General features: G+C 37.8%; 2 protein-coding genes and 1 pseudogene across 2 annotated transcripts; 2 read left to right on the forward strand and 1 right to left on the reverse strand.

Annotated features, from left to right (window-relative positions):
* Positions 1–15,300: 15,300 nt before the first annotated feature.
* Positions 15,301–16,212, forward strand: LOC127103235 (DEAD-box ATP-dependent RNA helicase 15-like). Its single transcript, XM_051040500.1, has one exon. The coding sequence runs from the start codon at positions 15,301–15,303 to the stop codon at positions 16,210–16,212; it is 912 nt and encodes a 303-aa protein (XP_050896457.1).
* A 21,463-nt stretch (positions 16,213–37,675) lies between these two features.
* On the forward strand, positions 37,676–38,398 carry LOC127103236 (uncharacterized). Its single transcript, XM_051040501.1, has one exon. It carries the CDS (start codon positions 37,676–37,678, stop codon positions 38,396–38,398), a length of 723 nt encoding a protein of 240 aa, XP_050896458.1.
* A 15,189-nt stretch (positions 38,399–53,587) lies between these two features.
* Positions 53,588–53,687, reverse strand: LOC127109124 (uncharacterized; annotated as a pseudogene).
* Positions 53,688–72,089: the final 18,402 nt, after the last annotated feature.

The following is a 72,089-nucleotide window of genomic DNA, read 5'->3' on the forward strand; positions in this document are numbered from 1 at the left end:
AAGGAACACTAAGAAGTACAGTTTCAGATATCCTAATTTGAAAGAGATAAAGAAATTGTCATCTTTTATATTAGATGCCTTGGATTTCAAGCAACGTCATGGGAAGCTTTTGTCTGTATTATCTACTGATGTGGTTGAAGGACTTCTGAGTGTTTTGGTTTAGTTCTATGATCCTCTCTATCGATGCTTCACTTTTCGTGATTATCAGCTTATGCCTACGTTAGAGGAGTATGCCCATCTCTTGGGAATACCTGTATCTGACAAGGTACCTTTTAGTGGATTAGAGGAGATTCGCAGATCTCATGTCATATCCGAAGCTCTTCATCTGAAGAAATATAAGATTGATGCTCATTTGATGAAGAAAGCAGGTATTCATGGGTTAACTTTTGAGTTTCTCATTAGTAGAGCTACTGTCTTTTCTCAAGCCGGTAGTATGGATGCTTTTGAAGCCATCTTTGTTTGACTTATCTATGGTTTAGCTTTGTTCCCTAACATTGATGTTTTTGTTGATGTTAACTCCATTAGAATCTTCTTGATTGGGAATCCTGTTCTGACTCTGTTGGGTGACATGTATTTCTCTTTGCATTTGAGGAATTTTAAAGGTAGTGGGACTATTGTGTGTTGTGTTCCTCTTTTGCACAAGTGGTTTATTTCCCACTTGCCTCAAACGCCTGAATTTTTGGAGAACAAGCAATGTCTATGGTGGTATCAGAGACTTATGTCTCTCACTAATGATAATATTGTTTGGTATGATTCAGCAATGAGTAGCTTGGATATTATTGACAGTTGTGGAGAGTTCTCTAATGTGCCTCTCATTGGTACACAAGGAGGAATTAACTACAACCCTGCTTTGGCTCGTCGTCAACTTGGGTTCCCCTTGAGAGATAAACCTAATAACACTCAGTTAGAAGGTCTATTTATCATGAGGGTAAAGATCCCCAACTTTTAAATAAAACGATGATACATGCTTGGCATAATATGCATAGGAAAGGAAGATCCGAGCTTGGTCCATGCAACTGTGTAGCTTTGGAAGCTTATACTATTTGGGTGAAGAAGAGAATTGTGGAGATCAAGATGTCGTACACTTGTGAAAGACCTATATCTGTGGTTGTGGTTGAGCCATCAACTCTCCCTAACCAAGATGTGGTTGAGTTGGAAGACGCACTCGCCAAGATGAAGCAAGAGAGGGATATGTGGGAAGAGCACTTCCATGCTTTGAGCCGAAAGCATGAAGAGTTGCAGCTTGAGTCTAAAGACAAGGATGTACTTATCGAGATTCTTGAAGACCGAGCAGTGAAGAGACAGAGAGCGCCAGAGGGTTTATCTTCCTCTAGCATGCCTCAACCTTCCGGTGCTTGGAAGAAGATTGTTGATCAGCTAATTCTTGAGAAGGCTCAGATGAAGACGTCCTTTGAGTCCGAGATTCAACGCATCCGAAGGAAGTATACACCCATAGCCATATCATCCGATGTAGTTGCTAGGGATCCTTAGGATGACATTTTCCTTTTCTCTTGAATTTGTATTTTGGTTTCTGAAATTGTACTCAGTGTAATCCTTCCAAATTTTTATGAATAAAAAGAGATTTTATGGTTAATTAAATTGTTATTATTGTTATTATTTGAATATATATTAGCACATAGGACTTCATATGTTCCTTTAAATTAAAAACAATAAAAAACATTGTATTTCATGCATCATTTGCATAACAGGTTTCTTTCGCCCGATGTCTTATCAGTTCTTCTTTTGTGCATCAGCCAAGCTGACTCACCGTTATAATACTTGCGCTAATCAGCCGAAGAGAATGGAGTATCTAGAGCAAGAGAATAGAGAGCTGAAGGATGAGATCACCAGACTTAAGAAACTAATGGAGTCTGTCATTGCTGCCCAGAATCAGTCATTACCATCTCCTCCAATTCCTCCTCCTCAGAGGAATGTTATTTCTGAGATTGCTTCTTCAACTTTTCTTGTTTCTCTTGTCGGTCAACCCATTCCTGCTATGCTTGTTGGATTCCCTTGGGGAATGCCATCAAATTTCATTCCAGAAGGGTATGCACCCACATTTGTTTCTCTGCCGGCATCTAGCTCGGTCATGTCAGTGCCACCTCCGGCTTTTCACACTATTCCTCGTGTTGAAGACACTATCTACCACTCTGATTTGTCTGAGGGTCCTGATGTATACGAGAAGATAGATGAAATGAAAGATTAATTCCTCAAGTTGCACAAAGAGTTAAAGACTCTAAGAGGGAAAGATTTGTTTGGGAAGAGTGTTGCTGAACTCTGCTTGGTCCCTGATGTCATGATCCCGGTGAAATTCAAGGTCTCAGACTTTGAAAAGTACAAAGGGAATACCTGCCCGCTAAGCCATCTCGTTATGTATGCTAGAAAAATGTCTACTCAAACTGATAACGATAAGCTTTTGATTCACTATTTCCAAGACAGTTTAACTGGGGCTTCCTTGAGGTGGTACATGGGTCTAGACAGTGCAAGCATATGTACTTTCAATGACTTGGGTGAAGCCTTTGTCAAGCAATATAAGTATAATATGGATATGGCGTCTGATAGAGATCAGTTGAGGTCAATATCTCAGAAGGATAAGGAGACATTCAAAGAATATGCCCAAAATGGAGAGAATTAGTTGCTCAGATAAGTCCACCTCTTGAAGAGAAGGAAATGGCGAAGATCTTCTTAAAAACACTGAGTTCATTTTATTATGAATGTATGATTGCAAGTTCCCCCAATGATTTTACCGAAATGGTGAACATGGGGATGAGGCTAGAAGAATGAGTCTATGAAGGATGTTTGACTAAAGAAGAGGCGTCAGCTAGCAAGAAGTATGGTGGGAGTTTCTCCAAGAGGAAGGAGGGAGAAACTAATTCAGTATCAGTGGGGAGGTAGAGGAGGACTCATGTAAGGAAGAGTTATCAACCCCGTCAATATTAGCACCAAGTTTCTTCAGTAATTCTAGTTTTTTCTAATAATTCCAACAATTAATCAGTTCCAATTCATCAATAACAACATCAACAACAACCGCAACAAAGAACCAAATACAACAACAACAACAAAAATCATCATCAGCAAAACTTTGAAACGAAGAATGTCTCCTTTGACCCTATTCATATGACATATACAGAGTTATACCCATCATTCGTCCTCAAGAATCTCATTCAACCAAGAAACCCTCCGCAAATCCCTGAGCCACTACCATGGTGGTTCTAGCCTGATCTTTGTTGTGCTTTTCACCAGGGAGCCCCTGGTCATGACATAGAGAATTTCTATATGTTAAAATATGAAGTTCAAAATCTTGTGAAGAGTGGTATGGTGTCCTTTGAGGACAGAGCGCCAAATGTAAAAGGCAATTTGTTGCCCGCTCATGGTAACACTTCTATCAACATGGTGGATGGTTGTCCAAGGAATTTTAGAGTTTTTGATGTACGACGTATTCGAAGATCTATGGTGGAAATACATAGAACTCTGTGTTTAATTAGTGACTGTGAACATGACCATGATAGTTATGTCATTTGCAGCGTGAACCCCCGTGGGTGTATGATTGTCAAGAGAGATATCCATAAGTTGATGGATGAGAATGTAATCCAGATTCAATAATCGAGGGGTATGGAAGATCATGTGAAAGTCATTGTACCAGCGTTTAAGACCCCTGAGCGTGTAGTCATTCAGTTTGATAGTAGCAGCAACAACAATGTCAATAGATCGATATCGTTGTTGGTTATACGGTTAGTAGGCCTTGTCCCTTATGCATCCGATAAAGATGTGACATACCAATATAATGCAGATATAACAAAGGTGGCCCGTAGTGGTCGTGTGTTTAGTCCAGTGTTTCCGAAGGTTATCGAAGATGTTTCCATGAGTAAGAAAGTAGAGATTCCTATAGTGAATCCAGTTAGTGCTCCAATGTGTTAGTCTGGTGAATCCAACAAATTGAAGACTAACGATGATAATGAGGTATTAAGATTAATAAAAAGAAGTGAATTCAATGTTCTGGCGCCGCTGCTCCAGACACCATCAAAGATCTCTGTGCTATCATTGTTGATGAATTATGAAGTGCACAGAGAAGCATTGCAGAGAGTGTTGGAACAGGCTTATGTCAAACACGGTGTTACTGTGGATCAGTTTGACCACATAGTTGCCAACATCACTTCTTGTAATAATATGAGTTTTTGTGATGAAGAGCTTCCTGAGGAAGGCAAAAATCACAATTTTGCGCTACACATTTCGATGAATTGCAAGGAGGACGCTTTGTCCAATATGTTGGTTGATACAGGGTCATCACTAAATGTGTTTCCGAAGTCAACTTTGTCAAGACTTTTCTATCAATGCGCCCCGATGAGGTACAACGACGTCGTTGTAAAAGCGTTTGACGGTTCTCATAAAACTGTCATTGGAGAAGTGGACCTTCCAATAAAGATAGGTCAGAGTAATTTCCAAATTACTTTCCAAGTGATGGATATCCACCCGGCCTACAACTGCTTGTTGGGAAGTCCATGGATTCATGAAGCTAGAGCTGTTTAGGCTGGCAATATTGACAAGTGGGGTCGTGTTGTGGAGGTCACAGAAAATAAAAACACAGCAGGACTAGGGTTTCAACCAGGGCCATTCAGCGCCAAAGCCAAAATTATGCAAACAATTTTCCATAGTGGAGGGTTCATTCATGAGAATGATCAACACCCAGCTGCCACTATTGAGGACAACGGTGATGAAGACGAAGCTTGCGCCAACTTTGTGACGCATGGCCAGACTTGCAATAACTGGGTTGTTGTTGATGTTCCTATTGTCATTCACCATTCTAAGTAATTTGTTTTATTGTTTTTAGAAAAAATCCTTCTCCTATGCCTAAGGGAGGAGTGAGCATTGTTGGGCATTTTCCTTATTATCATCAATGAAATACAATTTTATTCATCCACATCTATGATGTTTTATTTTTACTTTTTGCTTTTTCTGAAAATGGTAATCACAAAAGAACATAAAATAAATAATGAACTTTCCATCTGCATAATATATGTTTGCACTCCACTTCTCTAAAATCAAAATATCAAATCATTATGCAGGTTGGTTCTCAAACCCATTGAATACAATGACCCTCCTCCCTCTCCAAACTTTGATTTCCCTGTGTTTGAAGCTGAGGAAGAGACTGATGATGAAGAAGTATTCGATGAGTTATCCCGTTTGCTTGAGCGCAAGGAAAAAGACATTTAGCCGTTTGAAGAGCAGATTGAATTAGTCAACCTGGGTTCCGAAGATGATGTGAAGGAAGTCAAGATTGGGTCTGAACTGTGTCCAGAAGCTAAGAAGGGGTTGATTTACCTTCTTCGAGATTATTCTGTTGTGGAGCATAGACTGCCGTTGAAGCCAGAATGCCAGCCGGTCAAGCATGAATTGAGAAGAACTCATCCTGATATGGCAGTGAAGATCAAGGAGGAAGTACATAAGCAAATTGATGTTGGTTTTCTTGTTACCTCCGAATATCTGTAGTGGGTGGCCAACATTGTGTCTGTTCCAGAGAAAGATGGAAAAGTCTGCATGTGTGTTGATTATAGAGATTTGAACAAAGCTAGTCTGAAAGATGATTTCCCTCTGCCACACATTAATATGGTGGTAGACAATACAGCTAAATTAAAAGTCTTTTCGTTTAAGGAAAGATTTTTCGGTTATAATCTAATAAAGATGGAACCTAAAGATATGGATAAGACCACATTCATTACGCCCTGGGGAACATTCTGTTATAGAGTGACGTCTTTCGGTTTAAAGAATTCTTATGCAACGTACTAGAGAGCTATGACCACTCTTTTTCATGATATGATGCATAAAGAGATTGAAGTTTATGTTGATGATATGATTTCTAAATCAATTTATGAAGAAGAACATGTTGAGCATTTATTGAAGTTATTCAAGCATTTGAGTGAAGAAGAATCGCGGTCCAAAACGCAGCGGAATTTAAAATTTTCACCTTTAGTGATCCTTACGAATGGGCATGATCAGTGATAGAATCGTTACCTCTTGTGGAGATTGAAACCTTTGATGCAGATCTACGGAGCGATCACGAACGTTGAATGGTGACAACGCCTCTACTCAGTCCACATGAACGGATTCCTTCAATCTCAGTGCTAGCTGGTACGAATGAAGGCTTTGAGTGAGAGAGAGAGAGAGAAACGAAATTTCATTTGAACAAATGCTTTTGCACAAGGGTTCTATTTATAGAACCACTTGTGGGGCTGTAAGCTAAAAATCCCACTTAAGTGTATGTGGCCCATATCTTATGATATACCAAAATCACTTAAGCACGTGGTACCTTACCATATTTCGTATTCTACGTAAGTGCACCATACCTTACGATGTTCTACAATTCACTTAAGTGCACCGTACCTTAAGGTGTTCCTTATTTACTCTATCTCTCATCAATCCGTCCTTTTGTGTGTGACTTTGTAGGTTCTCGCGACATTGGTAATTATATTAAATCATGTATTTAACATAATAAACAGTGAGCGGTATCTAGCAACACATCACTGCTACCCAAGACACGAAAATGTCATGTGACATGACAAATCCTTTTGTGATAATACTTATGTGTATAATTACCCTTTTTCCCATATGTCTATATTGAACACAAGGCATAGACCGTGTCATCCTTGTCCAGTTCAATATTGGGCCCGTAGACATTTATCCTGTTACGCAGGATGGGCAAATTCCATCTAGGTCAGTCATGTTCCTCAGCATGCTTCGTGTAGTACCCATCAACTGTCTTTATAGTCATCCAGTTACGGACAATGTTTGATCAGCAATAAGGCACTCGACTATGCATCTAGGGTCCATAGTGGTTTCAGGTCGAAGGGTGGTATACACCACTATCACCATGAGAATAACTTATGACACTTTGCATAACATTCTATATAGTATTCTCATAGCGGGTCAATCTAGTATAAATATTACTCTTAATATTCATACATATGTTTAAGACTTGATAACTCCTTATCCATGATCCATGAGATGTGATCATCAGTCTATATACATAATAGTCTTAATGCTTTAATGTTATCCCACTTTACAACAAAGCTCGACTACGAATACTTTAAGAATAGTGTCCTTATGTTTAATGGGATCTCATGATTAAGTCACACTTGATACATTAAACGGACTAGCTATTCTAGCGACTTTATCAAACAAACATAATAAAGAAAAAGCCTTTTATTATTAATAAATAATTCGATACAAGTACCAAAAGTATTAGCCTCTAGGGCTTACACCAACAATCTCCCACTAGCACTAGAGCCAATCAGGCATACCCTTAATTCCCATAAATCTAGTATGGCCATCATGCTTCTGCTGTGCAAGAGGCTTTGTCAGTGGGTTAGCAATATTGTCAAGTGTAGGTACTCTGCATATTTTCACATCTCCTCTATCTATTATCTCTCGAATGAGATGATAACGCCTAAGTATGTGTTTGGATCAATGGTGAGATCTAGGCTCCTTAGCTTGTGCGATAGCACCATTGTTATCACAATAGAGATCAATGGGATCCACAATGCTATGAACTATGCCAAGTTCACTAATGAACTTTTTGATCCAAACAACTTCCTTTGCTGCACTTGAGGTAGCAATATACTCGACCTCAGTTGTAGAATCAACAACTGTATCTTGCTTTGAACTTTTCCATCTCACAACGCCACCGTTTAAGCAAAACACATAACCAGATTGCGATCTAAAGTCATCCTTATCTGTCTGGAAGCTAGCATCGGTGTATCCAATTACAACAAGCTCTTCCTGACCTCCATATATCAAGAATAAGTCCTTAGTCCTTCTCAAATACTTAAGGATATTCTTGACAACTACCTAATGAGCATCACCGAGATCAGATTGGTACCTACTCATTGCACTTAAAGCATACGAGACATCTGGCCGAGTACATAACATGGCATACATGATAGATCCTATTCTAGATGCATATAGAATCTTATTCATGCGATCCCTTTCTTCCTTAGTTGAAGGGGATTGTGTTTTTGATAGATGTCTATGTTGCATAGGTATGAATCCTTTCTTCGAATCATGCATATTAAAGCGTCTCAGCACTTTATCTATCTATGTACTATGACTTAGGCCAAGCAGTTTTTGTGATCTATCTCTATAGATCCTGATTCCTAATATATAGGCTGCTTCACCCAGGTCCTTCATGGAAAAGCATTTCCCCAACCAAGACTTTACTTGTTGTAGGGTAGGGACATTGTTTCCAATGAGTAATATGTCATCTACATATAATACCAGGAAGATGACCATGCTCCCACTAACCTTCTTGTAGACACAAGGCTCATCTTCATTCTTGATGAATCCATATTGTTTAACGAAGATTCCAGCTTCTGCAAGCTTGCTTCAATCCATAGATTGATCTTTGTAACTTACATATCTTTTGGGCTTCTTCTGGTATGTCAAATTCTTCAGGTTGTGTCATGTACACATCCTCAAGAAGATTCCCATTAAGGAAAGCAGTTTTGACATCCATCTGCCGTATTTCATAATCATGATATGCAGCGATAGCAAGTAAAATCCGAACAGATTTAAGCATTGCAACTGCTGAAAAGGTTTCATCATAGTCAACCCCATGAATTTGTTTATATCATTTTGCAACCAGTCTTGCCTTATAGGTATGTACCTTACCATCCATGTCAGTCTTCTTTTTGAAGACCCACTTGCATCCTATAGGGTTAACTCCTACAAGAGGCTCTACCAAGGTCCAAACCTGGTTTGTGTACATGGAATCCATTTCAGATTTCATGGCTTCTAGCCACTTCTCAGACTCGGGACCAGTTATGGCCTCTTGATAGGTCACAGGCTCATCTTGATCCATGAGTAATACATCACCTTGATCAGCTATGAGATATTCATATCTCTTAGGTAGGTGACGTATCCTGCTTGACCTACGCTGGTCTTGTTCTACTTGAGCAGGTTGTTCTTTCACAACTACTTGTGCTTCCTGCTCTAATTCCTCCATAGGTGTACCAATGCTTTGTGATTCTTGAATTTCTTCGAGCTCTACTTTCCGCCCACTGATTCCTTTGGAAATAAAATCCTTTTCTAGGAAAACTCCAGTTCGAGCGACAAACAATTTTCCCTCAGAAGGATTGTAGAAGTAATAACCACTTGTTTCTTTAGGATACCCCACAAATAAGCATTTGTCAGATTTGGGCTCAAGCTTAGTTGAAATTTGTCATTTCACATAAAATTCGCAACCCTAAATCTTCATGTAAGACATATGTGGTTTCTTACCACTCCATATCTCATATGGTGTCTTCTCAACCTTTTTGAATGGAACACGGTTAAGTGTGTAAACTGCTGTCGATAGTGCATATCCCCAAAAGGAGTTTGGAAGATCGACGTGACTCATTATGGATCGAACCATGTCTAACAAGGTTCGATTTCTCCTCTCAGATACACCGTTCCATTGGGGTGTTCCAGGAGGAGTAAGTCGGGATAAGATCCCACACTCTTTCAGATGGTCATCAAACTCTAGGCTTAAATACTCACCACCTCGATCTGATCGAAGATTTTTAATATTATTACCTAGTTGGTTTTGTACTTCATTCTTGAATTCCTTGAACTTTTCAAAGGACTCTGATTTTTGTTTCATTAAATACACATAACCATATCTACTGAAATCATCAATAAATGTGATGAAGTACTGAAAACCTCCTCTGGCTGGTATGTTCAGTGGTCCACATACATCAGTATGTATGAGGGCCAAAAGATCATTAGCTCTTTCACCTTTTCCTGTGAATGGAGCTTTGTCATCTTTCCAATTAAACAAGATTTGCATGTATCATATGATTCATAATCAAAAGAGTCCAAGAGTCCATCTTTATGGAGTTTGGAAATGCGTTTCTCATTTATGTGGCCTAATCGATAATGCCAAAGGTAAGTTGGATTTAACTCATTAGGTTTCATCCTTTTAGTATTAATGTTATAAATAGACATTTCAAGATCAAGGACATATAGTCCATTGTTCATTTGTGCAGTAGCATAGAATATATCATTCAAATAAATGGAGCAACAATTGTTCTTTATTATAAATGAAAAACCAAACTTGTCTAAGCAAGAAACGAAAATAATATTCCTGCTAATTGCAGGTACATAATAGCAGTTCTCTAACTGAATTATTAAACCACTAGGCAACCTTTGCTCCATTGCCAACTCGTAGGTCAACTTCACCTTTTGCCAAATCTCTACTCCTTTTTAGCCTCTGCACATTGGTACAAATGTGAGAACCGCATCCAGTATCTAATATCCATGATGCAGAAGTAGATAAATTAATTTCAATAACAAAAATACCTGAAGTTGAAGTCTCTACTCCATTCTTCTTATCTTCCAGGTACTTTGGGCAGTTTCTCTTCTAGTGTCCGGTCTTACCGCAATGGAAGCAGGTGCCTTCCTTTGCTATGCCTCCACTAGGCTTCAAAGCAGAAGCAGTGGGTTTAGGTTTGGCAACTTCCTTGCCTTTCCCTTTATCACCCTGCTTAGTGGGACTTTTGTTCTGTCTCTTTCCATTTCCGATCATCAGAATGGACTTCCCTTTTGACTTCAAATTCTACTCAGCAGTTCTTAACATGGCTAGTAGTTCAGGAAGAGATTTGTCCATATAATTCATATTGAAATTAAGGACAAATTGACTGAATCTATCTGGCAACGATTGCAAGATCAAATCAGTCGCAAGTTCTTTTCCGAGGGGAAAACCCAACCTCTCAAGGTTCTCCATATACCCAATCATCTTGAGCACACGGGGACCTACAGGGGCTCCCTAAGCTAACTTGCCTTGAAAAAGTGCTTTTGAAACTTCAAACCTTTCATGTCTGGCTTGCTCTTGATAGAGCATCTTCAGGTGTTCGATCATATCGAATGCTGCCATGTTCTCATTGGCATCATCGACATGCTTCTTATAGGATGAGGCAAGCAGTTTCATTGGCATCACCGACATCCTTCTTATAAGCATCTATTTTTGCCTTAGGTGCAGAAATAGGAGGTTCCTCTTCAGGAACAGGTTTCTCCGAGACATACAACTTTCTATCATGTTTGAGGACAATCCTCAGATTTCGGTGCCAACCCAGAAAATTTGTCCCAGATGATTTTTCCTTATCAAGGATTGATCATAAAATATTGTTAGAGGTGTTTGTTGTCATGGTAATCTACATGAAAATAATGAAAATATAAGTATCAATAACATATTTAATTAGGCCTTTAATTAAATATGCTCCCACTATTTTACTCAAAACAAATGACCCTCACCATTTGATTCAGAAAATCCCGTTGGAAGATTTTCTAGTGGGTCGAGATCCACATTTCACTTTGTTTTAAGTCCGTGTAGGCAGATTACATAAAACTAGGTTATTTAGGTAGGAACTCCTTCCAATTGTATCTAATACAACTCTCGAATATTTTAGTTGGGTGAATAACTCCTTATTTAAATCCATCATATGGATCATTTCCAACTATTTCTTCTAAACATATATAATCTTATTATAATTTGTTTAGTTAAGTTTGACCCATTGTTTTAGCAATTGAATATTACAATTATCCCATCGCACCTTACTAATATAGAACATGCACCTCGCGTAGGCGAAACCTACATTATTCGATATTAGTCTTGATGAGTGCTAAAACTTGGAAAACATAAACTTAATATTTAATTTGAGGGAATTTACAATAATTCTGATCTCATCGGCTTATTTATCATATAAATTGTCTCTCACATGCATCAACATACATACAAAATGAAACAGTTATGGCCCCTAGTGCAATTGTTCTCCCAAGCCAATGAGAGAACCTAAGCTATCCTAATAATGATCTAAGCTTCTCCAAGCAAGATCTTCAAGGGTGTCCTTCTTTGATATTGTATTCTTCTCTTTATTCATAACATTACATTACATAAAAGAAACTCGTTTTACATACGAGGGAGTGAGATGAGAAAAGAAGTTACATTAAGAGATTAAAAGAGAGGCATGACACGCAAGTCGTATTTTAAAATCCCAAAATAAAATAAAGGAAAACTAAGGCCATAACCGATCACCACAAGAGAATAATAATAAACACATTATTATTATTAATTTAAATTCTATTAATTAAATAAACCAAATTAAATTCTGGCGACCGATCACACTACGCAGAGTTAGCCGAGGATTCTGCTGCCCGGGCAGTGCCCCCTTGCGGGGTTGTTAGGGGCAGCGCCCCGACGCAAAATTTTAATGAACAATTCATTTGAAATCGACGTTATTTTTCGCATCAACACTTGATACTTTAAAGTACAACTCTTGCACAGTCACAACCCTAATCGCATAACTCTTTAACAACACAACCCTTGTACCATCATGAACCCTAATGCACCAATTTCAAAACATCAAACACACCTCGGTTGTTAATTCAATATGATTGATCAACACGTCATTGCTTCACCATACTAATGTCGGATCAAGAAGCAAATGACCATTGATCGCTCAAAGGAAAACAACTATTAAGTGTTTGAATGAACGAAGCAGAAATAGTATATCATATATACCATATCTTGCACCAGGATTATTTATATCGTGTATATAACTTGATCGATCTCAATTGTGTAACCTATGGACGATCGATGTATCGCTGCTTCACCATACTAACGTCAGATTCCGAAGCATAGTCAACATCAATCATCCAAATCGTACACACATGATGCCAAATTTAATTACTCGTTTATTCTTTGATTCATTCTGTCTTTTAATCGTATTAATACAACAAATACAGAAAATAAACAACTATTAGATGCATGGTTTCGTAAGTGGCTCTGATACCACTGAAGGAGAATCGAGATCCAAAACACAGCGGAATTTAAAAATTTATCCTTTAGTGATCCTTACGAATGGGTATGATCAGTGATAAAATCGTTACCTCTTGTGACGATTGAAACCTTTGATGCAGATCTACAGAGCGATCACGAACGTTGAATGGTGACAATGCCTCTACTCAGTCCACACGAACAGATTCCTTCTATCTCAGTGCTAGCTGCTAGGAATGAAGGCTTTGAGTGTGTGTGTGTGTGTGTGTGTGTGTGTGTGTGTGTGTGTGAGAGAGAGAGAGAGAGAGAGAGAGAAACGAAATTACAACTGAACAAAAGCTTCTGCACAAGGGTTCTATTTAAAGAACCACTTGTGTGGGATGTAAGCTAAAAAGTCCACTTAAGTGTATGTGGCCCATATCTTATGATATACCAAAATCACTTAAGCACGTGGTACCTTACCATATTTCTATTCTACTTAAGTGCATCGTACCTTACGATGTTCTACAATTCACTTAAGTGCACCGTACCTTACGGTGTTCCTTATTTACTCTATCTCTCATCATTGAGGAAGTACAAACTCCGCCTGAATCCTAATAAGTGTACTTTTGGTGTTCGTTCTGGTAAGTTATTGGGCTTTATTGTCAGCAAGAAGGGTATTAAGGTTGATCCTGCCAAGGTAAAAGCAATACAAGAGATGGCTGCCCCCAAAACTGAGAAGCAAGTAAGAGGTTTTCTCGGCCACTTGAACTATATCTCAAGATTTATATCGCATATGACTTCCACATGTGCGCCTATTTTAAAGCTTCTTCGGAAAGATCAGTCTTGTGATTGGACCGAAGATTTCTAGAAAGCTTTTGATAGTATCAAAAAGTATCTGCTTGAACCTATGATTCTGTCTCTATTTGTTGAAGGAAGACCTTTGATCATGTATTTGACTGTGCTTGAAGAGAGTATGGGTTATGTTATGGGCCAGCAAGATGAATCTGGGAAGAAAGAATATGCAATTTACTACCTCAGTAAGAATTTCACCGACTATGAGACTCGGTATTTGTCATACCCCGATTTTGATCCTGAATTGTTTCCATTTTTTTATTTTTTTTATCTGGCACTTGGCCTAAAGTTCATTTGCATACATTCATTCCCAAATCCATATTTTGTGATAAACTTTGGTTATTATCTAACTTTTTGATCATGATGCTTTGTGATTACAAATTGGATTTTAGTTATTTGATTTTAATTTTCGATTTTAATTTAATTTCAAAGCAAATCTAATTCCAAATTTCAAGTTAATCTTAATTGTGTTTTACTAATGATTCAAACTCTAATTGATTTTAATTTCCAAATAAATGTTAGAGTTGATATCAAAGTAATTTTAACAAATTATAGATTAATTTGATTTTAATTGGTTTTTTTTATTTTTTTGACATTGTGATTAGTCTCAGGTTATTTCTAAAATCCAATTCATTACATTTGCAACACCATAATTTGTTATTTAGTTGCTATTCAAGTCATATGCACTACAGTTCATGTTCAAATTCATTCCAAATATCAATTAGTGCAAGTCATGGCCATATAAATTTCATTCAAAGTGTTTTATTCCATTAAAATGATCAATTACATTATTACAATCCATCATACATTGTTCATGACATGGAAATTTACAAAAAAATCGCATTTATGACTGAATGTTGACTTTGGTCAGCTTTGACCAAGGTCAACCCGAATGATCCAAATCCTAGTCCTAAATCCCGAGATTTAATTGGCTTTTGAATCTTTTCCATTATGGGGTTTCCAAGTTCAACATTGGTGTCATTAGTTTCCAAGTTCAACACATGAACCAAAAGAAGTCACCTGCAGTACATGAAGCATTATCGAGTAGGCCAAGCTGCTCGAAATGGTACAAGAAAACCTGCAATATGACAGCAGTCCATGTTTCGGTTACAAAAGCCACAACAGGAAAATGGAAAGAACAAATATTTGTTTTGCCTTTCTCTGCTATTGAAAAGTTAAAACGGAATAAAAAGTGATTTGGAGAAGCAAAATTGCGCTTGCAGGTACAGCATCTGGTGAGTCACATTGTTGTCAACTTGAACTTTGTTAGGTTAAAGTTTCTACTTGGAAGTTGCTCTTGTAATGGATATAATCTCTCAGCTACAAGAACAAGTTAATTCGATTGCAAATTTAGCTTTTAATACCGTTGGGACATTGCAAAGAGACGCACCTCCTAACCGGCTCTCACCAAATTACCCTGAACCACCACCTGCACCTGCTGCCGGTACTCCTTCATCAACATGCTTGCAATCCCGTCCCCAACCTGCAACAAACAATAAAGAACATGGCACCGACAACAACTTGTAGCAGAAAACTCATAGCAGTCCAAAAAAAAGGGATTACAATCATTTCTAAATTCCATCTGCATTCTTTAACACAATACAAATAAGAGCTCCCTCTTTTAACAAACTCAGACCCCTCGGGTCAAGGATGAGCTAGTTTGTATGCGCAACTTCACTTCCGATCAAAGATCAAATGCCGTTGGTATTTCACAGTCTCTGGCTATGGCATATGTTATGGATCAGAAAGCAATGTTACTTCAGCAATCAACATGGCAAAATAATGTCAGGATGAATAATTTGGTTGAGCAAATCCATGGTCCACTTTCAAGCATTCAATCCTTGAGTAAAATCCTGTCTACACAAACAAAGAAAAGTCAGATTTCACATGACATTGTTGAGGATATCTTGGTGCTAGGTGATCGCTCGAGGGATGTTCTCCATCAACTTCAGGATGTTGTATATGTGACGAAGACTAATATTATGCGCCACAATGAAGAAGCAATCAAGGAAATGAATCACATGCTTGCTGAATCAGAAAAAACTCAATTGTTAGATAGTTCTCTAGTGGACAAGCTGCTTGTGGAATGCAACTTTCCATCTATATGCATTCATTCTGGAATGTCCCAGGAAGAAAGGTTGAAGCGTTATAAAGGTTTTAAGGAGGGACATACCAGGATTCTTGTAGCAACCGATTTGGTTGGCAGAGGAATTGACATTGAACGCGTGAATATTGTGACAAACTATGACATGCCTGACTCTGCAGACACATACTTACACAGAGTTGGCCGAGCTGGAAGGTTTGGCACCAAAGGCCTTGCAATTACATTTGTTTCATGTTCATCCGATGTTGACGTTCTCAATAATGTTCAGTCCCGGTTTGAGGTGGATATAAAACAGCTTCCTGAGCAGATTGATACATCTACATACATGCCACCACTTTCATCCGGAAATCCACCTCAAGCTGCTGTTGCTGTTGCGGCAACCAGTTCGCCTAATGAAACCGTCGGCTCAATTACACAAACTGACCAAGGAAAATCTTCATGTTCAGACCAATACCCCGAAATTTCACTGTAGTAAAAAAAGGTACAGGTAAAATTAGTCAAGGAAGTAAAATCTAAGAAAATACCCAAAATAGAGTTAAGACAAAAATATTGGAGAAAACTTGATTTCAGAATACCTTTTCGAATCTAGCATAAACAGGGCAATCCGAGTCTGAACATCAAAAAAAGTATTTCGTAGGGACGCCTCTTTTGAACCCAAGATACCAATTCGAAACCCTAATCAGCAGAGCATAAATAGGAAAAGAGTGAATCAGTAAGGGCACGAAAAAATTTGAGAAAAAAAGGGAACGGCGAAAAAGATACCACACAAACCCTAATCCCAAAATCGAAGCAAGAAACCAGTATTTGAAGATTCAAGGACTACCTGAGCTCGCCGTCACCGTCGAAGGTGAGCCGTCCTGTCCAATTTTCTTTATCCTTTCGCGTTTTGATTGGGGGATGATGACTGAAGGATGAGCGATTTTGAGATCGAGAGAGGTTTGGAGTTCGTGAGATTGTAAGAGACGAGTTTGTGAGAGGAGTTCGTGAGGATGTTGAGAGTTGAGGGAGATTGAGAGCGAGTACGGCAAGGGAGCGATTCGCTGAGAGCGATTGAATGGGTTTTTGTTGAGAGTGTGAGAGAGAAGTGAGGTTCAGGGCAATCTGTTACTATTCATTTTTTCTTCTTCTTTCTTTTAATTTACTTTAAACAGAATAAACCATTAAAAATGTTTAAAATTCCTAGGTCTTAGTTAATAATTGTTTTCATGTTTTCAACTTATACCCCATTGAAAAACCCAACAGCCAAGCGGCTGGGTTTAATTATGGTAGTCCAACAGATTTCTTTTTTATTAGTTTTTTATTTTAATTCTAATTTTTAATCTATCTTGGTTTATTTATCCAAACTAGCATTAAAACAATAACTAGTCATGAGTGGTCTGGTGGAGAGGGGTGATTTTTATGGTCTTTAGTGTAGTGGGTTCGATACCCGTATTGAGCATTTTATTTCTTTTAGCCTTTTTTTTTCTTTTAGCATTTTATTTTCTTTTAGCATTTTATTTTATGTTTATGTTTTTATTATACTCATGGTTGATCTGCTTTCTTTTAATTTCATCATTCATTCAAAACCATTTTAACTATAAAAATCATACTTTTCTCGATTCAATATCGAGCCCATTTTCACACCCTTGTAAGTCGATTGCTTTTTTTAAGCATCGCCGTCAACCTCACATAGCTTACTCTTGGGCTTTCTTACAATGAGCCGGTTCTCTTGCACTTACACTCATGCATTGCATTATTTGTTGTTTGGGCCCGATTTAATTATTTCATGATTTTTTAATCCCCATTTGATAAGATGTACCCCACTCCCCCGATGTGTAATAATTTTGTACTGTTTTATTTCTTTATTTTTACTTGACTGTTTAGTTAGCTACTAACACAAGAATAAAATCAACAATTTCAAAAGATACAAAAATGTGACTCGATCCAACGTCGAGTATTTTCACAATAAACAAACCAATTCATTTCTCCCTCCCGTTCTATTCCATTTCTTTCAAACTTTCACCCAACGCTTGATTCAACGTCAAGCCAGTTTTCTTAATAAAAAACTCAAAAATATTAATTTATAGTTAAGACCTTTTCAATAAGATGGAAGTGGAACGAGGTGTATACCGCGCACTCCTGAGACTAAGATTCGAGATGTATATCTCGCCAATCCTAGCTCTCGCCATCATCCAAATTCATCCACTTTGTTTTCCCTCAAACACTCATTCAAATTTCTCTTAAACGTCCATCAATACTTGATCTAGGGTCAAGTCATTTTCACAACAAAAACCAAAATACCTAATTCTTACTTAACACTTTTCCAATAAAGGTGGAAATGGAACATGGTGTATACCATGCACTCCTGAGGTTAAGATTCGAGACGTATGCCTCGCCAATCTTAACTCTCGCCATCGTCTAAAATTGTCAATGTGGTTTCGTTAAACCCTTTCTCAATCAAATCTAAGATACCTAAATCTTATTTAACACTTTTTCAATAAAGGTGGAAATGGAACATGGTGTATACCATGCACTCCTGAGGTTAAGATTCGAGACGTATGCCTCGCCAATCTTAACTCTCGCCATCGCCTAAAATTGTCGATGCGGTTTCTTCAAACCCTTTATCAATCAAATTCAAAAATACTTAATTCTTATTTTAACCTCTTTCAATAAAGATGGAAATGGAACATGGTGTATACCGTGCACTCCTGAGGCTAGGATTCGAGATGTATATCTCACTCATCCAAGTCCTCGCCATCACTCAAAATACATCCAACCGATCAAACTCTTTTCTCGCCGCCGTGCGACTAATCGAAAACCCTTTCATAAATGAAAGATATATTGTCTTAAGTGATACAAAACAATGTTTCGGCCATGATTGTCGAGTCGAGATAAGTGACGCTTTTACGAATGTAGATTTATAAATCCGTTCGATGTGTGGTATGCGTCCACTCCTCATCTGTTTTGGGTAAAACAATGTTTTCGTCGATTAATACAGTATAGCTTTCGCTAAAATCGACCAACAAACAAACATTTTTCTACCCAGAACTACGTAAGCCTTGATTTCTCTATTGAGATACGTAGGAGCAGGATTTGTAAATCTTGTCAGGCCCACTAATAAAAAAAACTTAGGTTTAGTCCTTCATCAAAAATTCAAAAACATTCTCCTCTCTTCTATTCTTTCTTTCCCACCTAATAACTTGAAAAGCCTAACATTTCAAACTAACATTAACGCACACAACTGACCTAATGGTTCCCGTTGAGTACAACGGACGTGAGGGGTGCTAATACCTTCCCCTCGCGTAATCGACTCCCGAATCCTGATATGGTTGCGACGACCATATCTTATCCTTTCTTTGTCTTGGGTTTTATCGATATTTCCCCTTTCCTTCTTAGGAATAAATAAAGTTCGGTGGCGACTCTGTTCAGTCCATCATTGCGAGCGTGCGATCGCGCTTCGCTTTGTAGTCGTATCCCCATTTTTTCGAGGTGCGACAGTATTCTATGCTTGAAAGGACATGTTACGCATTGGCTTGGGTTGCTAAGCGTCTGTGCCAGTATATGTTGATTCATACTACTTGGTTGATTTTCAAAATGGATCCAATTAAGTACATTTTTTAGAAGCCTGCTTTAACTAGGAGGATTGCCCGTTGGCAGATGTGGTTATCTGAGTATGATATTGAATACCAATCTTAGAAAGCTGTTAAAGGTATTGTCTTGGCTGACCATTTGGCTCACCAACCGATTGAAGATTATCAGTTAGTGCAATATGATTTTCCTGATGAAAAGATTTTGTACTTGAAGATGAAAGATTATGATGAACCATTGTTTGAAGAAGGACCAGAACATGGTTTCCGTTGGGGCATGGTATTTGATGGAGCTGTTAATTCGTATGGTAATGGCATTGGGGAAGTGATTATTACTCCTAAAGGCACTTATTTTCCATTTACGGCTAGATTGACTTTCAAGTGTACAAACAATATGGCTGAGTATGAAGCTTGCATTATGGGGCTTAAAGAGGCCATTGATCTCAAAATTAAATATCTTGACGTCTATAGAGATCCAACTTTGGTTGGGTGAATCAGATCAAAGGTGAATGGGAGATGAATCAACCCGGTTTAATACCATACCGAGATTATGCGAGGAGGATTTCAACTTTCTTTGCAAAGTTTGAGTTTCATCATATCCCTCGAGACGAAAACCGGATGGCAGATGCTCTTGCAACGTTGGCTTCCATGATTGTGGTGAAATTTTGGAACGAAGTTCCCAATTTGACTGTGATGCGTCTTGATAGGCCAACTCATGTATTTGCTGTTGAAGAAGTCAAAGATGAAAAGCCATGGTATTTTGATATCAAATGTTTCCTTCAAAGTCAGAGTTACCCGCCTGGGGCATCTTTGAAAGATAAGAAAACTTTGAGAAGATTAGCTGGAAACTTCTACCTGAATGGTGATGTTCTTTACAAGAGAAATTTCAATATGGTTTTGCTTAAATGCGTGGATAGACACGAAGCAGACCTGTTGATGACTGAAGCCCATGAAGGTTCCTTTGGTACCAATTTTAATGGACATGTTATGGTAAAGAAGATGTTGAGAGCAGGTTACTATTGGCTGATAATGGAATCTGACTCTTGCAAGTTTGTGAAGAAATGTCACAAATGTCAAATTTATGTGGATAAGATTCATGTTCCTATGACATTGTTGAACGTTATTTCCTCTCCATGGCCCTTCTCCATGTGGGGAATTGATATGATTGGCATGATTGAGCCCAAAGCTTCGAATGAACATTGTTTCATTTTGGTGGCTATTGATGACTTCACAAAGTGGGTTGAAGCGGCATCGTATGTGAATGTGACCAAGCAAGTCATTGTAAGGTTTATCAAGAATCAAATTATATGTTGTTATGGTGTTCCGAGTAAGATCATTGCTGATAATGGATCAAACTTGAACAATAATATGGTGGAAGATCTTTGCAAAGACTTCAAGATTGCACATCATAATTCTTCTCCCTACATACCCAAGATGAATGGGGTTGTTGAAGCTGCGAATAAGAACATCAAGAATATTATCCAAAAGATGGTTATGACGTACAAATATTTGCATGAGATACTCCCATTCACTTTGCATGGCTACCGTACATCCATACGCACTTCAACAGGGGCAACCCCTTTCTCTCTTGTTTATGGCATGGAAGTTGTGCTCCCCGTGGAGGTTGAGATTCCCTTATTGTGTGTCTTGATGGAAGCCAAGTTGACTGAAGCTGAATGGTGTCAAACCAGATATGATCAACTCAATTTGATTGAAGAGAAAAGATTGACTACCATGTGTCATGGTCAGTTGTATTAGTAGAGAATGAAGAAATCATTTGATAAGAAGGTCAAGCCTCATGTGTTTAGAGAAGGTGACCTCGTGCTCAAGAAGATTCTATCTTTCAAACCTGATGTTATGGGCAAATGGACTCTTAATTATGAAGGCTCATATGTTGTGAAGAGAGCCTTTTCAGGTGGCGCTTTGATTTTATAACTATGAATGGTGAAGAGTTCATGCGTCCTGTGAATACCGATGCAGTCATGAAATACTTTGACTAAAAAAGAAAAGAACAACTTGCTAAGTTGAAAACGCGAAAGGGAGGCTTAGGCAAAAATGAGCCTCTTAGTGGATTGAAATTCCGAAAGAGTGATCCAGGCAAAAAATAGAGACATAAAACAGAAAACTTATCCCGGTATATTGAGTACTCCACCTTGAGGAAATCTAGGCAAAAATTAGGGATTATGGCAAGTAACTGCATCCGGATGGTCCTGATCTTTGAACAATTTTGAGCAAGTCATTTGGCTCTAGTTCATCATTCTCAACCAAAGACAAGAGCACAACAGATCTCAAAGTCGATAGGGAGAGTAGTGATCATTATATTCAATGTAACCCTTTTCCATGTAAATTACCATTTTCAAACTTTGTAAAGATCCATGGAGTCCCGTCATTGACGGACTACCATTCTATTAAATAAAGTTGAGCTTTTATCCAATTATTTCTATCCTTATTTACTTCTGTTAAATAAAATTGAATTTTTATGATGATAATTTTGAAATAAATCAATGAATAATTATTTTTCTTGAAATAATAAAAGCAGTCACTCTATCCCGTACAGGGAAAACAGAATAATTACGACTCGACTCGACCGACTATGCTCTGATACCACTAATGTAACACCCTTCTAAATACCCCAATTATTTAATTAAAATAACAATGTGTCAATCAGAGTAATATGCAATCAAGGGTGTCACACAGTTACTTCACACCATTCACCAATATAACGGTCATGCTCTGTTATTAATTCAAAACATAAGCATTTGCATAAAACGCAGCGGATAGAAATCTCATCAATCATGTAAAACATTACATGTAAAATGGTTCATAACCAACAATAAAACATTTAAAACAAGTTAAAACATCCCATCCCGATGTTACATCTATCAGAGCACGACCCACTAAGGAGACTACACTAGACTCCAAGCATTAGCTTCTACTCAGCTCATTGCTCGTTACCTGAAAAATAGTTGTAAGGGTGAGTTCTTCAATCGATATAATAAGCATTATAAATTATCATGTCATGTTAAGTAAATAACACATTTCATCACCCAAATCAGATTACACATTCAGCAACGGCAATATCAACTCAATCATACTCATACTCAATGTCAACACAACCACACGTATAATATTGGAATACATCCATTCATATTATACGCCATACATACATTATGCAATGAGACTCCACACATGCGGTACCGACTATTCTTGAACATATAGTTCAAGCTCACCGATCAAATCCAGATACGGCTACTAAGCTCACTAGTCCCACTCATTTGAGACCTAGTGACTCACTCACTAATTCCTCACCATGGGAATTAGCTACAGCCCCAAAGGCTATGCTATGCACACTAATCATCTAGCATGCAAACATCAACAACAAATCCACAATGATTCACTCACTAATTCCTCACCATGGGAATTAGCTACAGCCCCAAGGCTATGCTATGCACGCTAATCATCTAGCAATGCAACATCAACAACAATCCACAATGGACACATGCTCACACTCTAAGCCATACAACAGCCCATTCACAATTACATGCATAATATATACATTCACAACATTATGCATATCATCATACATTATCAACACATTTGTCAAAACATCATATCATCTCAAATAATTGAACACGGTATTAGCACACTCTACTAATACCTATACTGCTCAAAACAGCGGGAAATAATCCCTACCATATCACACACTGATATAGGCAACCACCAATTAGGCACACAACATTTAAATTAACAATTTTTCCATACTGCAACAGTGTTAACCGGTTAACGCCCTGGGTTAACCGGTTAACGCAGGCAAAACACGCTTACTGCCCAAAACTTATCAGCGTTAACCGGTTAACGCCCTGGATTAACCGGTTAACGCAGGCAAAACAGCACTAATTCTCAATTCGTAACAGTGTTAACCGGTTAACACCCTGGGTTAACCGGTTAACGCAGACAAAACAGCAGTTCCTGCGCTAACACAAAGCAGAATGCAGAATTCTCCGCATTTTCCGCCGTTGGAGGACTTTCGGACCTCCGATTCCCATTCCGTAAAAAGCTCTACGTTAGGGAAATTACAACACACTCAATTACAGGTTCAATTCCAGTCTTTACACAACATATCCATCACAATTTTCAGCATTCGACGATCCCAATTAGGGTCAATTCAACGGTTTATCACTACCCATTACATGCTAACCCATAATACCCATTAAACGACGATAAACCCCCCTTACCTGATTAATCCGGCAAATCTTTGAGCTCCAAGCTCTTCTCTTCTCCAACCTTTGCTCTCTGGTTCTTCCTCTTGCTCTGCCTCTTTCAGCCGCTTCTCTGAGTTTCACGTGAAAACCTTATTTTCCAAAATGAACTCTTTTTACTTATTCCAGCTTATATATTTTCCAATAATTATTATTACCCCAATAATAATAATAATAATAATAATAATAATAATTCAATAATTTCAAAATAATAATAATAATAATCCAATTATCTAATTAAATTAATAAATATATTATTAACTTAATTTAAATAATTACCATATTATTATCGGGGTGTTACAACTCTCCCCCACTAAAAGAGTTTTCGTCCTCGAAAACATACCTCAAGCGAATAACTCCGGATAAGACTCCTTCATCCGACTCTCCAGTTCCCAAGTCACATTGCCACCTGCTGGTCCTCCCCAAGCTACCTTCACCAAGGCAATCTCTTTACCCCGCAACTGCTTCAACTCTCGATCCTCGACCCTCATAGGTGATGTTTCCACAGTCAGGTTATCTCTCACATGTACATCATCTATTTGGACTACATGCGACGGATCATGAATGTACCTCCTCAACTGAGACACATGAAAAACCTCATGCAAATTCGCAAGCGACGGCGGTAAAGCGATACGATAGGCTACCTCCCCTATCCTCTCCAAAATCTGATAAGGACCAATAAATCGAGGTGTCAACTTTTTCGACTTCAAAGCTCGCCCAACACCAGTTATCGGAGTAACACGAAGAAACACATGATCTCCCTCTTGAAACTCAAGTGACTTCCTCCTCTTATCATGATAACTCTTCTGACGACTCTGAGCAATTCTCATCTTCTCCTGAATCATCTTAATCTTTTCCGTAGTTTGTTAAACAATCTCCGGTCCAACCACAGCACTCTCACCGGACTCATACCAACATAAAGGTGTCCGACATCTCCTACCATACAAAGCTTCAAACGGTGCCATACCAATGCTCGAATGAAAACTATTGTTGTAGGTAAACTCAATCAAAGGAAAATAACAATCCCAAGCACCTCCCTTTTCCAAAACACAAGCCCTCAAAAGATCCTCTAATGACTGAATCGTCCTCTCAGTCTGGCCATCAGTCTGCGGATGATATGCAGAACTCAATCTCAGCTTAGTTCCCAAAGCCTTCTGCAAACCTTCCCAAAACTTCGATGTAAATCTAGGATCTCTGTCCGAAACAATACTAGACGGAATACCATGCAAACTTACAATCTTCTCAATATACAACTCGGCTAATCTTTCTAACGGATAATCCATTCTGATCGGAATGAAATGAGCCGACTTTGTCAATCTGTCAACAATCACCCAAATAGCTTCACAATTCTTACTTGTCCTCGGTAAACCAGAAACAAAATCCATACTGATACTATCCCACTTCCACTCTGGAATAGTCAACGGTTGCATTAGCCCAGACAGCTTCTGATGCTCAATCTTTGACTTCTGACAAGTCAAACAGGAATAAACAAAACTCGCAATTTCTTTCTTCATTCCCGGCCACCAAAATAACTTTTTCAAATCATGATACATCTTCGTAGCTCCAGGATGAATACTCAGGCCACTACGATGTCCTTCTTCAAGAATACTCTTCTTAAGTTCGATAACATCCGGAATACACACCCGATTACCAAATTTCAAAACATCATTCTCATCAACTCTGAATTCACCACCTTGACCTTGATTCACTAGAGTCAACTTATCAACCAAAAGCACATCGGATTTCTGACCCTCTCTAATCTCATCCAGAATACCACTCGTTAACTTCAACATTCCCAATTTAACACTATTGTGAGTACTCTCACACACCAAACTCAAGTCTCTAAACTGCTCAATTAAATCCCATTCTCTAACCATTAACATAGACATATGCAATGATTTCCGACTCAATGCATCAGCCACTACGTTTGCTTTACCCGGATGGTAATTCAAACCAAAGTCATAATCCTTCAGAAATTCTAACCATCTCCTCTGTCTCATATTCAGCTCTTTCTGATCAAACAAATACTTTAAACTTTTATGGTCACTGAAAACCTCAAATCTTGACCCATACAAGTAATGCCTCCATAATTTCAGAACAAATACCACAGCTGCTAACTCTAAATCATGTGTCGGATAGTTCCTCTCATGAACCCTTAGTTGTCTCGAAGCATAAGCTATAACCTGCTTATTCTGCATCAACACACCACCCAAACCCAACAATGAAGCATCACAGTAAACCTCAAATGGTTCCGACGGACTCGGTAATATCAGAATAGGAGCAGTAGTCAACCTTCTCTTTAACTCTTGGAAACCTTCTTCACATTTTGAGTCCCAAACAAATGCTTGCCCCTTTCTAGTCAACATCGTCAACGGTAACGCCAACTTAGAAAATCCCTCAATGAATTTCCTATAGTAACCAGCCAATCCCAGGAAACTGCGAATCTCAGCAACAGACTTCGGAGCTTCCCACTTAGACACTGCTTCTATCTTAGAAGGATCAACAGCAACACCACCTCTTGAAATCACATGACCAAGAAAACTAACCTCTTCTAACCAAAATTCACACTTGGATAGTTTAGCAAATAACTTCTTTTCTCGTAGAACTTCTAAAACCACTCTCAAATGCTCAACATGCTCTTCTTCAGATTTCGAATACACCAAAATGTCATCAATAAACACCACAACAAACTTATCTAGGAACGGATGGAAAATCCTATTCATGTACTCCATAAATACTCCAGGCGCATTAGTCACACCAAAAGGCATTACAGAATACTCATAATGTCCATACCTCGTTCTGAAAGCAGTCTTCTGAATATCCTCAGCTTTCACACGTATCTGATGATATCCCGATCTCAAATCTATTTTGCTGAACACACTCGCACCAACCAACTGGTCCATCAAATCATCGATCCTCGGCAAAGGATACCGATTCTTGATCGTCACTTTATTCAGTTGCCTGTAGTCCACACACAACCTCATAGTACCTTCTTTCTTCTTAACCAATAACACTGGTGCACCCCACGGTGACACACTCGGACGAATAAATTTCTTATCCAACAGATCTTCCAACTGACTCTTCAATTCAGTTAACTCAACAGCAGACATACGGTACGGAGCCATCGATATCGGTCTAGTACCAGGTACCAAATCAATCGAGAACTCAACTTCACGCTCTGGCGGTAATTCATTCACTTCTTCTGGAAACACATCAGGAAAATCACACACCACGGCTAGATCACAAATTGCCATATTATCTTTAGCCTCTAAAGTCGCTAACAGCATAAACAACTCTGCCCCATCCGCTACTGCCTCATTCACCTGCCTCGCTGATAGAACCACACTCTCTCCTACCTCAACCTCAGGAAATATTACAGTCTTATCAAAACAGTTGATCGAAACCCGGTTAAACACCAACCAGTTCATACCCAAGATAACGTCAATCTGCACTAGTGGAAGACACACAAGGTCTATCCCAAAATCTCTACCAAAAATACTCAAAGGACAACTCAAGCAAACTGAAGTAGTAGTCACTGAACCCTTTGCAGGAGTATCAATCACCATACTACCATACATCTCAGATATCTCTAACTTAAGTTTCACAGCACAATCCAAAGATATAAAGGAATGAGTAGCACCGGTGTCAATAATAGCTACAAGAGGAAAACCATTTATATAACACGTACCTCTGATCAAACGATCATCCGCAGAAGTCTCAGAACCCGATAAGGCAAAGACCTTGCCTCCTGACTGATTCTCCTTCTTCGGCTTAGGACACTGTGGACTGATATGACCCACCTCTCCACAGTTGAAACAAGTTACAGTCTTCAACCGGCACTCTGCAGCCAAATGACCACCTTTGCCACACTTGAAACACTTCATCTCAGCACTGGTACACTCATGGACACGATGTCCAGCCCGACCACATCTATAACACTTAGCAGGGGCACTAGAGTCTCCCCCACTAGGCCTCTTCATCCCACTCTGTCTCTGAAAACCTTTGCCAGCTGCATACGGTTTTCCGCGATCATTCTGATTCTTGCCTTTCCTATCAACCCTTTGTTGATAGCTCTCTGCTCTGGCTTTGGAATCCTGTTCAAAAATCCTGCAACAGTCAACCAAGTCAGAAAACACTCTGATCCGTTGGTATCCAATAGCCTGCTTGATCTCGGGACGTAACCCGTTCTCAAACTTCACACATTTCGAAAATTCTCCAGCAGCCTCATTATAGGGAGTGTAATACTTCGACAGCTCTGTGAACTTAGCAGCATACTCCGTAACAGACTTGTTACCCTGCTTCAACTCTAAGAACTCTATCTCTTTCTTTCCTCTGACATCTTCTGGAAAGTACTTCCTTGGGAATCTCTCTCTGAACACAGCCCAAGTGATTTCAGCATTCCCAGCAGTTTCCAACTCAGTGCGGGTAGCAACCCACCAATCATCAGCTTCTTCTGACAGCATATGCGTACCGAACCTGACCTTCTGGTTATCGGCACACTCAGTCACTCGGAAGATTCTCTCTATCTCCTTCAACCACTTCTGAGCGCCATCTGGATCGTATGCTCCCTTGAACATTGGAGGATTGTTCTTCTGGAACTCACTCAGTTGACGAGCAGCTCCCATTCCCACCACATTCGGATTCCCTCCAAGTACTCCAGCTAGCATACCCAGAGCCTCAGCAATCGCAGCATCATCTCTACCTCTTCCAGCCATCTCTATTCTGAAAACCCAACAAGCTAAAACAATAAGTACTGATAGGGTTACACAACACCTATCCCGTACAGGGAAAACAAAATAATTACGACTCGACTCGACCGACTATGCTCTGATACCACTAATGTAACACCCTTCTAAATACCCCAATTATTTAATTAAAATAACAATGTGTCAATCAGAGTAATATGCAATCAAGGGTGTCACACAGTTACTTCACACCATTCACCAATATAACGGTCATGCTCTGTTATTAATTCAAAACATAAGCATTTGCATAAAACGCAGCGGATAGAAATCTCATCAATCATGTAAAACATTACATGTAAAATGGTTCATAACCAACAATAAAACATTTAAAACAAGTTAAAACATCCCATCCCGATGTTACATCTATCAGAGCACGACCCACTAAGGAGACTACACTAGACTCCAAGCATTAGCTTCTACTCAACTCATTGCTCGTTACCTGAAAAATAGTTGTAAGGGTGAGTTCTTCAATCGATATAATAAGCATTATAAATTATCATGTCATGTTAAGTAAATAACACATTTCATCACCCAAATCAGATTACACATTCAGCAACGACAATATCAACTCAATCATACTCATACTCAATGTCAACACAACCACACGTATAATATTGGAATACATCCATTCATATTATACGCCATACATACATTATGCAATGAGACTCCACACATGCGGTACCGACTATTCTTGAACATATAGTTCAAGCTCACCGATCAAATCCAGATACGGCTACTAAGCTCACTAGTCCCACTCATTTGAGACCTAGTGACTCACTCACTAATTCCTCACCATGGGAATTAGCTACAGCCCAAAAGGCTATGCTATGTACACTAATCATCTAGCATGCAAACATCAACAACAAATCCACAATGATTCACTCACTAATTCCTCACCATGGGAATTAGCTACAGCCCCAAGGCTATGCTATGCACGCTAATCATCTAGCAATGCAACATCAACAACAATCCACAATGGACACATGCTCACACTCTAAGCCATACAACAGCCCATTCACAATTACATGCATAATATATACATTCACAACATTATGCATATCATCATACATTATCAACACATTTGTCAAAACATCATATCATCTCAAATAATTGAACACGGTATTAGCACACTCTACTAATACCTATACTGCTCAAAACAGCGGGAAATAATCCCTACCATATCACACACTGATATAGGCAACCACCAATTAGGCACACAACATTTAAATTAACAATTTTTCCATACTGCAACAGTGTTAACCGGTTAACGCCCTGGGTTAACCGGTTAACGCAGGCAAAACACGCTTACTGCCCAAAACTTATCAGCGTTAACCGGTTAACGCCCTGGGTTAACCGGTTAACGCAGGCAAAACAGCACTAATTCTCAATTCGTAACAGTGTTAACCGGTTAACACCCTGGGTTAACCGGTTAACCCAGACAAAACAGCAGTTCCTGCGCTAACACAAAGCAGAATGCAGAATTCTCCGCATTTTCCGCCGTTGGAGGATTTTCGGACCTCCGATTCCCATTCCGTAAAAAGCTCTACGTTAGGGAAGTTACAACACACTCAATTACAGGTTCAATTCCAGTCTTTACACAACATATCCATCACAATTTTCAGCATTCGACGATCCCAATTAGGGTCAATTCAACGGTTTATCACTACCCATTACATGCTAACCCATAATACCCATTAAACGACGATAAACCCCCCTTACCTGATTAATCCGGCAAATCTTTGAGCTCCAAGCTCTTCTCTTCTCCAACCTTTGCTCTCTGGTTCTTCCTCTTGCTCTGCCTCTTTCAGCCGCTTCTCTGAGTTTCACGTGAAAACCTTATTTTCCAAAATGAACTCTTTTTACTTATTCCAGCTTATATATTTTCCAATAATTATTATTATCCCAATAATAATAATAATAATAATAATTCAATAATTTCAAAATAATAATAATAATAATCCAATTATCTAATTAAATTAATAAATATATTATTAACTTAATTTAAATAATTACCATATTATTATCGGGGTGTTACAGGTCCCATCTCCAATTGAGTTGATGATTAGTCCCCTTTGCAAATCCATATTCCCCAGCTGAGGTGCTCATGTTTTGTATCCCCCAGTTTGTGATTTGGATGACCGGACCCTGGAGATTCGGAACCTTTATTTGGTTTCCATTTGCATTTGATTGTGTTGCATAACTTCAGCAATTTCTCCTTTGAGTGAACCAGATCTGGTTATCTTTGCCTTAGAATCGGTTTATTTTGTAATTTCTAAGAAGAATTTGATGATTATTGAGGAATGTGATGGTCTTTGTCACAACATCCCTAGAAATTTGATTAAGTCCTCATGCAGATTTTTATCTCTTGTATTCCCCGCCAGAGTTCATCTTTTGATAGAAGTTCCCTCTTTTCCGGCAATGTTTGATTTTAAGTAGTATTTGATTTCATCCCCTACAAGGTTGTCTCCCATTTAGCATGGTGTTGACTTAAAATTACCTGCAGTGTTGATTTGTTTGGATCCTCAACAGATCCTTCCCTATCCTCGACATGTTTAGTTGATCATCCTCAGTAGTGCTCTCTTCCCGCAGAGTTTTCCATTATTGATTGAAAGCATATTCTCCATGACTTTCCCAGCCATAGAATATTGATTCATAGCTAGATGATTTATTTTCATCCCTAGAACTTTCTCCAGTTGGTGTTTCCATCTTGTTGAGATTACTCGAGTATTGTAGTGATGATTCAAATCTTTGTTATTTGTATCCTTTGTGCTGTTTTGTCAGCATATTTATAATCATATACATACATGTTCATGCATAAAACACAACATCATATATTTTATTATGCATTTTTTATCGCATTGATTTTTCTTTTGATCCCCTGTTTTGGTGATATTATTTCCTCATACATATTTGGTTTGTCTGTCCTCCTTCAATTGTAGAGTGTCAGCCCCTTAAGAAGAAAGAGTTTAACCTTTCTCGTTCCCCACTGAGTTATTTCCTCGTGATTGATTGTTATTTCAGTTTCCTCCCCGGTTAATTATCTGAATGGAACCATTCCCCTTGAGTTATATCCTTATCGGGTTGAGTCTTTGCTTGACCGTTTCTTTCTAGTTATTGTCTAGATAGATATTTTAGCCCCCCGAGAGTCTATTACCCGGTAACCAGTAATATTCTTCTTGATGTTGAGTACATTGCTTTTACCAAATACCCGATAAAATGTAATCTACTTCCTTTGTGTTCCCCAGCGGATTCGTTTCCATGTTTCCTCGGAGAGTCTATCCTTGATATGTTCATCCTAGCCGATGACAGATATTCTTCCTTAGAGTTTATCTTTGATATGTTCATCTTAACTAGTGATAAATGCTCTCTTTTTGGTCTTCTACCCGGTAAAAAGGTAGTTGTAATCCCTATTTTATTCCCCAGAGAGTCTATCCTTGATTTGTTCACTTTAATCGGTGATGGATTTTCTCTTATTTGTGGTATTCTACCCAGTAACCGATAGTTGTAATTCCTACTTTCCCCTGCTGAGTCTATCCTTGATATGTTCACCTTAACCAATGACGGATACTCTCTTTTTGGTATTCTGTCCGGTAACTGGTAGATATAATTCCTATTTGTTCCCCATCTGGTTTATCCTTGATATGTTCATTCTAACCGATGACGGATATTCTTCCTCCGACTTTATCCTTGATATGTTCACCTTAACCAGTGACGGATACTCTTTTTTTGGTCTTTTGCCCTGTCATACCCCAATTTTGTCAGGGTAAGGAAAAATCCTTCACCAACATTCACTATCAGATGTCATAAGGCATGAACTCTATCTTAAGGCATAAGTTCTATCTTAGGGTTTCTCAGCCCTTGGTGACATCAAATCTTCAGTGACATTTTCATCTGTTGAGATCCTTAAAAAGACATTTGTTGCATTTGTCTCTTATTGCTATTACTAAAGCATGGGATGGTATGTGCATTTTGGGACTTTTTTTGTTAACAAGGCCCATTTTGGTTTATCCATGAGATCTCTTGGTTTTAAAAAAGGGTCATTCACATAAACATGTCCATAATTAAAATTACAAAGTGTGGTTCAAATCTTTTTACATCATTGATCCAAAGTCCATTTGATTATCAATAAGTATTAAGAGACATGATTATTTTTATGATCACTTGTTATTAAGCTCATTTTCACATCTCAAATATATGTACCAAATTTCTAAACCATTCATAAATCCTTAAACTAAATTTGCATTTTTTTAAGTACGCGTGTGTTGGTTTAGATCAAGTCACCATATGTATGTGTATGTGTTGGTTTTTGTGATTAAGGTTGAAATTGCAATATTTGTGGCATGTTTTATTTTAGATCTTTTGTCACATTTTATTTTGGTTAATAGTAATATGCTAAAGGTGACCAAGTTGAAAGTCCAATTTAATTGCATTATGGCCCAATCCATTTTCAGATTGAGATAAAGTTTAAACACTTTAATTGATTAACACAAGTAAAATAATTAAGACAAAGTTTAAATGTTTTAAAAAAAAGAGATTAAATTGCATAATTGAATTTTAAGTCCAAAATGTTACAAATAATTCCCAAAGTTACATAATTATCCAAATAACTCCAAAAGCTTACATAATTAATCCAAAAGCATTTACATAAATACCCAAAAAAGGTCTTAAATTAAAATTGTACACATGTTACAAACAGTCTCATAGATTAATACAATACGTCCCAAAAGTCCAAAGTACATCAAAGTAGATTTAGAAAAAGTTTAAGGTTGCTGCATTGTCCAGTAGTGTGAAGAAGGGATCCTCAAGACATTTCCAAAACCACCCTGTTGAAGTGAAGCGCCCCCAAATCCAACTAGAGCAGGCGCAGGCTCCTTTCAATCAACATCTCTTCACCTTTTATAAACCTACAAAAATCAATTCAGAGATTAAAAGGGCTTATCAAATAAGTGCTTAAAGAAAATTGGAAAATAAACTAATAAAATGCTCAGGTTATTGTTTTGCACAAGAGGCCATAATGAACACTAATTCAAACAACTTTAAATCCACAGAACAACAATCCCATAAAATCTGGAAAGGATAATCTAACAAGTTATCTCAAGAACAAAAGATTCATCATATATATCAAAAGCAGATTACCAGTAGGACATGCACGGTTTTAGAATCCAAGAATAAAAAACAAAAATAATTTGTTAAACATCAAAACCCTAACATTCGAACAAAGCAACACAACATCAAACAGAAGAACATTCAAAAAATAAGAAGAAAGAATAGAAGAAGACGAAGAGAGATTTAGAGGGGGAGAAGAACTTATCTCAATAGCGACGAAAAGCTCACGTCGCCGGACGCAACTCAGCCAAGTGGTTCTCTTATTTCCTTTCCTCGCTTGAAATACATATGTATTCTGTTCGTCACTACAAATCAAACAAAACCCCTTTATTAATTTCTCAAAATCGTGACTTTAGAAGGTCGAATTTCAAAACTTAGGGTTTGGTTTTTCACATGTTTGCCTATTGCTGTTTAGATTTTGATTTATGGTTAGGATAAGTTAGGGTTTTCGTTGGTGGCGTGAGAGATTATTTGAGTTAGGGTTTAGGTTTGTGCTTTCTTTTGGAACACCGATCTGGTTGATTGAAGCGGATTTTGGAAGAGAGGAGGTCGGATATGGGTTCAGAGGCCAAAAATAAGTAGGATTTGTGTTCAGAGATTTGGGTTTTGGGGTGGTGGTCGCCGGAGAAGAAGAAGGCGGCGCCACGGTTGGTCGGCCGCCACCGTCTTCTCCGGCAGTTATTGGTCGTGCGGAGGACGGGGAGGAGAAGAGAGTTGCAGAGCGTGTGATTGAAGAGAGAGAAGACAAATGTGCAAATGAGGGTTTCTTCCTCATTTCTCTTTTTAAATGAACGTTTGGAGCCTCCGCATGTGCGCCAAGTGGCGTCGTGCTAGAATGCCACGCCTGAGTTGACCTTGGTCAACCAGGAGATCCAGTGTGGGCACCCCTTGTTTCCTTACCGTTCACTGCAGTCAACTTCCACACATCCGTTTGACCAAGTCAGATCAGTGGATCTGATAGTCAAGAGTTTAGCTAGAAGTCAGCAAGGTTGACTGGGCTCAGCAACCTTTCCCTGCGTTTTGGGCCTTTAGTTTGGACCCAAATACCCTTTTTTTGGCTTTTTTACAGCCCCTCTGTTTCAAGTGCAGCGCCCAGATTTGGGCCTCACTTAATACCAGCCCATTTTCTTCATTTTTTTTACTTGTTCATTTTTTTTTCTTTATTATATTTTTCATATACACTTATAAAATATATATATTAGATAGTTATTAATTCCTAATGATGATTATTTAATTATTTTTACAATATTTAAATATTTCATTTATTTCATTTACTTTATTTCAAAATTATATATATATATATATATATATATATATATATATATATATATATATATATATATATATATATATATATATATATATATATTGTTGTTATTAATCCCTAATGATAGTTATTTAATTATTTATATCATTACTATTTAATCATTTATATTATTTAACCAAATAATCCATTAATTATTTAATTAATTAATAATATCATTGTTACTATCATTTGTAATTTAAATAATAGCTCATTTTGTGGAATGTGTGTGCATTATTATTTTGTACCTACTTATTTGTACCAAGTCTTGAATGCATATGTATGGTGTGTTACAATTGTGACAAGATTATGTTGTTGTCACCGGTTTAAAATCATTCGAACCAATTTCAAAAATAAATCACATATTTCTCGATTCAAAGTCGAGCCCATTTTCAAAACACCTTTGTAAGTCGATCGCTTGTATAAGCATCGCCATCAACCTCACATGGCTTACTCTTGGGCCTTCTTACAATGAGACCTATTCGGTTTTAATTAATCGATTAGATGAATTATTCACTAAATTCAATTCATTCACAAAATAAAAATTTAAAACCTCGATCCAACATCGAGTATTCTTTATTAAGAATTAAAATACCTGATCACAATTAAACGTTATTTCACTTAGGAATAAAAGAGGAAATGGTTTTGAGTTTTCAACTCCTTTCCTCGATTATTTGAATACGAATTCTTTTACTCGGTTAGTCGAATAATCGTCATTTCTAATCCACTTAAGCACAAACAAATCAAATCCTTTTATAACAAAAAACCAAAAGGGAGATAACTTTGAGTCTTTAATTTTTCTCCTCGACTATTTGAATACAAGTTCTCTTACTTGGTTAGTCAAATAATTGTGGTTCCTCTACAAACTTTTAAAGCCCGATTAAATCAAATTACTTTCATAATAAGCTAAATGAAAAGGGAGATGACTTTGAGTTTTCAACTTCTCTCCTCATCTGTTTGAATACGAGTTTCTCTTACTCGGTCAGTCGAACAATTGTCATTTTTCCACAAACATACAACTTATTCAAATCATTTTCTTAATAAACTATACGAAAAAGGAGAAGGTTTTGAGCTTTCAACTCCTCTTCTCAAATGCTTGGATATGAGTAGTCTTACTCAGTCATTCAAGTACTTGGTTTCATTATAAAATACGTCAACCATATATAACCTTATCTTCATAAATATTCAGATGAAACAGAAAGAGGTCTAGAGTCTTCTATTCCCTTTCTCGATTATTAGGATACGAGTTGTCTTACTCGATTATCCGAGTATTCGTCATCCATTCAAAAAACCTTAATTACTATCAAATCCTTTTTATAATTAAGGATGAAAAATAAAATGGTTTAGAGTCTTCTATTCCCTTTCTCGACTGTTAGGATACGAGTTGTCTTACTCAACTATCCGAGTAATCGTCATCCAACCAAAAACATCTCAACCAATCAAAACATCCAACATATTAATCCAATTTGTCACTTCCGTATGACCAAAACTCTTTTCAAAAAGAACACCATTTAATCCTTTCTAATGCACATAACAAACCAATGCTTAAGCCTCCGCCGAGAGTAGACAAGCCAAAGTTTAGCCTTTAGAACGCGATCTAAAACATTCGTTCACTAAAAGACACCAACCAACTGTAGTTCCCCGAACTACGAATGCTCTGACTTCCTTGTTACACCATAAGGATACGTAGGCAGGAGATTGTTGTATCTTCGCGAGCACACTCATAAAAAACCTCCCCTTTCCTTTTCTGAGGTTCTCATCCATTTCTATTTTTTTTAAAATTTTATAACCCAAAGATAACAAACAAACATAAATTAACACTCAAAATGCAAATTAGAACTAAAAGGTTCCCGTTGAGTACAACGGACGCGAGGGGTGCTAATACATTCCCCTTGCGTAATCAACTCCCGAACCCGAATATGGTTGCGACGACCATTATTCCATTTCCTAAAGGTTTGGTCGATATTTTCCTATCCCTTTATTGGGATAAATAAAGTTCGGTGGCGACTCTGTTCGAACATAATTTTTCCGCGACCATCGCGAGGAATCATATTTTTCGAGATGCGACAGATGGCGACTCTGCTGGGGACTAGCTCCAAGCAAAAGAGAGTGAAGCCTAATTTAGTTCGGTTGATGTATTGTGTGTTAATTTTGTTTATCTGTTTGTTATTTATTCTATTATTATTATGTTGTCATAATTATTGTATGATGTTTTATTGGCTATGTATTATTGGGGTTCTCTAGTTGGTGATACTTTGTGAGATAGGCTCTCCACCAGAGTCTGAAAAAAACCATAAGATTAAGTTGGTGGTTACGCAGTGGGCGCCCATAAGGAGTCTTCCTTGTTGGGAAGATACGAAGACCCCGCCTAGAGGAGATTCTCTTGAGATATTGTCGCCCGACGAGTTTTCGTCACGACGATGGTATTCTCAAGTTGGATCAATGACTCTAGGGACCTTTTAACCCATTATATCCGGTGTTTATGTAGTATCTACCTGAAAAGTCCCAGACTTATTGGGTTGATACTAAAGCCCCAATTAGATGAGATCCCTTGGGCGTATTACTACCTTACGGTGGTATTCCCAACCTCGATCTATGACTCTGAGAACCTTATTAGAACTTTGGATTCAAGAGTTGTGTAGTATGGACCCACTAGGAGTTTACCTCTTTGAGACCATACGAATGCCTCACCCAAACGAGACTCTGTTTGGGGATGTTATTGGCAGATGAGTTTTCGTCATGACAATAACTTTCCTAAATAGTGATTGATGACTTTGGAAACCTTTTAACTTTAGCATCCTCCCAAAAGGGTTTTGTTTAGTAACCAAGAATACCCACTCTCACGGTCTATATGTTGACTTGCCTATGGCATGCATAATATCATTCATAACATAACATTCATATTATTTTATTTCCAAGGAATCTGAGTGTCATAAGTTGCAGGAATTCAAGAAACATGGAATCAAGCAAAAGAAACATTTACTCTTTCAAGTTCAAAGATCCCGATCTAAGGAGCTTACGTGACTTGGTCTCTCAGATGCACCCGGTATACAGAATTAACTTTGGGAAAAATTATGGAAATCTGCTCAGCATCCTCAACCAACGAGTAGACTATACAACTTTAATCACCTTGGCCCAATTCCATGACCTACCTTTAAGATGCTTCACATTCCAAGACTTCCAGCTAGCACCAACGTTAGAAGAATTCGAGCGTCTTGTTAGGATTCCTATGAAGAACAAGCCACTATTTGAAGGGATAGATGAATCTTTGCCCCTTGAGATTATTGCTAGCACGCTTCACATGGATGAAAAGGAAGTAGAGGCTAACCTAGAGACCAAAGGGAGTACCAAAGGATTTTCGCTAGGTTTTCTCTTGGAGAGAGCTCATACCCTAATAAAAGCAGAAAGTTGGGATGCTTGTTACTCTGCTATTGCATTAGCCATCTATGGTGTCGTCCTGTTCCCAAATATGGATGGTTTTGTAGACATGGCTGTTATTTGTGTTTTCCTTACTGGAAACCTAGTACCTACCTTGTTAGCTGATGTTTACTATTACATAAGCCATAGGTACACTAAGAAGAAAGGAATGATTGCTTGTTGTGCTCCTTTATTATATCAGTGGTTTCTAGAACATCTTCCGAAGACAGGTGCTTGGGTTGAACAGACAGATGTTAGTTAGCCTCAGAGATTGGGATCACTCCGATCTGAAGATCTTTCTTGGTATTCCAAAGAATACATCAACATGGACATCGTATTCAGCAGTGGGGATTTCCCTAATCTACCACTTATTAGAACTCAAGGATGTGTGAATGCTAACCCGGTTCTATCACTCAGACAACTTGGCTACCCAATGGAAGGCCCTCCAGAGGCAGGGTCTTTGGAAGCTTTCTTGTTACTTGACTTTGGGGTTGAGAATACTAGCTTGTTCCAAAGAATCAAAGAGGCTTGGAAGAATTTCAATCGAAAAGGGAAAGCTGATTTGGGGAGAGCAAATGGGATTACAAAAGAACCATATTTTCATTGGGTAAAGGAAAGGGTGGAGATGATTAAAATGCCATTTGTTATTCGGACACCTACACCTCTTCCTGAACCTAAGCTCACCCACGTCCCTATTGAAGAAGTGGAGGAACTCAAGACCACCATGGCAAAGCTAGAAAAAGAGAATGAAGAGTTGCAGATAAAACTCCAGCAAACCATTAATGAGAAAAACACCATGAAATGGGAGCTTGAGAGAAAGGATGCACAGCTTCAAGCACATGTGGAAAAGTTCAACAAAGAGGAGCATAAGAGAAAAAAGATCAAAGTGGGATTAGAACAAGCTGACCATTGTTTAGATACTCTTAAGGGTCAACTAAGACGAGCTCAAAGAATGTCAAGACAATGAGCGTTGGTGGCATCTAGCCACAAAGAAAAATAAGACAATAAGAGATACACTTGGGGCTCAGATTAAAGAACTCACCAATTCTGTTCGTCATGCAAAGGTTGAAGTAGATCAGAAACGCCGACTCAAGAATATAGCCACTGAAGCTTCTAGGGTTTCGCCCATGATATGGGAAGAAAAGTGTTGAGAAGTAAGAGATGCAAAAGAGTCTGCCACCTATTGGAAGAACCAACTAGAGTCATTACACCAAGACAACTCCATATGGTTGAAGGAGCGAGACTATGTGATTGAAGATTATGAGTCCTTTAAGAAGACCATAGACTTCTTGCAAGGAGATAAGGATACGTTCCGTGCAAAACTCGATGGGCTAGTGGGGTTCTGTAATTGGGCGGCTAAAGAATTACCATGGAAGTTAAGAGACGCAGTTGAAGAGTTGAAGGAAGATAGCACTCCTCCAACCATAATCAGTTTCATTCTGCTTTGTAAAGGGTTGTTGAAGAGATTCAATAAGAACTAGAAGAGCTTCAAGCCAGAAAGCCTGCAGTTTAATTTTCTTATGTCTTATATTTTTCCTTTAAACAAATGTATTTTGACCTATGGCCTTTTTGGACCCCTATGTTATGTACTTGAATGAATGACGTTTAAAAATTACTCCATTATTGTTATTCTAAGTATTTCTTGTTTCTTCGAATTACTAACAACTAATGAAACTCGAATGATCCCCTGAAAATAAAATACGCATGACATTCGCATCTTCATTATGCATCACGCTTCATAAAAATTCAAAAAACTTACCCAACCTTTGTACCCTTTATCCAACCATACTGACTAATCAACACCGATACGAGACACGAAGCAACTACAAGATGACGTTAGAGCAAGTTGAGGCTAATGTTAGGGACCAATTAGTACTACTTTTTATATCATTTTATTGGTCCCTTTTACCAAGTTTTGATGTAATTACACACTTTTTATTCTTATTAATTCGTATAAATGCAATTACGTTTAATTTATTTTGTTTTGAATAGTTATTTCACATTTCTATTAGTTTTGTAGAATTTTTGGATGAGAAAGCTTTTGGATTGCAGCATCATAATATGGAAGATTTTGGATGAAGCTTGCAAAGAAAGGAAGCTGAGGCAGCTTCAGTTCGCCCCGCGAACTGAATGAGACAGCTTCAGTTCGCCCCGCGAACAAAGTTCGCCCCGCGAACAAAGTTCGTCCCGCGAACCCTGCGAATCCAGCAAGCTGATTTTTGGGTCAAAAGTGCTGTTTTGAAGGCCAGCTGGTTTTGCCATTTTGGGTCTGCCTTGGAATAGCTTTTCTGCTTTGGATGGAAATGATCAATTAAGGAAATGTCAACTCTTTTAGGAGAGAAAAACACATTATTCAGTATTCATTCATTATCATTCACACATTGACATTGAGAGATTTTTGTAAGAGAGAAAACAGAGTTTTTCTTCTTTAACATTCTGCTTTGTAACAATGATGATGAGGAGCTAAACTCCCTTTTGTCAAGATTGGAGGTAGTAGCTATTCTCATATGTTTATGTATTCCATTTGATTTATATATATGATAAAGATTGTTGATGTATTGAATATTGTTTTTTCCCTAAGTTGAAAACCAGATTTGAGTAGTTGTCGAGAGAGATTATTTGAGTCTTGACATAAAACAGATTTTCAAGTAGTGAATAAGTTGTAGAGATAGATTTATTCATTACTCTTCTTTGGTATTAAGCATTAAAGATTGCTATATTGATAGTTAGGTGGAGAGATCATCTAAGGATCAATATAGTGATTATCACAATATCATTTAGACATAAATGACTTTGAGAGGATACTTGAACATCATCAATAATCTTGAATCTATTTATTTATCATAAGGAATCATAAGCATTTGAAATAGTGAACTCCAATCTTGCCAAGCTTTTACATTAGATTAAAACCATTTTACTGTTTTTAGTGACATTTACTCACAAGATAACTTTCCAACCAAAACAACCTTGTTACTTTCTAAACTTACAACATTTGGATTATAGAACGGCGGTAATATCAATCAATCTCTGTGGATACGATATAAAAATATTTGCCGAAGATAATACTTTTCAACAAATTGGCGCCGTTGCCGGGGATTGGTGTTCGATATTACAAGCATTGCAATAATTCATTATTTTAAGTTTTGTTACTTTTATTACTATCCCTCTTTTGTTTCACTAGGTTTGTTAGTTTTTTTTTTAGATTCTAGTGCATGCGAGGAAAAGCAACCGAGGAGCAACTTCAATTCGATCCTGAAATTGAAAGAACACTTCGGAAACTCAATAGAAAAACACGAAGAAGAAGGAAACTAGCCGAAGAGAGGAATCGGAGAGAAGAAGCATCTACTTCCGCACTTGTTCAAATCGAAGAAGTGGTTGTAGAGGCTTGTGAAGGAAACATGGCGGATGACAATCGTACCGAAATGTCCGCTAATAGTCCAAGAAGGAATGCTCAATTTGCCCGTGGAGGACGAAATACTGAGATGAAGACCGGAATCCTCCAACTTCTCTATGCAAATCCATTCACCGGAATGGATCATGAAGATCCGTACACCCATCTCATCAAATTTTATGAGATTGCGGGTTCTACGGGAATTGATGAAACGGGTGAAGAGGCACTATTTAAAAGGATGTTCCCACACTCCTTAGTGGGAAAGGCAAAAGAGTGGTACCTTGATCAAGCAGCAAGAGTGATGACGGATTGGAATTTGTTAGAAGAAAAGTTCTTAGAAAGATATTTTCCTCAATCCCGATTCATGGAAGCCAAAACGGCTATTGCGGTATTCACTCAAGGAGGCAACGAGTCTCTAAATGAAGCTTGGGAAAGATTCAAATCAATGTTGAGAAAATGCAAAGGACATGGTTTTGATGAGCTCACTCAAATCCATATTTTTCTAAATGGACTCCAATCAACTCATAGAACACTTTTGGATGCCACCGCGGGTGGTTCTCTTATGTCAAAGAATGCTGAAGAAGCTAAAGTCATTATTGATCGGATGTCACTCAGTGATCATCAAAGTCAACATGACCGTAGTCCTTCACAATGTAAACCGGGAGTTCTTGAGTTAAATACCAATGACGCCATTCTTGCTCAAAACAAGCTACTCTCTCAACAAGTGGAGTTGCTTACTCAACAAATGGCCAAGCTTCCACAACAAATGAAGGAGATTCAAAGTTCTCAAGTTCGACATCAAGTAGCATGTTGCGAATTATGTCAAGGAGAACATCCTACTGGTTTTTGTCCTCCACTGGAAGAAGTAAGCTATGTGAACAATCAAAATCAAGGCTATCAAAGGAACAATCAAGGTTATCAACCATCAAGGTTCAACAATCAAAATTTTCAGCAGCAGAGTCCTTACCAACATCCAAATTCTCAAGGACAGCAGTCGCAAGGAGGAAGTTCCAAGCTAGAGGATACTCTTCAACAATTCATGCAAGCTTCCATGGCAAATCAGAAGAGTAACGAAGCAGCAATTAAAAATCTGGAAACTCAAGTAGGCCAACTTGCAAAGCAATTGTCGGAACAAAACGCAGGATCTTCTTTCTCCGCTAACACTCAACCCAATCCAAAGGAGCATTGTAAAGCAATTTTTACTAGAAGCGGTAGAGAGTTGACAAGTAAAAAGGGTGAGGAAATTACAGTTGAGAATGATATGGATGTTGTGCTGGAAAATGAGGATGTGGCTTGTGGAAAGGAGAAAGTGGCTGAAAATGCTCAGTTTGCGCTGCGATCTCCCTTCGCGCCGCGAAAACAACAGAACCAGCAATTGATGGAGGAACAACAGTGTGAAGCGGAAATGAATAAGGAAATCGAACCAAGAAAGAAGAAAAAAAGAGACAAAGGAGTGAAGGTCATTCCAGTTCAACATTTACCATATCCGCACGCACCATCAAAGAAGGATAATGCTAGGCATTATGCACGGTTCATGGACATATTCAAACAACTACAAATCAATATTCCATTTGCCGATGCATTAGAACAAATGTCACGGTATGCAAAGTTCATGAAGGACATTCTTACAAAGAAAAGGAGACACGTGGAAGACGAAACCATATTGCTTGATGCACGGTGTAGTGCCATCATCCAAAAGACTCTCCCAAGGAAGGAGTCTGATCCGGGCCGAGTTGTTTTACCGGTAACCATTGGAAGCACATACATCGGTAATGGTTTGATTGACTTGGGGTCTAGCATCAATTTAATCCCCCTCTCCATTGTGAAAAGATTGGGAAATGTGGAGATCAAATCGACAAGGATGACTCTGCAACTAGCCGACAAGTCTACCACTTCACCATACGGAATTGCTCAAGACATGTTAGTGAAAGTGGACAAATTCTTGTTTCCGGTGGATTTCGTGATAGTAGAAATGGATGAGGATCGTGATGTGCCTCTAATTCTTGGAAGACCTTTTATGAAAACAGCCCGGATGATGATTGACATAGATGATGGACTAATGAAGGTGAGAGTGCAAGACGAAGAAGTGACCTTTAATCTTTTTGAGGCTATGAAGCATCAAATGACAAACATGATTCTTTCTGAATTGACGCAATTGAAGAGGAAGTAGTGAAGGTCGCAAATCAAGTTCATATTTCTAATCCTCTAGAAAGATCTCTTATCGGAGCATACAACATGTTGACCGAAAATGAGGAAAAAAAGATTGAAGCAATGTTGCATGAGTTAGAATCTTGTGGTGAGCTTACTTATCAAGAAGAAACAAAGGAGGACTTGGATGCGATGAAGAAAACGGAAGAACCAAAATTAGAGTTAAAAATGCTTCCTTCACACTTGAAGTATGTGTTCCTTGGTGACGAATGCACTAAACCGGTGATTATAAGCAACACCTTGTCCACAAAAGAGGAAGACAAATTGATTCAAGTGCTGAAAAAGAAGGAAGTTGTCGAACTATTGGAGGTCAGGATGATTTGGTCTATCTCCGATGGTGAATGGGTGAGTGTTGTGCGAATAGTTCCGAAAACGGGTGGTATCAGATTTTATCGAAGGTTCATCAAGAACCTCTTAAAGACAACAGAGCCCTTGAGGAAGTTGCTCAACAAAGCCGGATCGTGAAGACCGTTGAACCGTCGAGCTCTACACGACGTTAAACAAAGCGCTTGTTGGGAGGCAACCCAACATTGTAAGTCTGCATTTTTTTTCTCTTTTTTTTTCTGATAAGTTGATTTTCTGCTGTGTTAAATTTTGTGAAATTGGGTTCTGTTTTTTGCTGTTCGCCCCGCGAACTGAATTCACAGCTTCAGTTCGCGCCGCGAACATGGTTCGCCCAGCGAACTGAGCGTGGCAGAACCATTTAAGTTTTGTTTTATGTCATTTTCGTTTCATTCCTATTTTCACAAACTTAGGAGATTCTTTCAACAACCTCGCTGCTCCACTTCCAAACCTCCAAATTTCAAAACTTCTCCTCTCCATTCCCTTCCTAGGAGGATTTTGTTGATTATGCTAAGTGGCCTGAGGGCAGGCCAATTTTTTTTAGGGGGGTGCAGGAGGTGGTGCAACCCATGGCGATGAAATGAAGGAAGATTGAGGAGTTTGTTGAATTGTAGGGTTTGTTTTTATTTTGAGTTTTCTGTGTATTATTACTGTTTTTGTTGAATTTTGAACTTGGGTTTGTTAGTTGTTTTGATAATTGCATGAATACTTTTTGAAATTTAAGTGTGTTACAATCAAATTGGTTTACCAACATTTTTGTTTAATTGTCTTACTCTTAAGTCAAGCTTAAAGCAACCAAGAAATGTTCGCAAAGAAAGAAGCATAAGACACTTCGAGTGGTGATGATAAGAATTAGTGTTGGCATTTCAAGGTACACTTTATCGCTTTCTAGACTTAACATGAATAGTTTGATGGTGTGTGCAAATTCCATGTCATAAATTCATTGAAGTATATGTCATTTTTGAATCAAAATAGGACTTAACCAATTGTGAGGAGGTTTTCCATTGTACACTAAAAAGCGGAAAACCGAGCACTATTTCAACTCATTCTTATCATGCTAAATCATGCATCAATCTATTTTTGTGTGAAAAATTTTGAAAATGATAGAGGCATTGTTTGTGAGAGAAACCACTTGACCAAAAAGCCTGAATCAACTAACCTTGTGAGGAATAATCCTTAGTTAAACCCCTTTGAGCTTATTTTAGGATTCATTTTATTAATCATTGAAAAATCAATTGAAAATTGTGGAATAAATGAATCCTAATTTCTTTCGTATCAATTGAAACATCAAATCGAGTTGTTGCAAATTTTGCCTTTTGCTTATTTCTAAGTAGGGAGCATTATTTAATAAATTTGGTTTTGAAACCTAAGTTGGGGAGAGTAAAATGAGAAGTGATTAGAAACTTGGAAAAGTGAGTTTCTTATGAAAGGGTGAAAATTTGAAAAGAAACAAGAAAAAGAAATCACCCTTGAAACCATAGAGCAACGAAAAAGAAAATAAAGAAAAAAAAACAAAGAAATGCTCATGGTTGTGTGGATGTGGAAAGAAAAAGAAAAAGAAAAAGATAAGGATCAAAGAAATGGAAATTGTGTAGAGTTGAATATTTGGGAATGCTCCCTTAGGATAGGCAATTTGGTTGAATTCTCTTAATCATATCCTTTCTTGTAACCTAAGCCACATTACAACCTTTGAAAGACCTCTTGATTCTAATTTTTCACATGATTTGGTATTTGTTGTGATAACCGCATGATTTGAGTTGTTGTTGATTTAATTGCTTGGATGAGTGAAAGTAACCCTTCATGTTATTCATCATTATTATGATGTGTGTGTAAGTTTGATTCAATTTTGACATATTTGGCTTTGAATTCCTTGGAATGATTTTTGCACTCAACCATTTCTCTTATTCATGTTTTGTCGAGAATTGAGATAGGTGGATTGAGAAAGTGCCAAACACTTTTGAACCATTTGAAGGTCCTTGGTAAATCCTTGCTTCGATCTTTTGTGTCACTATTTTGGTTGTGAGGGTGGAAACTTTTGTTTAGGGACAAATAAAATGCTAAGTTGGGGAGAGTTGTTAGGGACCAATTAGTACTACTTTTTATATCATTTTATTGGTCCCTTTTACAAAGTTTTGATGTAATTACACACTTTTTATTCTTATTAATTCGTATAAATGCAATTACGTTTAATTTATTTTGTTTTGAATAGTTATTTCACATTTCTATTAGTTTTGTAGATATTTTGGATGAGAAAGCTTTTGGATTGCAGCATCATAATATGGAAGATTTTGGATGAAGCTTGCAAATAAAGGAAGCTGAGGCAGCTTCAGTTCGCCCCGCGAACATCTTTCGCCCCGCGAACTGAATGAGACAGTTTCAGTTCGCCCCGCGAACAAAGTTCTCCCCGCGAACCCTGCGAATCCAGCAAGCTGATTTTTGGGTCAAAAGTGTTGTTTTGAAGGCCAGCTGGTTTTGCCATTTTGGGTCTGCCTTGGAATAGCTTTTCTGCTTTGGATGGAAATGATCAATTAAGGAAATGTCAACTCTTTTAGGAGAGAAAAACACATTATTCAGTATTCATTCATTATCATTCACACATTGACATTGAGAGATATTTGTAAGAGAGAAAACAGAGTTTTTCTTCTTTAACATTCTGCTTTGTAACAATGATGATGAGGAGCTAAACTCCCTTTTGTCAAGATTGGAGGTAGTAGCTATTCTCATATGTTTATGTATTCCATTTTATTTATATATATGATAAAGATTGTTGATGTATTGAATACTGTTTTTGCCCTAAGTTGAAAACCAGATTTGAGTAGTTGTCGAGAGAGATTATTTGAGTCTTGACATAAAACAGATTTTCAAGTAGTGAATAAGTTGTAGAGATAGATTTATTCATTACTCTTCTTTGGTATTAAGCATTAAAGATTGCTATATTGATAGTTAGGTGGAGAGATCGTCTAAGGATCCATATAGTGATTATCACAATATCATTTAGACATAAATGACTTTGAGAGGATACTTGAACATCATCAATAATCTTGAATCTATTTATTTATCATAAGGAATCATAAGCATTTGAAATAGTGAACTCCAATCTGGCCAAGCTTTTACATTAGATTAAAACCATTTTACTGTTTTTAGTGACATTTACTCACAAGATAACTTTCCAACCAAAACAACCTTGTTACTTTCTAAACTTACAACATTTGGATTATAGAACGGTGGTAATATCAACCAATCTTTGTGGATACGATATAAAAATATTTGCCGAAGATAATACTTTTCAACAGCTAACCAAATTACCATGAGGACAAACATCAATACGATCTAAGAGAAGATGGATCAGCTATTGGAGACAATGCTCGCAATTCCCCTCAGTTAGAATGTCCTTAAATAAGGGCAGCTGTAAGACCCCAATTTTGACCCTAAGATCCCTTATGTTATCTCATTATATGCATTGACTTTGGGATCACACCTTGGCATCCTCCTTACCCCTCATTCATTAGGTTTACATTGGGAGAGATCACCAAGCACATTTAATTGTAGCATACTTTTTTTTTCTTTCTTTACTAACCAAAATACCAAAAATATGTCTATGTATAACTTTGTTTCTTTTGTAGGAAGTGTGTGCATCCACAAATGCCTCATCAAGCTCACAATTAAGGTTTGAGACCCTCAATGCAAGGAGATCAATCAAGAGATGATTCAAAATGGTTCTAGACATCATATATGGATTCCCATGATCTTCATTTATCATTTTGATCAAGAAATCATCAAGAGTTTGAAGCTTGTTTGCCTTGGAAACCCTAATTCATCTAGGTATCTTGTGTGACTTCCTCAATAAGTTTCTTCATAATTTGATCAAATATTTCAAATGATACTTCATATTACATCATCTTATACATATATCATCCTCCATGAATCCTAAAGATCAAGATAACTTCATGTTTGCAAGTTGGTTCAAAGTGGTTGACCAGAGAAAGTCAACTGGTCAAAGTTGGGGTTCCCTAGACCCTATCTCCTACAATTTTTGTTATATGAAAATTATTCCAAGAGTAATGTTACTCTTTATGACATTCCAAAAAAATTTCATGTTTACATAAAGATCTAGTTTTGCTTGGAAAGTAATTTTTTATGGTGACAAATTATAGGTCATTTTGTCTAAACCCTAGTTAGGAGGTTAACTTCCAAGGATCATAACTTGCTCAATTTTTATGATATGGAGGCCATCTAAGTTTCATTATAAATTTCAAGATGTCCTATCCAACATTTATTCCTTGAGAAATGTCAAATTCAACTTACAAGGGCATGTGCCAAGAGGAAACATTATAGGTCATTTTGGGCCATTACCATTGAACAAACAATTTTCCTCAACTTCTAAAATGCATAACTCCCTCATGCCAAATCCAAATGAGGTCAAATTTATGACCAAATTGAAGTGTATTGAAATATCTACAACATTGATGACGGAATGTTTTCCATTTGAAACTCATAGCAAAAGTTATTCAAGGTGGAAGAAGTGTTCATTTGACTTTGTACTAAGAAAATTTTCAATTATGTTTGATTTCTCAAACTTTCCACCTCAACATTCATCATGATCCAAGCTTCAAATGAAAAAATGTTCAACATGAAAGTTGTTCCCCTTGATGTTACCTTTCCAAAAAGTGAAAGATCACTTTATTTGGACAAGATTTGAGTGACTTGCACATGGCTCCTTTGTTAGGTTTGTTTTGGCAAGTTTTGGATTCAAATGCTCATTTCTCTTTGCATGCTTCCATGTGATGACCTCAGTACTCATTATGCATGAATTGAAGTTGGATTGCATCATTGATTGGGCCTAGTGCATTTCCCATGCATCCATGCACCACTGTTTCTAATTTTGTCAAAATTTCAAAGAGTGCAAAGCTGAATTCCATTGGCTATATAAACAAGTGCATTGCCTCAAGATCAACACACACACCTTACCCAAGCTTTACCAAGAGATATCAGAACCTTACACCATAGAATTCCTTGAAGATTTCTTTGAAATCAGTTTGAATTTCACCTTCTATTTTGAAGTTCAAACTCCAAGGATTCATAGCCTTTTTCATCTCAACTGATCACTGCAAGCAAGAGGAGGAGGAATCAAGCAAATTCAGATTGAGATTAAGCCAATTTGAAGCTACCCGGAGGTGATTTTTCAGAAACTTTGAGCCTTCGATTCTCTCTCAATTATTCACCATTCTCTTTGATTTTTAGTTGGCTGAAGTCCTATCAATGTAGGCAACAAGATTGAGTTGCTTTGAGATCAAATCGAAGCAAATCAGATCATGAACCTCAAATTTGAAATCCATGTATCTTTTAATATATTTGGAATTGGAAGAAATGGATGTCAGATTCGTGCTCCTGGGCATTTTTTCTTTAAAATCATGTCCGTGTTTTTCATTTTGGTGATGGTTGGTGGTCATCCAATCCGGTGAGGTTCACCGGAGAAGATGACCGGAGCCCTAGCTCCGGTGGTGTGTTGGCATGTTCCCATCCTTCTAATTTGATTCAAACGTTTTAATCTTTAGCGTGCATTTTGATTACCAACTTTGCAACGCATTTGACTTGGAAATGGAACAACGCATTTGACCGAAACCACCGAGCCTTCACAAACAAACCCGCAAACAGATGAGTTTGAAGAAATGGAACAAGGTGATCATCCGCCTACACAACAGTCAGTCCCGCTCAACCCTTCCAGTAATGCAACTGGCCCATCCTCCCAACGTCGTCGACGAAGAAGGCCTGCAACCAACGACGACATTATGGATGCTATCGACGGTATGCAGGCACAGAATGTCGAAATGCTGCAGATGATGCGTCAAATGCAACAGCAACAGGATGCTAGGAATGCCATAACCGACCAGCGGTTTACTGAGTTGTTCAGCAGGTTCGACAACTTAGACTTACGTCAGAGATCACCAGGTCCAAGAACCAGAGGCGGAAGACAACCTTAGTTGTAGTTTCTTTTTCCTTTCCATATTGTATTTCATTTCCTTAAAACATTGGGGACAATGTTTAATTTAAGTATGGGGGGGAAAACTTGTTCTTCCTATTTCCATTGTTCAAGTATGTACTTTTCCTTTTAATGTTATTTCCCATCAAAAAAAAAATAATAATAATAATAAAAAAAAAATAATAATAATAATAAAAAAAAAAAAAAAAAAAATTTTAAGTTAAGTCCCGAGTGTGAAAATTTCTATTATCTATTCCCTCAAAAATTTTCATGAGCCATAACAAAAATTTAACACACCCAATAAGTATAAAGGTCGCTTATTTTATACAACTTGAGTGAAATCAAGACAAAAATCATTACCATAACAACGCTATGAGAACCTCAACATGTTAGATCAGGATAAGTACCTATTATACCGATTCCTCGAACTTTTAGTTTTATAGTAACCCCGAGTAGTTTATACGAGAAGTCAGCACCATCTTAATAGCAAACTACGTGGAGAGCCGATGAATATAAGTGAATGATCCCCCAAAGTAACATAAAATATATGAATATATCAGGAAATGCACTGATTAAATTAGGTGATCCTTACCAGATCATTTAATCTAAAGGTTGCAGATCATGCAAAAACACAATATGAAAGATCCATTATGAGTTGGTTCAGTAGGTATCTGGTACTGAACTCGGTAGGGCGGACTACGGTTCGATCCCCCACAATTTGCAATGGACTGAATAACGAAGTTATCCGACTTATGTACCAGAACTTCTAGCTAAAAGCGGATCATAATCACTAACCGGTTACTCCACTATGTGCGCGAAAAGATAAAGGGCTTAATGTGATTTCGCTAGAATGAAAACGGGTGAAATAAGAGTAAAGGAACTAGGATAGCTATAATGGCATTGCTCGAACTGGTTTGCATAAGGTCGGGTTATCTGAGGTTGTAACGGTAGTTGTTGATGTCAAGGTTAAACTCAAGTTGCTTCTAAACAAAATCCACTTGCAACCTATTACGAATTGATGTGTGTTTTGAAACTTCGCCTGGCTAAATTTTTGAAAACGATTTCTATACTGAATTTTGCTTGAGGACAAGCAAAGATCTAAGTATGGGGGAGTTTGATAACACGAAATTATATCATATTTTAGGACTTAATTCCATTAAATTCTATGACTATTTATTTCGGTTTACTGCATTTTATGAGATATTACGTGGTATTTTCTTCCTATTTGTCGCAGGTAGTCTATTTTGAAGAACAAGTGAAAATGGAAGAAAAGGAGGTGCAAAAAGGAGAGAAAAGGAACCAAATGCCAAAGCCCAGCCCAAAGCGCACAAGTCACCAATGTTGTGCCTGTGACGGACGTCACAGGGTGCGTGACGAGCGTCACGCAAAACAGCCTTGTGACGGACGTCACACATGGTGTGACGAGCGTCACACCATTCCACTACCTTTTTGGCGCAAGTAACGCCCTCAGAAGACTTGAAGAGACGTTGAGGAGTTTGTGTCCTATATCCACGCCGTGCATTTAGCCACGTTGAAGACCTTGGGAAACGAAAAGCAGTTACCAGCACCAATATAAATAGCTACTTCAAAAACCTAAAAGGGTTCCTCGGTTTTTCCACGCTCATACTGCCGAAGCTTTTCCAATTTTCTTTCTTTTTACGCTTTTGCTTATTTTTCTTTTCCAGCAACTTAACATTATTTATTTATTTATTTCTTTTGCAAGTTCTACATTCTTTTTCCCTTGTAATTTACCTTTCCCTTTTTAGCATTTAGATATTTTTCGCATAATAGTTTCTACACCGGAAACTATTGTGCAACTTTTTATCGGATCTAACCTTACGTTAGATTCTAGTTTTATTTCCTTGGTTTAATTTATTGTTTAATTGAAGAATCCAAGAACAAATCCTACCGGCTTGTGGTGGAGTGTTCAAGACTATTGTATTACGCATTCAGGTTCTTTAATCATTATTTAATGTTTTGTTTTACTATTTATTTATATTATCTGCCTGGAATGAGTCTGTTTATGCATGATATGTATTCTTGTTTATTTAGCATGTCTGGCTAATTCGCCTAGATATCGGTATGTAAAGTAAGCAGAATAAGGGATCAAGACTGAGTCGGTCTATTTAAACTTAAAATTAAAATCAATCTTTTTACGGTCTCACTTACAGGTTTAATAACAAGATTTTTTACAAAAGTAAAGGACATAAAGAAGCTAAAATCAATAGAGCGAGAGTTTGAGGTTTTAACTGGACAGTGTAAGTTAGGCATTAATTCTAGATCAGGGCGAGAGCAAGTTTTAGAGTTAATTAAATTCTGACCTTTTCCAAAAAGTATTTTTAAAGATTGAATGTGAGGACGAGAGTTAAGCATTTGGATTTAATTATATAACCTAAGTCAACAGAGCGAGAGTTTGAGATAAGGGTGTTTAAAACGGTCAGTGTTTTCTTAAAAAGAGTTTCTGCAACTTTATTGCTTTCAAAATATGGTTTTTGACTTAATTATAAGTGACAGCTACATTAATATAAAATCATGGTTTATTCAACAGAGCGAGAGTTTGAGATAAAACCTTTAACCAATAAAGTTAACCGAAACGATTTATTTTAAAACCAAGAAACCGACAAAGACTTGATTCCCTAGTTTTGACGAACTACATACCGATATCCGTTTTATTAATATTTAATCTAGATCTTAGTTTAGCTTTAGTTTTTCCCCAAATAATCAAACATTTTTCACCTTAGCTTTACGTAGTAACCTTAGATAACGGTATATCGATTCATAAGTCCCTGTGGGATCGATATCTTTTAAAACTACGCGATAGAACTGTGCACTTGCAGTTTGTATCCCATTCTCGACTCACACAGTCGAGCGATCAAGTTTTTGGCGCCGTTGCCGGGGACTTTTATTTAATCGATATCGTAACTCTTCCGTTACGCTGTAGAGACTAAGGTTTCTTTTTCTTCTATTCTTTCTTTCGTTGATTTGTATGCCACGCACTCGCTCACAAGGCGAACCGCTCTATTTACGAATCAACGATATCGAGCTATATCTCCGAGGCTTACGACGAATTCGGGAATACCGTGCTGAAAACAATCTCCCTCCTATCGAATTTCCTGATCTCAAAGATCTTCTTCTTTCACCCGAGATGGTAGAACCAGCTCGTGCTCTTAGAGATTACGCCGCTCCATCGCAAGATGAGCCGCATTCAAGTATTGCTCCACCCGCAATCGAAGCAAACAACTTCGAACTTAAACCTTCGCTGTTGCAGGCTGTGCAACAGAACCAATTCTCTGGAAATCCTACCGAGGATCCAAACCTTCATTTATCTGTATTTGTTCAATACGCTGATACTGTTAAAGCTAATGGTGTCACTTCAGAGGCAATTCGACTTCGTCTTTTTCCTTTCTCCTTAAGAGATAGCGCTAGAAGATGGCTTCAATCTCTCCCTTCCAACTCAGTCACCACCTGGAACGAGTTGAAGAAAGTTTTTCTTGCCCGATACTTTCCGCCAAGCAAAACAGCTATGTTAAGAGCCCAGATAAACGGATTTAAACAGAAAGACAACGAGTCTCTTTTCGAAGCATGGGAAAGATACAAAGACATGATGAGACTTTGCCCACACCATGGTTTGGAAGACTGGTTAGTAATTCACACATTTTATAATGGTCTCTTATACAACACAAGGTTAACAATAGACGCCGCTGCAGGTGGTGCATTAATGAACAAACCTTATGCTGATGCTTACCAGCTTATCGAGAGCATGGCCCAAAACCACTATCAGTGGGGAACCGAACGAACAACGGTGGAAAAACCTCAAACGAAAACTGGCATGTACGAGATAAGTAACCTTGATCACGTTAATGCAAAAGTGGATGCTTTGGTCCAGAAAATTGAAAGTTTAAACGTATCACCCCCAGCCGCCGTGGTTGCTATAACTCAGAATTGCGAGGTCTGTGGAATCCAAGGCCACACTCCTACGGACTGTCAACTCTTGACAGGAATCCAAGCAGAGCAAGTAAACTATGCTCAAGGAAGCCCCTATTCGAATACCTATAACCCAAATTGGAAGAACCATCCAAACTTTTCATATAAGAGTAATAATGCTTTGTATGCACCTGGACAGTCTCCAAATCAAGCCCCATCTATACCTCCGGGATATCAGAAACCGAACCCATCCATGCCTAACAATAATACCCCTAGGAAATCCAACTTGGAAATCATGATGGAAAACTTTATAGCTTCCCAACAACAAACCAATAAAGATTTCTTAAACCAGAACATACACACTGGCGAACAACTTAAACAACTAGCAAGCAAAGTAGATGCCTTGGCTACCCATAACAAAATGCTGGAAACACAAATATCACAAGTAGCTCAACAACAAGCACCTACTGCTGCCCCAACTGGTACATTCCCTGGACAGCCCCAACCTAATCCGAGAAGCCAAGCTCATGCAATTATATTAAGAAGTGGAACGGAAGTGGAAGGACCGTCTGATCCAAGGATAGAAAACCAAAACCCTAAGAAATCAACTGAGGAAAGTGAACCTAAGGAAAAGGAAGAGAGTAATAAGGAAACCCTAGAAAAGAAGGAACCTTATGTACCTCCACCACCTTACAAACCACCTATACCTTACCCTCAAAGGCTTGTTAAAACCAAAGATGCGGGCCAATTTAGAAAATTTGTTGATCTCCTTAAACAATTAAACGTTAAAATTCCGTTCACCGAAGCTATTACGCAGATGCCCTCATATGCTAAATTCTTAAAAGAAATCCTTTCTAATAAGAGGAAACTTGAGGATAGCGAAACCGTTACACTCCCTGCCGAATGTAGCGCAATAATCCAAAACATGCCTCCTAAACTCAAGGATCCGGGTAGTTTCTCTATACCCTGTCACATAGGAAAATTTGTCATCGACAAAGCTTTATGCGATTTAGGAGCCGGAATTAGCGTTATGCCTTTATCCATATGTAAGAAACTGGAAATGGGAGAATTAAGACCAACCAAAATGTCCGTGCAACTAGCAGATCGTTCCATCAAATATCCTGTAGGAATCCTTGAAAACGTTCCCGTACGCATAGGTCAGTTTTACATTCCCACTGATTTTACAATTATGGACATTAGAGAAGATGATATTACACCCATTATACTGGGAAGACCATTCTTAGCAACTTCCGGTGCAATCATAGACGTAAAACGAGGACGACTCACCTTCGAAGTAGGTGAAGAGAAAATTGAATTCATTCTTTCCCAATTCTTGAAAGCACCTGCAATAGAAGATACATGTTACTTCATGGATATCATCGATGAATGCATAAAAGAAGCAGAGTTAGGAGAAGACAAATCATCAGACTATCTTTTAGAAGACAAACCTAACCAATGTTTAGCAATAACACCGGACCCTACGCAATGTCTTAACAAACCAACCCCTGAGCTGAAGACACTTCCCAAAAATCTGAGATATGAATTCCTAGACTTAGAACTTGAACGACCTGTGATAGTTAATGCAGATCTAGGAAGACTCGAAACAGAAAAACTCCTACATATCTTAAGGAAGTACCCCACCGCACTAGGATACCACATCACCGATCTTAAAGGAATAAGCCCTTCTATTTGTATGCACCGCATCATGTTAGAAGAAGACTGTAAAACCTCTAGGGAACACCAGAGAAGACTAAATCCGATCCTGAGTGAGGTAGTAAAGAAAGAAATAACCAAGTTATTGGAAGCAGGTATTATATATCCTATATCTGATAGCAAATGGGTTAGCCCTGTACACGTTGTACCAAAGAAAGGAGGCATAACCGTTATTGAAAACGAAAAAGGGGAAACTATAACTAAACGAATCGAATCGGGATGGAGAATGTGCATTGATTATAGGAAACTAAACAAAGCAACCCGAAAAGATCATTTCCCTTTACCATTCATTGACCAAATGTTAGAACGATTAGCAAAACATTCACATTTCTGTTATCTAGACGGTTATTCAGGCTTCTTTCAAATACCAATTCACCCTGATGACCAAGAAAAGACAACGTTCACGTGCCCTTTTGGTACCTTCGCTTATAGACGAATGCCGTTTGGTCTGTGTAATGCCCCTGCAACCTTTCAAAGATGCATGATGGCAATATTCGCCGACTTTCTCGAAAACATCATGGAAGTATTTATGGATGACTTTTCTGTATACGGACAAAGTTTCGAAGAATGCCTTGAAAACCTAGAAAGAGTCCTTGAGCGATGTGTAAAAGTAAACTTAGTACTTAATTGGGAGAAGTGCCACTTTATGGTGCAAGAAGGAATCGTTTTAGGACACATCATCTCGAACAGAGGAATTGAAGTAGACAAAGCCAAAATAGAGGTAATCGAAAATCTTCAACCCCCAAGAACCGTAAGAGAAGTACGAAGCTTTTTAGGACACGCCGGTTTTTACCGACGATTCATCAAAGACTTCTCTAAGATAACTAAACCTTTAACCGGACTATTGATGAAAGATGCCGAATTCATATTCGACGATAACTGTTTAAAAGCATTTCAAACACTTAAGCAAGCATTGATCTCCGCACCCATAATGCAGACACCAGACTGGAATGAACCATTCGAAATAATGTGCGATGCCAGTGATTATGCTGTAGGTGCTGTTTTAGGACAACGAAAGGATAAAAAGCTTCACGTTATATATTACGCAAGCAGAACCCTGGATGAAGCGCAAATGAATTACGCCACTACCGAGAAAGAACTCCTAGCAGTGGTATTTGCGCTAGATAAATTTCGTTCTTACTTGGTAGGAGCCAAAATAATAGTCTACACTGATCACGCTGCTATCAGGTACCTTTTAACAAAAAAGGACGCTAAACCTAGACTCCTAAGATGGATCTTGTTGCTACAAGAATTCGACTTAGAAATCAAGGACAAGAAAGGAACTGAAAACGTAGTAGCAGACCATCTCTCTAGACTTGAGAACCTTGAACCGGAAAGAACATCAATTAATGATGATTTCTCGTATGACAAACTTATAGCTACTTTGGAAGAGAGCAACTCCGACATGCAAGTAGAAACCACCTTAGCTATATCTGTCACACCATGGTACGCTGATCTCGTCAATTATTTAGCTGCCGGAATAGTTCCACCTACTTTATCTTACCAGCAGAAGAAACGATTCTTCTACGACATAAAACATTATTACTGGGATGATCCCTTACTTTTCAAAAGAGGCCCCGATGGTATTTTCCGTCGATGTATACCCGAAGAAGAAGTAGAAAATATAATCCAACACTGTCACTCCGCTCCTTATGGTGGACACACAAGTACATCCAAGACCTGCTCTAAAATCCTACAAGCCGGCTTTTATTGGCCAACTATATGGAAGGACGTACATGCGGCTATTAAGGAGTGTGACAGATGTCAACGCACGGGAAACATATCTAGACGTGACGAGATGCCACAAAAAGGTATTTTGGAAGTAGAGATTTTCGACGTGTGGGGAATAGACTTCATGGGACCCTTTCCATCCTCTTTCGGTAACAAATACATACTCGTGGCAGTTGACTACGTATCAAAATGGATCGAAGTTGTAGCTTCTCCAACAAATGACACCCGAGTAGTAACTAGACTCTTTAAAAATATAATATTTCCGAGATTTGGCATCCCAAGAATAGTAGTCAGTGATGGTGGATCACACTTTATATCCAAGGTACTCGAAAAACTACTACTTAAGTATGGAGTAAGACATAGGATAGCAACACCTTACCACCCTCAAACCAGTGGACAAGTGGAAGTATCTAACAGAGAAATCAAGCAAATACTAGAAAAAACGGTCGCCACTTCAAGGAAAGATTGGTCATTGAAATTACCAGAAGCTTTGTGGGCTTACCGAACTGCTTATAAAACCCCCATAGGGACGACCCCATTTAAGCTCATTTATGGAAAATCCTGTCACCTCCCGGTAGAATTAGAACATAAAGCCTATTGGGCTATTAGAAATCTAAATTTGAATTATAAAGCCGCCGGTGAAAAGAGAATCCTTGACATAAACGAATTAGAGGAACTCAGAAGAGACGCCTATGAAAATGCCAGAATCTATAAAGAAAGAACAAAACAATGGCATGACAAGCGTATATCAAGGAAAATCTTCAAGCAAGGCGACGCAGTACTTTTATTTAACTCTAGACTAAAGTTATTCCCGGGAAAACTACGATCCAGATGGTCAGGGCCTTTTCATATCACTAAAATCTTTCCCAGTGGAGCGGTAGAAATAAAAGGAAAATCTACAGAACCGTTCACCGTAAACGGGCAACGTCTGAAACACTATCACTATGCGGAAACCAACGAGGATTCGCAAATCCTACACTTAGACGAAACGCCCCCAGGACCTATAGATTATATTTAACAGTTTCTTTGTCGAGCTTGCGACACTTAAACAAAGCGCTTAGTGGGAGACAACCCACAAATTAGTTTGTTATTTTATTATTCTATTATTATCATTTCCCTATTTCTTTCTTAATTATTCTTTTAATTTCTGTTTAGCATTCATTCTTGATTTATTCAAAAAGAAAAAAATATAATAATAACTTTTTCTTCTTTCGGCATTTGGCCAAACCCTGACTTAAACTCATGTTTTCTTTTCTCTAGCTAACATTAACCAGATGGGACATATTGATCGTATGGGTATCAAGTTCAGAGGAATGGCTCAGAAACAAAAGTTTGAAGAACTAGCCGCTAGAGAGATGCTACCTAGTTTATATGCTGATGATTGGGCTATGACTGCCCTTGGACTGAGACAGAGTGTCCTGTATTTGCTGAATCAGATTGGATGGGAGACATCCCCTATCCTGAGACATTTCACCACCTACCGGAGACTCACACTAGAATTCCTTAGCTCATTAATCTATCTACCCAGCCATGGAAAAGGAATTAGCAGAGGTTTTATCCAGTTCAGAATGTTCAATATGGAGTACCAATTTAATATTAGAGACTTCACCAACCTTTTGGGTTTCCCTACCTCCTTTGATACATTCACTGTAAGCCAGGAAGAACTTTTTGAATATAGAGAGCTTGAACACTTTTGGGGTAGGCTGACTGGAAATGATGAGCCCGAAGAACATGAGTTTCTCTCTGGAAACATACACAACCCGGCCTTTCGCTATTTCCATAAGATCCTGACCCACACTTTATTTGGGAAGAAGCCAAATAGTACTTCAGTTTCACGTGATGAACTCTTCATCATATTTTGTGCTTCCCAGAACCGTCCAGTAAACGGTGCCACTTTTATGTTAGCTAATTTGGACCACCTTATCCAGGATGAGCGAGCACCCATTAGAATAGGCGGTTTGATAACTATGATAGGTAATGCTATTGGATTACGTCAGCCTATGCTTGACCTAAACCCTTTTTGTGGCATTACTACTATGAGTATACCCTTCCTCTTCAACACTATGTTTATAGCAAACCTAGGGACTGATGAGTTTGAGCTTATTATTGATAACCAGGTTCTCTGCCTATTCACCATGCCCGATCCTAGGACTAGTGTTCATAACCAAAGGAACTGGCTCTATAACCTGAATGAAACCCCAACTCCTGCTAGATCCACTGAATCCATCCAGGATTATGAGATTTGTAATGACTATGAGAATTATGTTGACCAGATCCCTCATGCTGAATCTGACCCTCAGACACCATCCGGCTATCATGATATTGACCCTCCTCCTCAGCCTGTTCAGACCGAAGAATCAGCCATACCTGACCTCCGACATCATATGCCCGGAACTGATTATAACACCGCCATTGAAGCTTTGATGTCAGAACAAGACGCCCTCAGAGGAGAATTTACTAACATGAGACACGAAGTTCTAGGATACATGAGCAGTATGACGAATCAGTTTCACGAGTTGCTACATCATGTTAACTCTTTTGCTCCTCCGGCCAGAGATCGTACAGAGGGATAGAGTTTAGTTATTTTTCTAAGTTATTTAGTTTTAAATTAGATTTTTCATTAATGTTATTTGAATTCGTGTTCGCATTTATTTTTTTCTTTCATTTCATTGTTTTCCTTTCCTGTATTACATTATGATCATTTTTATTGAAGCTGTTTATTTAATTTTATTATGCAATAGCTATTATGCTCTACTGTTGCTACCTATGAATTATTATTATACAAAGCAGATTAAGCGTGCACAATAAATTAAACTGCAGACTAAACTGATCATAAGCAAAACAAAACAAAATAAATAACAAAAATTAAATCCTTTACCAAAGTGATTTTGTGAAACGCCACTGAAGCCTTTCCAAAAAGGAATGTGTGACGAGCGTCACACTATCCATAACGGACGGCACGCCTATTGCCTGTTACGAGCGTCACACCCCTGTGACGAGCGTAACACTCCTCAGACTAGTGAACGTTAAGGAGCCGTTGGAGACGAACGTTACACCTTTAACTTTTTACCTTCCCCATTCATTTTTCATTTAACCACACTTAATTACTTTTCAACCACTTTTTCTTTCCACCTTCCAAATTCCTCTCCTATAAATACCCACCAAACCTTCCTTCATTCACCACAAAACAATTCTCTCCTATCAAATACATTTCTTTTTCTTTCCAAATCACCCCTTCAAAATTCATCACAATGGCGGGAAATCAGAATTTCGGAAATATCATCTTCCGATCCATAGATGACAATTATCAGAGGGAGCAATTCGAGCGTTTCCAACAGCGAGGCGTCGCTTCCACCAGGTACCCCGATTTACCTTGTTTACAACAATTAGGCCTACTCCAAGGTATCGAATGGATGCTCCGTCAAGCCAACTTAACCTTCCTTTGCACTCACAATCAACCCACCTACCCATCCCTAACCTTAGAATTCTTGAGTTCATACGACTACACCACTCCCGCCGGTGAAGACGAATTTTTAACCGGTACCGCAACCTTCCGGATGTTTAACACCGAGTACTCCCTAACCCAAAACCAATTGAGTACCATGCTAAAATTTCCCACAGAAGGTCTGCTGCACGCCAGAATCCCTCCAACCTCAAACTGGAACACAGTTGGTGTTTTTGGCCTTTTTAAGAAAATTTCCGGTATAGATACCTACAACTGGGAAGAGCTCCTTCTCTCCCATATACATAACCCCACTATCCGGTACTTTATCCGCATCTTGCAAAACACAGTTTTTGGAAGGCCAAACAACAGCAAGGTCAACTCAAAGGAACTATTTTTCCTCCAGTGCGTCTTCGAACCAGATACTCAGGTAAACGCCGCCTCCTTTCTCTTTCATCATATCCGCACCTTATGTGCTAGAGGCAGGCAACCTTTTATAATCGGTGGATTAATCACCACCATAGCACTTGGCCTACACCTAGAGGATAAACTCCAAACTTTAGAATCCCTACCTCCCCTATCTATGGATATCAGCTACTGTCGATCCAGCCGCTTGATTAAGAACAGAGTAGGCGGAGGATATTATCTTATGGTGAACAACCAGGCAGTCCCAAGCGTTGTTCTACCAAATACTGCCCGCACTGATGTCACAAACCCCGACTGCCACCTCTACGATCTAAACGCTCCCGAAACCACCGAGCCTTCACAAACAAACCCGCAAACAGATGAGTTTGAAGAAATGGAACAAGGTGATCATCCGCCTACACAACAGTCAGTCCCACTCAACCCTTCCAGTAATGCAACTGGCCCATCCTCCCAACGTCGTCGACGAAGAAGGCCTGCAACCAACGACGACATTATGGATGCTATCGATGGTATGCAGGCACAGAATGTCGAAATGCTGCAGATGATGCGTCAAATGCAACAGCAACAGGATGCTAGGAATGCCATAACCGACCAGCGGTTTACTGAGTTGTTCAGCAGGTTCGACAACTTAGACTTACGTCAGAGATCACCAGGTCCAAGAACCAGAGGCGGAAGACAACCTTAGTTGTAGTTTCTTTTTCCTTTCCATATTGTATTTCATTTCCTTAAAACATTGGGGACAATGTTTAATCTAAGTATGGGGGGGAAAACTTGTTCTTCCTATTTCCATTGTTCAAGTATGTACTTTTCCTTTTAATGTTATTTCCCATCAAAATAAAAAAAAAAAATAATAATAATAATAATAATAATAAAAATAATAATAAAAAAAAAAAAAAAAAATTTAAGTTAAGTCCCGAGTGTGAAAATTTCTATTATCTATTCCCTCAAAAATTTTCATGAGCCATAACAAAAATTTAACACACCCAATAAGTAGAAAGGTCGCTTATTTTATACAACTTGAGTGAAATCAAGACAAAAATCATTACCATAACAATGCTATGAGAACCTCAACATGTTAGATCAGGATAAGTACCTATTATACCGATTCCTCGAACTTTTAGTTTTATAGTAACCCCGAGTAGTTTATACGAGAAGTCAGCACCATCTTAATAGCAAACTACGTGGAGAGCCGATGAATATAAGTGAATGATCCCCAAAGTAACATAAAATATATGAATATATCAGGAAATGCACTGATTAAATTAGGTGATCCTTACCAGATCATTTAATCTAAAGGTTGCAGATCATGCAAAAACACAATATGAAAGATCCATTATGAGTTGGTTCAGTAGGTATCTGGTACTGAACTCGGTAGGGCGGACTACGGTTCGATCCCCCACAATTTGCAATGGACTGAATAACGAAGTTATCCGACTTATGTACCAGAACTTCTAGCTAAAAGCGGATCATAATCACTAACCGGTTACTCCACTATGTGCGCGAAAAGATAAAGGGCTTAATGTGATTTCGCTAGAATGAAAACGGGTGAAATAAGAGTAAAGGAACTAGGATAGCTATAATGGCATTGCTCGAACTGGTTTGCATAAGGTCGGGTTATCTGAGGTTGTAACGGTAGTTGTTGATGTCAAGGTTAAACTCAAGTTGCTTCTAAACAAAATCCACTTGCAACCTATTACGAATTGATGTGTGTTTTGAAACTTCGCCTGGCTAAATTTTTGAAAACGATTTCTATACTGAATTTTGCTTGAGGACAAGCAAAGATCTAAGTATGGGGGAGTTTGATAACACGAAATTATATCATATTTTAGGACTTAATTCCATTAAATTCTATGACTATTTATTTCGGTTTACTGCATTTTATGAGATATTACGTGGTATTTTCTTCCTATTTGTCGCAGGTAGTCTATTTTGAAGAACAAGTGAAAATGGAAGAAAAGGAGGTGCAAAAAGGAGAGAAAAGGAACCAAATGCCAAAGCCCAGCCCAAAGCGCACAAGTCACCAATGATGTGCCTGTGACGGACGTCACAGGGTGCGTGACGAGCGTCACGCAAAACAGCCTTGTGACGGACGTCACACATGGTGTGACGAGCGTCACACCATTCCACTACCTTTTTGGCGCAAGTAACGCCCTCAGAAGACTTGAAGAGACGTTGAGGAGTTTGTGTCCTATATCCACGCCGTGCATTTAGCCACGTTGAAGACCTTGGGAAACGAAAAACAGTTACCAGCACCAATATAAATAGCTACTTTAAAAACCTAAAAGGGTTCCTCGGTTTTTCCACGCTCATACTGCCGAAGCTTTTCCAATTTTCTTTCTTTTTACGCTTTTGCTTATTTTTCTTTTCCAGCAACTTAACATTGTTTATTTATTTATTTCTTTTGCAAGTTCTACATTCTTTTTCCCTTGTAATTTACCTTTCGCTTTTTAGCATTTAGATATTTTTCGCATAATAGTTTCTACACCGGAAATTATTGTGCAACTTTTTATCGGATCTAACCTTACGTTAGATTCTAGTTTTATTTCCTTGGTTTAATTTATTGTTTAATTGAAGAATCCAAGAACAAATCCTACCGGCTTGTGGTGGAGTGTTCAAGACTATTGTATTACGCATTCAGGTTCTTTAATCATTATTTAATGTTTTGTTTTACTATTTATTTATATTATCTGCCTGGAATGAGTCTGTTTATGCATGATATGTATTCTTGTTTATTTAGCATGTCTGGCTAATTCGCCTAGATATCGGTATGTAAAGTAAGCAGAATAAGGGATCAAGACTGAGTCGGTCTATTTAAACTTAAAATTAAAATCAATCTTTTTACGGTCTCACTTACAGGTTTAATAACAAGATTTTTTACAAAAGTAAAGGACATAAAGAAGCTAAAATCAATAGAGCGAGAGTTTGAGGTTTTAACTGGACAGTGTAAGTTAGGCATTAATTCTAGATCAGGGCGAGAGCAAGTTTTAGAGTTAATTAAATTCTGACCTTTTCCAAAAAGTATTTTTAAAGATTGAATGTGAGGACGAGAGTTAAGCATTTGGATTTAATTATATAACCTAAGTCAACAGAGCGAGAGTTTGAGATAAGGGTGTTTAAAACGGTCAGTGTTTTCTTAAAAAGAGTTTCTGCAACTTTATTGCTTTCAAAATATGGTTTTTGACTTAATTATAAGTGACAGCTACATTAATATAAAATCATGGTTTATTCAACAGAGCGAGAGTTTGAGATAAAACCTTTAACCAATAAAGTTAACCGAAACGATTTATTTTAAAACCAAGAAACCGACAAAGACTTGATTCCCTAGTTTTGACGAACTACATACCGATATCCGTTTTATTAATATTTAATCTAGATCTTAGTTTAGCTTTAGTTTTTCCCCAAATAATCAAACATTTTTCACCTTAGCTTTACGTAGTAACCTTAGATAACGGTATATCGATTCATAAGTCCCTGTGGGATCGATATCTTTTAAAACTACGCGATAGAACTGTGCACTTGCAGTTTGTATCCCATTCTCGACTCACACAGTCGAGCGATCATTTGTGCATATTTTTAATTGTTTAAAAATACTTCTGACTTTTTAAAAATCATGAAATTTTTTGTCTAAGGTCCTTTGACCTTGTTTGACCTAGGATAAATCCATTGGCCATTTATTTGGTGTTTTGAAGGGATTTGAGGTTTTGTCCAAATTAAAATGTATTTTAATTCATTTTTGATTGATTTTTAATTGATTAAATGTTTAAAAACATTGTTGAGCCATTTTTATGGTCTTGTGATGTTTGACTTTCTGTTTGCGCCTTGGTCATGATTGATTTGTATTTTGTTGGATCAAAACCATTGAATTTAGGGGATTGATGAAATGTACATTTCACCTCCCAAAATGAATGGATGGTTTTGATTTGATGAAATTCCTCTCATGATCAATTTGTGTTTCTATCTTCCCCTCCCTCTTCATCTTCATCCCTATTCTTTCCCATTCCCTCATTTGACCAATGAAATCTCTAATGTCTAAAGGCTAATTGATTCATCAATGGCCTTGTGTGAGATGAATCAATATAAGTATGACTGAGATAGGTCATTCCCATTTTCTTTTAGTGTGTGGCATGTTTTAGAAGTTTGGTTCTTTGTACCAAATCTCTAACATGCATTAACACCTATATTTTTATTGCCGGCCTCAGATAGTTATGACTTCTACATAAGTCCAATTATGATTGCTTAGCATAGAGCTAAATTTGACCCCCAAGGCATAACATTCTAGTAAGCGAGATGGTAAGTCTCCCATTCTTCATGGTATTGTATAGAGACTTGACCTTTTTTCCTTTCATGGGAGCTAGCGACATGCTTGTTGAATTATCCAAGTTGGAGCCCTTCTCATGGAAAATGTCTTGGTTTAAGGATCCATACTTGTGAATGAATGATTGAGTGTTCTCCAAAGAATGAATTAATCAATTAAAACTCACCATTAACTTAACACTAACCATTGACTAACTTTTATTCATTATGCTTTTACTTTCAAGTCATTTACTTTATGCAATTTTATTTTCAGTCATTTATCATCCATTGCCATTTACATTTCATATAACTTGTTTATGTTTAAGTCCTTTTTCACTTTGCTCATTTGAGCCATATCTTGGGATTGTGTATTGTTTGTGTATTTTGATTTTGTTTGTGGTCTTAGGAACTTAAAACACCTAATAACAACAAAAACCCTAAAAAAACATTTGGTGGACTGTTGAATTTAATATGAGTTTTAGACTTAGAATTAGGCAATTTCCCCTGTGCTAAAGGACTTGACCAATGCCAACATTTTGAGACTGAGCTATTTTTGACAATTGAGCCTTCATCTGACGTAAGACCTTGAGGATTTCATTGATTCATCTGCTACTTTATCTTGGTGCTTAATTGCGTATTATGTTATTACCTATGTCTAATGTTTTGTTCTGAGTTGATCAAGGAATATTTCATATGGTATATTGGAAGACAATGAAGACTGCTAGCTATTGGAGTGCTTGCTTGGATGTGGCTATCTTTATTTGATGCCTTGATCTTCATGATGTCTGGATATTGTTCATTGCTTATTGATTATTTCTTGATCGAAGTCCAAAGGAAAATGGGTTTCTATATGACATTTTTGTCTGTTGAATTGCATCTCATTGGTCAGATCTTTTCAAACTCTTAACTTTTAATTTGTGCTTTCTTAAATTTCAAAACTTCTCCCTCTTTTCAAAAATCTTCTTTGCTTACTTTCAAACTTAGACATGTTTTAATGATTAGAAACCTTGGCCCTATGCCATTGAATTTTCAAACTTCTTCTTAAATCAAACTTGCAAATCAACTTAACCATATTGACCTAAATTTCAAAAAGACAAAAAGAACTAACAACCCCATTCAAACTTTGGCCTTTTGTGCCCTCTTCTTAACTCTTGTTAAAATCAATTCACCAACTCATTTGAAATTTTTACCATGAACTACGAGGTTTCGATCCCTCATTTTTATGTTGGTACGTAGGCACGAGACCGAAGGTCTTGTCAAACACAAAAATATAATCAATGAATTCTTTTCTCATCCCCACACTCTATTTTACCAAACATCATTTATACCAAAAAGACATGCACACATAAAAAAAGGGCTCCCTAGGAGTACCTATGACACTTTGGGTGCTAACACCTTCCCTCTGTGTAACCAACCCCCTTACCTATAATCTCTAGCATTTTATTAGTTTTTATTTAAAAACTTCTTATCTTTGGGTTTTGTTTGTACTTTTCCCTTTTCCTTTGGAAACAATAAAAGTGCGGTGGCGACTCTAGTTTTATCGATGTCAAGTTTATCCATAGCTTGATGATCATGAATTTACCGCTACAATAGTTTAGGGTTACAATTAAGTCAATACAATCTGACTTTGGTGGTGAATTTAGACCTTTTACCTAAGACTTAACAGAGTTAAGGATCAATCATAAACTTACTTGCCCTCATACATCTCATCAAAATGGCTATGTGGAACGAAAGCACATACACATAGTCGAGATAGGCCTTACCCTGTTAGCTCACTCATCCATACCTTTAAATTATTAGGATGATAGATTTTCCACCTATGTGTATTTGATCAACAAATTTCCTACCTCATCCTTGACCAAGTTTTGCTCACCTTTCCATGCTCTATATGGAAAACTCCTAAATACAAGTCATTAAGAGTGTTTAGTTTCTCTTGCTTTCCTTTCCTTAGACCTTATAATAAGAATAAACTGCAGTTTAGAAGCCAAGTCTATGTCTATCTTGGAGTCTCTCCTCAACATAGAGGTTATAAATGTTTAACTAGGTATGGTAAAATCTATATTTCTAAGGATGTAACATTTCATGAACAAATCTTTCCTTTCTCAAATTTTTTTCTCTACTAGCCAAATTTTTAGACCTCCCTCTATAGTAGATAGTCTACCTTGTTCCTATAATAGTTTACGTGTAGTTGTTTCCAATAGCCAACCTATTTGCAATACACCAATACCAATCCATATCCCTCACACTTCTAACACTAGGTCTCAACCTTATCCTCTTATTGTACCTAACTTTATAACCAAATCATTATCAATTGGGAATCATATGCCTCAACATAGTGCATCTAGTGTATGTGACTTAAATAATCAAAACCAACCTTCTTTACACACTCATGTACCAACTCAGACAACTAATAAAGTTAGCTCTTCTATCTCATAAATTGAACCCGATCCCACATATGTACAAGTTGCTAATACTCACACTACTCCCACTTGTATTGAGGATAATAATAGTTGCAATAAAAGTCCTGCAACTTCACACATTGGAACATCTTCTTATCATTATACCGAGGGTAATGAATAATATCTAGACTTTACCTTAAATATAGACTCAAGTACTTTCTAATTTTCTAATGAATTAAGTATTTCTCTTAATTTCCACGCGTCTTCCTTGTCTCCCTCTATACACTCAAGTAAACCATCAAGTCCTCTTCTAAAAAATGACCAATGCATGCTTACTAGAGTACAAACTAGTAAATACAAATCTAAACTCTTTGTCGCTCACATAGAGTCTGAACCAGCCGATGTGAAATAGTCTCTTACTAAACCCGAGTGGGCATATGCTACGCAAACTGAATTTGATGCCTTATAACATAATAACACATGGAGACTTACCACATTACCTCCTCAGAGAAAAGATATAGGTTTTAGATGGGTTTTCAAAATCAAATAAAGTGTTGATGGTAGTATCTAGAAATACTGTTGATTCTAAGTGTTGGCAGAAATTTTGGTAAAACAAAGAGTGTTCACAAGATGTCATGTGTGATGTCTTAACATAAGATATCCTATGCACCTGCTGGAGTTAAAGAACATATGCAAGCAGGATTGTTTCAGAATGCCACATAAAATAACAAGGCTTCTGATATTGGTTGTACCTGCTGGAGCTTAAATGGAAGACATGTTCATGCATGATTGTTTCAGATGACATACACAATGTCATGGTATCTGATATGGCTGTACCTGCTATAAAAGGAAACTGGATTATGCAGGATTTTTCCAGATGTCAGACCCGATGTCATGACATCCTGTACACAGAATATTCAGTATGAATGTCTGGTGTTTTGTGATTGCACAATTAATGGCAATCTTTGGATGATTGAAGATATGGCTAGCTGGCGCATTCAATCATGGATTACAACCAGAGTTACTTATTTTCCAAGGAGATATATACAACTGTTATAAAAAGATTTGATTGGAAAATAGATTTAGGGTTTTCAAGTTGTCCAAGCCCAGCTGTGTATAAAACTGAATTAGTTAATTCTGTTATGTGTTAATTGATTTAATATTCTGGGATTAGTTAGAATCCTATGTGGCGTTATTTGTGGAGGTCTTGAAGACTCAATCAGAATATTTGATGAATATACAGTTTCCAAATATGGAGATCTTTTAGGAAATAAAAGATTGAAGACCTTGATTGTAGCAGAAGAATTCTGCCAGCTTTGTAACAGCAAAGGAAAGATTTGTTGCGATTTCTGAAGGCCCAAATCCAGTTGGGTGGTTAAGTTATAAATAGCAGATTGTAACCTAGGTTTTGTAAGCCTCAAACAATGTAAAAATTAGGGGTGTGTGTGAGGTAAACCTCCCAACCTGTGGGAAGGTTACCAGGTGTTTCTCAGTGCTTGAAAGCATGAGATTATTTGTAACTCAAAGCCTGTAGGCAAGAGTTGTTATGTTCTTGAACAAAGTTGTGAAGCATGTTCAAGTTGTCTAAGCATTACATGGTAATTGTAGTGATAGGAATGGAAACTGGAGGTTTCTATCTAGGAGTGCCTAGGTATAGATTGCATTGGGTCGGGATTAAGTGAGGAGTTGTAAACGGGGGAGTTTAACTCTGAATTAATACTGTTAATAGTGGATCTTCTTCCTGTCTTGGTATGCCCCCAGAGTAGGTAATGTTGTACCGAACTGGGTTAACAATTACCGGTGTTTTTACCTTCTGCACGTTATAATTCTGTCTGTTATAAAATAAGGTAAACCTGTAATGCTGTAACAGGTGATGTTCAAATCAATGTTGAGACATCATGCTGATAACTGTGCAGGCTCAACAGAAGTAAGTGTTGTGGTTGATCTCTGTTGTGTCTTTGTACCAGATGGACAGAACTGGGTGTTCTTCCATACTATGGTGATATAGTAGCAGATGTCGTGACATCTGTGAATGTGTGCATATTAGTACTGGGATTTAATTTGTATAAATGTCTTGCTGTATTAGTAACAATGTTGGATCAGATGTCATGACTTGGAGTAGAACATCTGAACTCTGACTATACCAGAATTTCAATTGGTATCAGACACTACGCCAAAAAGTGCTTTTGGCAGCACCAAAAAGAAAGCGCTTTTTAAAAAAAGCGCTGTAATAGCTTGAAAAAAAATTCGCCTATGTAAAGAAAGCGCTTTTAAGGTAAAAGCGCTCTTATAGGTCTCCACTTATGAAAGCGCTTTTAAGGTAAAAGCGCTCTTATAGGTCTCAGTCTCACATCTATGAGTTTCACACTTATGAAAGCGCTTTTAAGGTAAAAGCGCTCTTATAGGTCTCATGGGTTTCACACTTATGAAAGCGCTTTTAAGGTAAAAGCGCTCTTATAGGTCTCAGTCTCACACACTTATGAAAGCGCTTTTAAGGTAAAAGCGCTCTTATAGGTCTCATGGGTTTCACACTTATGAAAGCACTTTTGAGGTAAAAGCGCTCTTATAGGTCTCATGGGTTTCAGACTTATGAAAGCGCTTTTAAGGTAAAAGCGCTCTTATAGGTCTCAGTCTCACATCTATGAAAGCGCTTTCATGGTAAAAGCGCTCTCATAGGTCATTTATAAAAATTATAATAAATCTAATATTACAAAATCCCTGACTTTCAGAAATCCCTCTTTCACTCTCTCTCGTTCGAAGCTCTCGCTGCCCTGGAAAAAATTCCACAGAGTACCTGGAAATCTCAACGATAAACACTGCAAATTTGAAAGAGACTGCATTCGAAAGAGAAGGATTCAATACCTGGAAATCTCATTGCGTTTTAAGGTTAGGTTTTCGTGTCTTTCTGTTTTGCCCTAGAAGTCAAAGAATAGGTGGTCGATTTTGGTTTGAATGGACTTGCATTGCTACATTATGGGTTATTTATTTGTCAGTATCGATTATTAGAGTTTGTGACTATGTTTGCTTAATATTCTGTAACTTACCGAAAATTAATAGAGTTAGAAATTTCAGTTGAAGTTTATTGAATTAACAAACTCTGTTGAATTTCTATGTATAAGATGGTTAGACATTATAACTCTGTTAAATCTCTATGATATAAGTTAGTTAGGGAATGGGTCAGTTAATCTCTGTTAAATGAATTTGTTAGACATTGTTCTGTTAGATTCAGTTATGTTCCTTTGTTGATTTCAGTTAGGAGAAAACTGTTAGGTTGCTAGCTTGGTGTAATTGGATGTTAGTTATATGTTAGAAACTGTTGGATTTATAAAGTGTGACAATTAGGATATTAGACATGTTGGAGTTAATTAATTAGTTATAATGAATTTGAATTGGTGCAGTCAGGTTTGGAGTTGGTTTGTTGAAGTGTCTTGATCGACACTTGAGCTGTTAGAAAATTAGTTATATGAGGCTGATGTTAGGTAAACAAGAAAGTTAGCTAGATAAATGATAATGAGTAAGCTAACTAAATCGTAAGTTGCATTATTTTGATGAAAACTTGACCCTATGTCTCGAATTAATTATGGATTTGCCTCTGACTAAATGTTGTTGTTGTTCTTTGTATGCATAATTAGGTAAATATTAATGAATGAGGTTAGCAAGTGTTGTGCTGACAATTTGAAGAAATTAATGAGAAAATTTCTTGAATTTTTGATGGTGATAATTAGTGTAATTCGACGAAATCCTTATATGGTTTTACACTGTTAGAAATTTCTTGAAAATTAGTGATAATTAGTATAATTAGTGTAATTTCTTGAAAATTTCTTTGGAATTGGAATTACATGGTTTTATACTGTTAGAAATTGAATTAGTTGCTATGTTAGGAAATTAGTATCTGTTATGATGTTATTTTGCTTGATTTGTTGTGATGTGGTTGTTATGTAAGTGAGAAGTTGCAGTTAGAATAATTATGTAATGTTAGCCAATTGAATTTTGTTTGTAGGTATGATGTTGACCATGTTTTGAATGTTAGTAATGTGTTTGTGTGTACTGAACTCAGTTAGAGTTTATGCAGGGCTGATGTGCCTAATATTCTGAAATCTCATT

This window comes from Lathyrus oleraceus, chromosome 7 (genome assembly GCF_024323335.1).
Source record: "Lathyrus oleraceus cultivar Zhongwan6 chromosome 7, CAAS_Psat_ZW6_1.0, whole genome shotgun sequence".
NCBI lineage: Eukaryota > Viridiplantae > Streptophyta > Magnoliopsida > Fabales > Fabaceae > Lathyrus > Lathyrus oleraceus.

Coding starts and splice junctions, on each gene's coding strand:
- LOC127103235 (XM_051040500.1), top strand. CDS start 15,301: ATGCGCAACTTCACTTCCGATCAAAGATCAAATGCCGTTGGTATTTCA.
- LOC127103236 (XM_051040501.1), top strand. CDS start 37,676: ATGGAATCAAGCAAAAGAAACATTTACTCTTTCAAGTTCAAAGATCCC.